Below are 72,089 nucleotides of genomic sequence, written 5' to 3'. Positions count from 1 at the left end.
AGGTGAATGAGTGTGGGATAAGGTCTTTTTTGTTTTTTCTTTGCAGTACTGGGGATTGAACCCAGGACCTCTGCACTGAGCTGAATCTCTAGCCTATTTTATTTTATTCTATTTTTATATTTTTGAGCCAGGGTCTTTCTATGCAGTTCAGGCTGGCCTTGAGTCACTATGCAGCCGAGGCAGGCCTTAATTCCTGGTGATCCTCCTGCTTTGGCCTCCCAACTGAGATTATAGGCTTGCACCACCATTCCTGGCTGAATCATCCTATGTATTGTCATGAGCATTGACTTTCTTACAGTTTAGAGATTCATCATGTTAGTATGATTGTGTTATCATTTTTTTTTGTTGGACTCAGGATTGAGCCCAAGAAACTCTGAGCCAGGTTAATTTTATTTTGAGCCAGGTTTTCACTAAGTTGCCCAGGCTAGTCTTAAACTTTTGAACCTAGAGCCTCAACCTCATGAGTAGTTGGAATTACAAGTATGACTCTGCACCCAGCCATATTTAAAAATTTTTATTCTTTTTCTAATAGCCAAGTGTTAGCCACTTTAATATAAAATGATTATGAGGGGCCAGGGATTTAACTCAGTGGCATAAGCACCTGCCTGGTAAGTGCAAGGTCATCAGTTTGATCCCTGGCACAAAAAAAAAAAAGAGAGAGAGACTTTAAAGATTCAGGTGTGGTGGTATGTGCCTGTAATCCCAGTGCTTGTGAGGTTGAGACAGGAGGGTTGCCATGAGTTCAAGGCCAGCCTGCACTACCAAGGGAGACCCTGTCTTGAAAAAAACAAAAAGAAATACAACAGTAAAAGAGTTCAAAGAATGTGGACAAATTAATGAGCTTAATTTTATTACAAGCTTTATTTTTTTTTTTTTTTGGTACCAGGAATTGAACTCAAGACCTCACACTTGCCAGGCAGATGCTGTGCAGCTGAGCTATATCCCCAGTCTTTACAAGCTTTAAAATCTAGGGACAGATTAAAAAAAAATCACATGATAATTTCAGCTCAGGGTTATTATTTTCAAAGACAAAACTAAAATGACAGTAAAACAACCAAGTAAAATTTACAAAACTAAGTCACAAACATAAAGCTAATAATCATGCTAAGGGACATAGCTGCCAAGCAACTGATGTTACAGTTGAAGTTACATTGAAGTCTGAAAGAAAGCCCTCTTCTGTGAAGGCTAACATTCTGCTTCAGGAAGCTGGCACAGAAATAGAAAATGCTAGAGTCTTTGCCACAAAGACTCATTCTCAACCCAAGAAGTGCCAAATGTTAAACTGGAGCCAAGATGGGGATTGAATATTTAATTTTCAGATGTGCCATTGCAGAATGCAGAAATATCAGGTGCAGTAGCCAGTTTAAGGCAAGCTTGGTGAAAATATGAGTTTTATACAGAATACAAAACAAGGCAGAGGCCAGGGGTTTAGCTCAGCTGCATAAGTGCCTGCCTTTGGAAGCATGCAGTCCTGAGTTCAATCCCCACTACCAAAAAAAAAAAAAAAAAAAAAAAAAAAAAAAAATCAAGGCAGACACATACAAAGTTATTTGGATTTCAGGAGGTCACCTCAGGTTGTCAGGGGCTCTTTCAAAGTCACCTCAATGACTGACATCTTCCTGGTCTTCCCACTCTTGCCTTTGACATCTGTAGCTTCTGCACACAAAGTGCTAAAATGAGGCCTCATGTTCTGTTCCAGTATTTTGCAGCATACCAGTTACTGTCTGTAGGACTTTTTTTTTGTACCAGGGATTGAAATCACAACCTCATACTTGCCACACAAGTGCTTATGTCACTGAGCTAAATCACCACCCGTGTCTGTAAGGACTTTTGATGTGAGGTCCAGCTGTGGTCTAAAGTGGCATGGAAGCAGCTAGTTCCTGGCCAGTTCTCAATTGCTTGGCATGAACTATTTTGCACACACGCACACACACACACACACACACACACACCCTACTCAAACTCTAGAGTTCCAGGCATCAGAGTATTCCACCATATCCAGAAGCTTTGCTACTGTCTCCAGCTCCCTCTGCTGGAAGCCAAAGTGAGGTTTTTTTGCAAAGACATGAAGATTATTTACAATGAATTTGATTATCTATAAATTCATTTCTATAAACATTTAATTTAAAATCTGGAACTAGTTGGACATATTGGTATAGGCTTAGAATCCTAGTATGGGAGGTGGAGGCAGGAGGATTGCAATTTTGAGGCCACGGTAGTCAATTTAATGAGAACCTGTCTCCAAAATTAAGGACTAAGGTTGGTGCTCAGTGCTCCCTGGGTTCAATTCCCAGTTGCAGAAAAACAAAAATGCAAGTCTGGGGCTTGTATGATTGCTGTTCAGACCCTTATATGAAGGGTAGAATGTTCAGCAATGGCTAAGGATCACATTTTATTTCTATAGGAAGAAAACAAGACTACACAGAATTAGGCAACACTTACGTAATTTGTAATTACAGAAAAGAAATTTAAAAATGAAGACAGATGTTTCAGGAACCTGCTTCTTATTGAAATTGCCATTTTCCCACAAGAGAATATCAGAAAAAAGTCACTGTTTTACTTTTAACAAATGAGAGGAACCTCCCTGTTTGGATTCCTAAATATTTCTTTGGGAAAAGCATCAGACACAATTGGCCATCTGACTTTTATCTATTTATTTTTATTTTTGAAGAGAATAAAATCAAAAGACATAAAGCAGAATAGAGATAATCAAAAACAAAACAATGAGTGTGATACTTCAAAACAAGATAAAAGGAAACCAACAATGGCTACCATGATGCCTTTTGCTATCTTCAGAATAACTTCCCTGTACCATCAAGCACAACAAAATCAAACAGAATACATTAAAATCATTCAAAACAACCTCACAGCAGCGATACAGAGAACAGCAGGTTGTGGTAAGCTCCTCTGATGTAACAAGAAGACAGAGTAAAAGAATTTTCCAAGTAGTCCTTGTCCTTAAGTATGGTGGTAGATTTGCTTTGATTTGGAGTCCATCACATTCACAGAGGGTAAAGAGATAATTGTGGTGATGTTTCTTTCAACAGGGAAGCATTCTCTCCCTTACACCTGTGCGGCCCTTAGTTGCCCTACACCATGAAACTCAGTGTGACTCATCACTGGGTTAGTTATGTGTATTTGTTTTATAGCAGGTGAAAGACATAATATTTTGTTTCATGAAAGGAGAGTAAGTTGGGGGGATTTAGTTCAGCAGCATAAGCGCCTGCTTTGCAAGCGCGTGGTCGTGAGTTCAACCTGGTACCGATAAAAAAAAAAAAAGAGTAAGTTAAAGCCCAAATATATAGATCAGATCAATATTAAACACAGAAAATTAGATTTGTTTTATATCAGTTTCTTGAAGTTTGATTTTAGAAAGCTAATCTAATTGTGACTAACACTACAAATTTCCTTGTAGAAGCCTTATCCTCAGCAAAACTTTCGTAGCTTGCTCTGATTTTCGGTTTTGTCATCTTTTTTTTTTTTTCATGCTGATAGGACAAAATTTTACCAAACAAAATCCTTTTTTTCCAAAAATATTTTCCTTTCCTGTTATCTCTTTTTACCCAAAAGATTCCATATCAATATCTTCCCATATCTTCCTAATTTCCTAGTCTTGATGTAGAAAGTGATATAAGTGTGGATTCTAAAGAGCAAATGATTAAGGGTAGGAAATATTTATTGAGGCATTGTTACAGCTACTGAGAGTTAGGAGGGGCCCTGAGTGGATTACTGAGGATCCCACTTCTCAGGGAAAGTTTTACAGAGCACAACTATGAGAGTGCAACATCACTTACAGCTCTGATCAACCTGTAAATTTATAAGTATAGCTGCTCAGGTAATATTGATCCAATGGGGATACTAGTTACATAGCAAGTGTACATAGAAAGATCAAAGACTTTTCAGGAAGGGATGAATCTGAGGGTCTTGATCATCCATGGAGGTGGCTGATGTTTATCTAGACTTCCTTAGACTGGGTATAACCACTTACATTTGGCCTGGTCATTTCATCTTTATCTTGAGGGTAGGCCCCCAACAGATGGACCTCCTGCACAATTATAATGAGTTTCTATTTCTGCCCTGACTCTGGAGAGTTCAGCCCTATCTGACTGCCTGTAATCTTTCTACCTAACTCAACTGTCTATAATAGTCTTCTTTCATTACAAGTCCCATGATCACATGATTTAAAAATTCTCTTGGTACATTTATCTCTCGCTCTCTTTCTTTCTTTCTTCCTTTTTTTCCTTCCTTCCTTCCTTCCTTCCTTCCTTCCTTCCTTCCTTCCTTCTTTCCTTCTGATCACAGAGTTAACTCACAAATGTTACATGTTAGGGGTGAGAGAATTACAGACTTTCAAGTAACTGTGAAGAGCAAGTTATCTTAGTCACAGAAAAAGAGCTGAGAAAATTTAAGTCTTTACGTTACCTTGAACAACAAAATCATACTAATCGCAGCAGAAATCAACAAAAGAGCGAGTTAACCTAGTAAGTGCAGTTTAAATTATCTCAAAGCTCTTTAGAAGATGTACTTTAGACATGTTGACCAGAAAAATATAGTAACTTAAACAATGGAATTTAAAAGTGAATTTATCAACCTCTCAAGATGTTCTCAAGGAACCTCCCTGCTTCCTGCCACACTTGACTGGCCCCATGGGTCTTGAGCCTGCCTGCGCTGCCCCTGGTGACCCTCTCTCAATGAGGGGACATGGGCGGCCTGAGGTGAGTGTCTGCACACCATCTCAAGCCCTGGGAGTTTGGGATCATTGTTCCCAGCGGTCAAGGAACTTCCTAGCTTCCTGCCACACTGGACCAGCCCCACAGGTCTTGGGCCTGCCTGCACCATCCCCGGTGACCCTCTCAGTCCAGGGAAATGAGTGGCTGGAGGTGAGTGTCTGCACACCATGCTGAGCCCCAGGAGTTTAAGATCATCTCTCTCAGTGATTAAGGAACCTCTCAGCTTCGTGCCACACTCGACTGCCTCTGCAGGTTTTGGACCTGCCTGGGAAATGCAGTGAACTTCTCTCAATCTGGGGAACTGGGCGGCCAGAGTCCCAGGAGTGGAGGGCATAGAAGACAATTTCGAACAGGCCCAGGGGAAGCTTTGGAACAACACATGATACAAGGAAATAGGAAAATGACAAAACAAAAGACCAAAATACAATCTCAAAACTCCAGCCCATCCCAAGAAAGCTTAGGAGCTATGTACATAAAAGAAAATATATACCATACACCTGAAATAACTGAAATAAGAGCAACTGAAATAAAGAAGCAACTACGGGAAGCTTTAAGGGAATTCAAGCTAGAAATAATCTCTCAGGTAAAAGAAGAAACGATAAAAGAAATGAAAGAGATGCTAAACATATCTAAAGAAGACACAGTTTAAAAATTAGAGGAACAAAACAAAAAGAATCCCTGGATGAACAATAAAACACAAAATGAGAATACATGAAGCAGATTAAAAGAGATATACAGGAAATCAAAAATTCCATTGAAAGTTAAAACTGCCTCAACAAAAGTGAAGATAGAATTTCATACCTCGAAGGCAAGATTGCAGCTAGTGAACAGGAAAGGAAAGATCTCTTAAAAATAACAAGGAATCAGGAAATAACAATTCAACAGCTGCAAGATGATGCAAAAAAAAAAAACCCAATAAGATTGATAGGGATAAAGGAAAAAGAAGGGGACAACACAAAGGATATCAAGAGGCTATTTACAGAAGTAATAGCTGAAAAATTTGCAAAAATGAGAATGTAAACTGACATTAGGAACAGTGAAGCATATAGAATTCAAAATAGTGATACCCCAAATAAACTGACACCCAGACATATAATAATCACCATCACCATCCCATAAATCTAACATAAAAATAGAATGTTAAAAGCTATCAGAGAGAAAAGACAGATCACCTATAAAGGAAAACTTATCAGAATCACAGCAGACATCTCAGCGCAAACAATGAATTCAAGAAGAGCATGGAATGAAGTATTTCAGATCCTAAAGGAAAATGATTTCCAACCTAGACTGATGTATCCTGAAAAACTGTCCTTCAAAATGGATGGAGAAATAAGATACTTCCACAACAAAGAACAGCTGAAGAACTTCATGATCACCAAGGCAACCATGTAAAGAATACTGAAAGACAGTTTAGATACGCTTAGGAAAAAACCACTAAGCAAAACAGACAATTAAACAGAATGGAAAGCTAAAGATGCAGCCGCAGAAAGATAACATGTCAACAATAAACAAATACATAACAGCTATAACCAGTAATTTAAATGGTCTCAATTCACCAATTAAAAGAAACAGACTGGCAGAATGGATCAAGAAACAACATCCAACCATATGCTGTCTACAAGAAACCCATCTAACCTGAAAGGAAATTCACAGACTGAAAGTCAAAGGATGGAAAACAATACTTCATGCAACAGGAACCAAAAAAAGCAGGGATAACTATTCTGTTTGCAGACAATGTGAACTTCAAACCAAGAATGATCAGAAGATAAAAAGAAGGTCATTACATACTGGTCAGGGGAAAACCTTCAAGAGAAAGAGATAATCTTAAATGTATATGCACCAAATTTGAGAGCACCCAGCTATAAAAAGCAAGTATTAATAGATGAAAAATGAAATAAGCAATAACACAATTATAGCAGGAGACCTTAACATACCATTGCCACCTAGGGACAGATCAACCAGACAGAAAATCAGCAAAGAAATAACAGAACTGAATCACACCTGTGAACAATAGGACTTGATAGATGCCTACACAGTGTTCCATCCCACAACATCAGAATACACATTCTTCTCAGCAGTACATGGGATATTCTCTAAAATAGACCATATGGTAGCACACAGAACATACTTAAACAAATGCAAAAGGGTTGAAATTATCCCATGCATGTTATCAGACCATAGGGCCATGAAACTAGAAATTAATGATAAGAGATACTGCAAAAATTCCACTAACACATGCAAATTGAATAACACACTCTTGAGCATTCAGTGGGTCACAGGGAAAATTAAAGAAGAAATTAATACCTACAAACAAATGAAAATATAAATACAACTTACTGGAATCTGTGGGATGCAATGAAAGCAGTCCTCAGCGGAAAATTTATTGCACTGAGTTCCCACATCAGGAAAACAGAATGAATATAAAATAACCTGATGTTACAACTCAAACATCTAGAAAAAGAAGAGCAAGTCAAGCCCAAAGCCAAAAGAAAGGAGGAAATTAAAGCAGAGAAGAAATTAATGCAATAGAGACTAAGAAAACAATCCAAAGAATCAATGAATCAAAGAGTTGGTTCTTTGAAAGAATAAATAAAATTGATAAGCCTCTAGGCAACCTAATTAAAAAAGGGAAGATAAAACTCAAATTCATGCAATAAGGAATGAAAAAGGTGAAATCACTACAGACTTTGTGGAAATACAGAAGATTATCAACACCTGTGTTGAAAACTTCTACTCTCATAGGTTTGATAACATAGAAGAAATAGACAGATTCTTAGAAACAAAGTACCAAAGCTAGGTCAAGAAGATGTAAAACTGCTGAATAACCAATTTCTATTAATGAAATTGAAAATATAATTAAGGCCTTACCTACAAAGAAGAGCCCAGGCCCAGACAGATTCACTGCAGATTTCTATAAGAAATACAAAAAAGACTTAATGCTGACACTCCTCAAGCTCTTTAGTGAAATTGAAAGGGAAACAATCCTTCCTATGTCATTCCTAGAAGTAAATATTACTCTAGTACCAAGATCTGAGAAAGATCCAACTAAAACAGAGAACTACAGGCCAATCTCCCTAATACTCACAGATGCAAAAATCCTCAATAAAATATTGGCAAATAGGATGCAGCAAATCATTAAGAGGATGATACACCATGACCAAGTGGGATTCATCCCATGCATGTGGGGATGATTCAATCCACCATATCAATAAAGCCAAAAGTAAGAATCACATGATCATTTCTATAGATGCAGAAAAAGCTTTTGATAAGGTCCAACATTCATTCATGATAAGAACCTTACAGAAAATTGGAATAGATGGTCATTACCTTAATATGATAAAGGCCATATATGACAAACCAACAGCCAGTATCATACTAAATGGCCAAAAACTGAAAGCCTTTATCGTAAAATCAGGCACAAGACAAAGATGTCCCTTACCACTGCTCCTATTTAATATAGTATTGGAAATACTAGCCAGAGTAATTAGACAAGAGATGGAAATAAAAGGGGTAAAGATAGGAAAACAGGAAGTTATCATCATTTGCGAGTGACATGATACTCCACATAGAAGACCCCCAAAACTTCATTGAAAGACTCCTACATATAATAAATTCAGCAATGTGTCTGGATACAAAATCAATACTCAAAAATCAATAGCATTCCTATACACTATACACTATGACAACACAATCACTGAGAGAGAAATAAGCCACACCCTTCACACTAGCATCCAACAAAATGAAATACTTAGGAATTATTCTCACAACAGAAGTGAAAGATATATATAGGGAAAATTGTAATATCTTGAAAAAGAAAATTGAAGATAATCTCAGAAAATGGAAAGACATCCCTTGCTCGTGGATGGGAAGAACAAATATTGTGAAAATGGCTATTCTCCCAAAACTGTTATACAGATTCAATGCAATCCCAATTAAAATACCATCAACATCAACAACCTCATGGATCTAGAGAAATCACCCACACAATTCATCTGGAACCAGAAGAGACCTAGACTAGCAAAGACAGTCCTAAGCAGCAAAGGCAAGGCAGGAGGCATCACAATTCCTAACTTGAAGTTATACTACAAAGCAACTATAGGAAAATCAACATGGTACTGGAATAAATACAGAGCTGAAGATCAGTGGAATAGATTAGAAGATACAACCACAACTACAAACAAACTCAAACATCTTATTTTTGATAAAAGGGCCAAACATGTTCACTGGAAGAGTGACAGTCTCTTTAATAAAGGTGTTGGAAAACTGGCTCTCCATATGTTGAAAACTAAAGCTAGAACCATGCCTATCACCATGTACTAAATTAAAATCTACATGAATCAAAGATCTGAATATTCAAATGGAAACACAATCTATTGGAAGACAAATTGGGTGAAAACCTTGAAGACATAGGGGTAGATAGAGAATTCATGATCAGGAATCAAACTGCATGGAAAGTACTTCCCAGAGTCAATAACTGGGATCACGTCTTATTAAAAGGTTTCTGCATATCAGAAGAAATCTCCAGCACAGTGAAAAGAAAATCCACAAACTGGGAAAAAAATCTTAGTGAACTGTTTCTCAGACAAAGGACTTCTGTCTAAAACATATAAAGAATAAAAAAAATCAGACCCCCAAATTTCAAAGATCCAATCCAAAAATGGGTATCTGAGATGAATGTACAGTTCTCAGATGAAGAAATACATATGACAAATAAATACATGAAAAAATGTTCATAATCATTACTCATCAGGGAAATGCAAATTAAAGCCACACTGAGATTCTATCTCACTCCTGAAAGAATGGCCAGGATCAAGAAAACTACCAACAACAAATGCTGGAGAGGCTATGGGGAAAAAGGAACTCTCCTGCACTGTTGGTGGGAGTGTACACTGGTGCATCCATTGTGGAGCTCAGTCTGGAGACTTCTCAAAAGACTGGGATTGGAAGTCCCACTTGTTCCAGCTATTTCACTTCTAGTCATATTCCCAGAATAACTGAAAATATCATACCACAGTAATATATGTGCACCCATGTTTATAGGAACACAATTTGTAATAGCCAGATCTTGGAAACAACCTGTGTCCATCAACTGAGGAATGGATAAAAATGTTGTGGTATTTTTAAACAATGGAGTACTATTCAGTTATAAAGAATTATAAATAAATGGACTCAGCTTGAGACCATACTCATAAGCAAAATAAATCAAACTCACATATATAAATACGAATAGTATAAGAATACCTAGTGTAAGAAATGGTAAGAATACATAGAAGCATGTGGTAATCATGATTCCCCATTATATTGCTTTGAAGCCTTATAAAGCTTTCATTCATTAGTTGCAATGTTTTTATTCTGGGTTGTTTGATTTTATTGCCTGCAACGGTATGAACAGCTATTTTGAAGAAAACAAGGCATTGTAATAGCTAGTGCTGATTTCATATCATCTTGTTTTGAAGTCCTACCAAGCTTTTGTTCTTCTGTCTCCATCAGTTTTATCATGTTGTGTCTTACTGGAATCCATTATATGTGATAGTATAAACAAAATTTTTTATGGATAAGGAGATAATGTAGAAAGCATTGTTCATTTTCTGTTAGTTGGTTCTGAATATCCTGTAATTCTTTCATTCTCTTGAATGGTTTTATATTGTTTTGTTATGTTTGATACTATGTTGTACAAAGGTATTTGTTGTTGGTTTTCTTGATCCTGGTCATTCTTTCAGGAGTGAGATGGAGTCTCAGTGTGGTTTTAATTTGCATTTCTCTAATGAGTAATGATGATGAACATTTTTTCATGTATTTATTTGTCATATGCATTTCTTCATCTGAGAACTGTGTATTCATCTAAAGATGCCCATTTTTGGATGGGATCTTTGAATTTTGGGGTCTGATTTTTAAAAATTCTTTATATGTTTTAGACAGAAGTCCTTTGTCTGAGGGACAGTTCACTAAGATTTTTTCCCAGTTTGTGGGTTTCTTTTCACTGTGCTGGAGATTTCTTCTGACATGCAGAAACCTTTTAATAAGACATGATCCCAGTTATTGATTTTGGGAAGTATTTCCCATGCAGTATGATTCGTGATCATAAATTCTCTACCTACCCATATGTCTTAAGGTTTTTACCCAATTTGTCTTCCAGTAGATTGTGTGTCCTTTGACATGGGCACTGCCCAGGCTGTCCGTTGGTATGTATTTGGGCCCCCTTCTCTCCCAGACCAAAGTGTTTACATTCAGATTTGGATAGATCTCGTCTATGATTCTCAACCATGGATTCATTGCTCCCCACAGGCAGAGGTGATAACAACATTAAAAACAAAACCAAAATCACCTGTGCCCAACTCCCAACCCTCCACGCCAGTTTTACCATCAGTGGAGGACCACCTGGAAGACGTCCTCCTCCCTCCCCCATATTCCCTTCTTAGAGACCTCTCACCCAACACCTCCCCCACCCTCCCAGTCTGATCTGAAGCAGACCGCTGCCAAATTCACCTGACTCCACCACCGCGGCATCAGCACTCTGCCCCCGTTGGGAGGTTCCTGATCCCCGGGAACCAGGGGGCTTGATTTTTGTCTAACATCTTTAAGTATTTGGGTTTTTTTGCCTGTTTATAATCTGAGTGCACACATTTGTAACTGCAGATAAAATGAGACAGCTTTTGGGGCCCTTTTCCCCCTTTTTTGTATTTTAGGACTTTGGGGCCCATTTGTAACTTTGTTTGGGCTTCGCCCATTTGTGTGGCTCTGGCCTGTTTGGGGCTTCGGCCCATGTATATTTATGTTCAGTGTTTTTGTACTTTAGAATGGTCTACCTGTTTGAATCTGTTACTAACTTTGGTTTTTTTTTTTTTTTTGGCCCATTTGAACTTGTTGAATTTGCTACTAACTTAGGGGCTTGTTGCCTATTTCTGTTGCAGATCCATATGGCTTATTAGACTCAAGGTTCATAATAAAAAAATTATTTCCTTTTGCTCACCAAACTGTGCACAAAACAACCTTGGTTTGTGTCTTTAACATTGGTCTTGTCTTGTGGTGCCTTGTTTAATGTTTTAGTCCTCAATTAATTACTTGCAACCTCAGCATGCCTTTTTTAAAAAGTATTTTTCTTTCTGATAGAAATGTGTGTGTGTATATATATATATATATATTTGTAGATTTAAAAAATCATATTAACTTTACCAAGTGAAGCCAAGCCATACTGTTTTTGAGCCAGTTAAAAAAATTACAGTTTTTTTTTGGTCCTTTTCATTTTTATTGGTACCAGGGATCAAACTCACGACTGCCTGCTTGCAAGGCAGGTGCTTATGCTGCTGAGCTAAACCCCCAGCCACAAAATTACAGTTTTTAAAGTGTAGCATGTTAAGGTGGTGAAAACACATGAAATGATTCAATATATTTTAGACTACTAAAAAAATCACTTCAAGGGTTTTGTTGAAAGTTTTAATGTTGTCTGAAAAGTGAGAGGAAAGGTAATTGACTGGTAATAAGTAAAAAAAAAAAAAAAAAAAAAAAAAGAAGGACAAAGAAAGTGGTTTTGTCTTCAAGTAAAAATGTCTGGCTATGCCAGAATGTGAAAGAAGATAGGAAATCTCAACTTGAGGGTGTATAGTAAGTTGTAGAAAGCTCGAGGGGATGTGAATTTTATTTGTCTTGGTTTATAGTACCTGCAAATAACAGGTTTGAAAAGAAGTAAATATGTTCAGAATTTGACAGTTTTAGATCAGTTTTGGTAGATTTATTCATAAGATTGGTGAACTTTTACTGCAAAATGTTTCCATTAAAATGAGATTATACTCCAAAAGGGGGAAGGCAGACTGAAGCCCTTTTTTGCTAAGTATGTAATTTCAGTAAAACGATGGACTGCCACATGGCATCCTGGGACAAAAAGCAGTATGCCATCCAGATGAAGCCTGCTCTCTGATCTGGAATGTCAGAACCATGTTTTCCTTTTGTCCCATTTCCACTGAACAACCAGAGGTAAGGAGGTTCCCCAGTATCACCAGTTGTTCTTGGTAGCCTTTAGGGCACCCCAGAAAACCCACCAATTTGCCCAAGATAGCAAAGATGAGATGATTGGCTAATACGTTTCCCTCAGGGTTTTCTGAAAAGATTGCAAAAGGCCTATCACATTTATACACCGGTAGCACCTAAAAATGCAAGAGCCAATATTGCCTTTGTAACTCAGTCGGCCCCAGACATTAGACAAAAACTGCAAAAGTTTGAGAGATTTGAGGGAATGCCCCTCAGCCAGTTAATAGAGATAGCACAAAAGGTCTTTGAGAACAGAGAGAATTTACAAGAAGCTACCAACAAGAAGATAACCAAGGTGATTAGAATTGCTCTGAGAGAAACTAAAAAAAAAAAAAAAGTACGGGAGTTTCTGGGGCAATTGGATACTGTAGGCTATGGATTCTAAACAGCTTGCCCCCTATATGACTCCCTTAAGAGAGAAACTCAAAATTCACTGAACTGGACTGATGAATGTGAACAGGCCTTCCAGCAGCTCAAGCGGGCCTTGACAGAGGCTCCAGCCCTGGGACTCCCTGATGTTACCAAGCCATTCACCTTGCTCATAGATAAACTCAGGGGCGTTGCCAAAGAAGTCCTAACCCAGGACATTGGCCCTTGGAAGAGGCCTATAGCCTACTTCTCCAAAAGACTTGATCTGGTGACAGAAGGATGGCTCCCCTGCCTGAGAATGCTAGCTGCTGTGGCAATGTTACTTAAAGAAGCTAAAAAACTCACTTCTGGACAGAAGATTTCTGTAGTGACCTCCCACAGTTTATAGACTCTTATCAAAACCCCTCCTGAAAAGTGGCTCTTGAATGCCAAAATTCTACACTATCAGGCCCTGCTTTTAGATCCAGAGTCAGTGGTATTCAAGACCTCTTCAGCCTTAAACCTAGCCACCCTTATGCCTGACAACAACCCAGAGTTTCAGAGTGTGCCTCTCCATGAGTGTGCTGACATCCTCGAACTGCAGCAGAACCTACGGGCTGATCTCACCAACCAGCCTTTAGGAAATGCCAAGAACTATTTCATCAAGGAGAGCAGTTTCATCTAGGACAGCAAAAGAGTGGCTGGAACAGCAGTGACCACTGAAAAAGAGGTACTCTGGGTTAAGCAGTGAGAGCCTGGCACTTCTACTCAAAGGGCGGAGCTCATTGCCTTGACTGAGGCGTTAAAGTTAGCTACGGGAAAGAGGGTAAATATCTATACTGACAGTAGATATGCTTTTGCTACTGTACATGTACATGGAGCCATCTATCAAGAATGAGGTCTCTTAACCTCAGCCGGGTAAGATAAAATAAAAGATAAGATAAAAATGGTCCACAGATCCTAGACTTGCTGGCAGCAGTCTGGCTGCTACAGCGGGTTGCTGTTATTCATTGCAAGGCTCATCAGACAAGAGATGACCCCATCACCCTGGGAAACAATTTGGCAGATCAGGCCACTCGAAAAATAGCCACTACATCAGAGGAGCCAACCAAGGAGTTAACTGCTCTGATGTTGGTTCCTCTCACCTTATTAGAACCGGTCTACACAAAGAAAGACCTGCAGTTAGGATCTCAATTTGGAGCTAAGTCCCTCACCCCAGGAGGTTGGTACCAATTACCAGACAAGCAAGTGCTGTTACCTGAGGCATTAGGATGTGAGCTGCTACACCAGGCTCACCAAACCACTCATTTAGGAGGAACTAAATTTGCTGAATTGTTCAGAACTCGGTTTTTCATTCCAAGACTCCAAACTGGCCACTTTTTGAGCTTCAGATGCCCGCAGTGCTTGTTAGTCAACCCGACCAAGAGATCTCCATTGGAGACCACCCAGCACTGAGGAACTGCCCTTGGAGAACACTGGGAAGTAGACTTTACAGACATGGTGAAGCCTGGTTTACAGGGACATTGCTATCTCTTGGTATTAGTAGACACCTTCACTGGCTGGGTGGAGGCTTTCCCTACTAAGTCAAGTCAGCCTTAGTGGTAGCCAGAAAGCTGTTACATGAGATCATACCTCGATTTGGCCTCCCATTATCAATGGGGTCCAATAATGGCCTGGCTTTCATAGCCCAGGTCACCCAAAAGTTAGCCGAGGCATTAAAAATTGATTGTAAGCTTCACTGTGCCTATTGGCCACAAAGTTCAGGACAAGTAGAACGTATGAACCAAACTATCAAGGATACTTTAATTAAGCTGTCTTTAGAAACTGGCAATAATTAGGTGAGTCTTCTTCCCTTTGCACTGTTAAGAACTAGATGTATCCCATAAGTTTCTGGAATTTCCCCTTTGAGGCTATGTTTGGAAGGCCCCCTCTACTGGTTTCAAGACTGTCAGAGGGCAAATTAGTTGAAATAACTAACCAAGATCTCATTAAGTCCCTGCAGACACTCCAGTCTGTGTTGGCCTTGATCCACCAGCTGTTTAGACACTCGGATCTGCCTTCAGAGATGCTACTCAAAGCACCCATCAAGCCGGGAACTTCTGTCCTGGTTCGATGTCACCATTGAGACTCCTTGAAATCCTGCTGGGAAGGACCCTTCACTATGGTGCTCAGTACCCCACTGACGTCAAGGTAGCAGGAAAAACTGTGTGGATTCACCATACTCCCATAAAGCCCCTGGAAACTGTGGACAACGAGGGACATACTCAGTGGACTATACAACAGACTGGTAACCCCTTGAAGTTAAAATTGACTAAACATCATTAGATTCTACCAGTCATGAACTGCTTTAGCTTGCTTGATTTTGCTCCTTCTATCCCACTGCTGGGGATTTTAATAACATTGATGCTGATGTGGCATGGCTTTGGTCCCCCTGTAAGCAAAGAATAATTGTTAAGATCTTTGTATGGGAGACCTTGTGATTGTGGAGGGGGCTATACTAAAGGTAAAGTATGGAGGGGAATTATACATACAATAGGAAAAAAGGATCATGATCCTTCCCACATAAATGATAAATTATATACATATAGTCTTCGGGTAGATTGTGGGGACAAGTTAGCATTCCTTGTTGCTATACCCTCAGTTATAGGGGATTTGACTCAAATGTGGATGTGTAAGTTAAAACCCCACGTGATACCTAACAAAGGCAGCCAGCCAGGGCTATGTCCTCAGAATTGTTCTTATTATTCAGAAATGCATTCCTCCTGCTATGACTCTGTACAAGAATGTATAGGCATAGATAGCAAAACTTACGTCACTGCTGACCTTATGAGGACATGGGCTGGAAGTGCTGGAGGTGATTGGTCCACCAATCTGACAGTAATAGGAAATTCAAAGTATGCCCAAGCCTCATGTCATAGCACAGTTGGTGAATCAGTGTGCTGGAGCAGGGTGGCCCCAATACCTGTGTCTGATGGGGGCAGCCCGCAAGATAAGATCAGAGAACTCATGGTTGAGGAACGAGTCAAGCAGCTAATAAAAATAATGTTTCCCCAGATATATTACCATCCCTTGATGCTGCCTAAATCGAGGGGAGTTGATCTGGATGCTCAAACTTCTGATATTCTACATGCCACTCATAAAGCCTTAACTGCTTCCAACCGAACTTTGGCTGAAGATTGCTGGTTATGCATGGCACAGGGCTCCCCCATACCCCTTGTGATCCCCACCAATGTTTCTCTGACCATGCTGGAGGGACAAGATTACTTAAATTGTAGTGCTGATCCCCCCTTTAGAGTATAACCAATAGGCTTCAAGGACTCTCTCGTCTCCAAGGAGGTTTTCATAACAATACCTGTGACATTGATGTGGGGTTTGTTGCATTTACTAATTGTAGTTCCATAGTTAACCAGACTACCTCACTTTATCCTGCCGAAGGACAAGTATTTATTTGTGGAGGAAATATGGCCTATACTTTCCTCCCAACTAATTGGACAGGGATATGTGTAACAGCTGTCCTATTGCCTGATATAGAGATCCTACCCGGGGATGAGCCTGTCCCCATTCCTAGTTTAGATTACATTACATTAGGCCGCTCAAAGAGGGCAGTTCAATTTATTCCTTTATTGGTAGGCCTAGGAATATCAGGAGCCTTAGGTATGGGGGCAGCAGGAGTAGGGGTTTCTGTCCAACTTTCCAACCAGATCGTTAGTGATGTGCAGACATTATCTAGTATGATTCAGGTCATTCAAGACCAAATAGACTCGTTGGCTGAAGTAGTTCTCCAAAACAGAAGGGGACTAGACCTCCTAATGGTGGAACAAGGAGGGATCTGTGTGGCATTGCAGGAACGATGTTGCTTTTATGTAAAGTCCAGCATTGTCCGAGATAAAATCAAGAGACTACAGGAAGACCTAATTAAAAGGAGGAGAGAGCTATTTGAAAACCCTTTATGGAGCGTCTGGAATGGAATCCTGCCCTATCTCCTGCCCTTGCTTGGACCATTGTTAGGAGTACTGCTCTTGGTCACAGTAGGTCCTTGTATACTCAGTAGAACAACTACATATGTCAGACAACAAATGCAAGGTATAAAGCTGATGATGTTATGCCAGCATGCCTACAAGCTCATTCCCCCAAATCCCTAAATAATTGGTCAAAGATTTGGCCTCAGTCACAACATCAGAGGGGAATGTTGTAGCCTAGCTCTAACCAGTGTGCCTCCATCTTGTTCTATATGCACTGCACAATCCACTCCACTCCCCATTCTTTTTAGGTTAAGTCTCCATTTCATGTAAAAGTCTTAAGTTTCAGCTTCTTGTAATCCCCCCCCACCCCTTCCACCTATCTGTAATAAAATGTGCTGCTCCTTAAGAAACGTTTAACTACAAGGAAATTACAGGATGTCTTCCTAATCTAAACTTGCTTGTTTGCAGGGAAACTTGCTTGTTTGTAGGATGTGCCTTCCCCCAGAGGATGTTTGCCTAATCTAAACTTGCTTGTTAGCCCAACCCTTACCTGAACCTTGCTCTTCCCAAGAAATGTAATCGCCGTTTTCCTATTCTGTAGTGTGCCACGAACCCACCCCCCTCCTTGCCTTGCATTGAGACCAGCAGCTGTTTGAGGTTTTACAAGATAAAAACCCTGCTAAAGGTGTGAAGTCTTCCATATTGGCTACTGGAGGCTGCGTTGCCAGGCCTGACCTAAAATAAAGCCTTTGCTCCAAATTTCTTAATTTCTTGCTTCCTTGGATTTTATTCTGAGGTCTGAGCTATCGCAGTTTCAAAGAAAAGACAGAAGGAAATCTCCTATATTTGCTGATTATATACTATCATCCTCCCAAGAGATGCTCAGACCACTGGCCCCAGGCCTGTGTAATCAACCAAACAATACAAGCATTTAGCTGCTTTATGTACCTTAGTTGCTATCAACTCAGCCTGTCCTCCAAAGCAGGGGGTTGCTTATGGGTGTGGGGTGGTTTGATTGCCCTGCTTCTGGGTGGGGGGTGGTTTGATTGTCAGCCTGTGTGCTGGTAGGCTCATGGGAGCCACTGACTTTTTCCTTCCTGGGAGCCACAGGGTTTGCATGGCTTACCAGAAAGGCTGTCTGGTTGGCTTCTTGTTGGATTCTCCCAGTCCCAGCATGGTGGATTCTTAGGAGATGCTAACTTTCCCTTTCCTTTCAGATTTGATCTTTATAGTTTCCTTCCTTCCTTTCTTTTTTTTTTTGTACTGGAGATCTAACTTATGATCTTGTACTTGCCAGGCAGGCACTTGTGCTGCTGTATAGTTTCCTTTCTTGTACAAGTTCTGGATTTGGACTGTTCTTGTTTTTCTGGGACCTAGCAATATATCAATAGGTTATTTATTTGGGCTCATTCTGTTTTTCTGTTTGTAGGACTGCTTTCATTGTGTCCTATAAGTTCTGGTGTGTTGTATTGACATTATTATTTATTTTAGAAACTGCCCTATTTTTTCCTTAATTTCTTCTGCAACACTTGAATTAATCAAGAGTATATTATTTTCCATATGTTTGCATAATTTCTGTGTTTTTTGCTATTGATTTCTAGTTTCATTGTACTATGATCTGCTAATATACATGGGATAATTTTTATTCTTTTACATTTATTTCTGTATGTTTCATTAGCTAGTAAATGGTCTATTTTGGAGACAGTACTATGGGCTCCTGAAAAGAATGTGTATTCTCTTATTGTTGGGTTAGACACTATGTATCTATTAAATCCATGTGTTAAAAGGTTTGGTAAACTCTGGTGTTTCTTTGTTGATTTTTTGTTTAGTCAATCTATTTGTGACAGTGTGGTAATCAGTCCCTCACTATGATTGCTTTGTTGTTTATATTTGTATTCATTAGTATCCATTTTGAATCCATTAGTGTTTGTTTTACGACGCAACATGGTTTGGTATTTACATATGTTTAGAATTATCTCTTACTGTTAAATAATTCTGTTAACCAATATGTAATGTCCTTCTTTGCCTCTTTTGGTCAGCTTTGGCTTAAAATCCACTTTGCCTGAGAACAGAACAGTTACTTCTGCTTTTTTTGGGGTTCCTGTTGCATGGAATATTGTTTTTCATCCTTTGATTTTTAGTTGAGGAATTTATGCATTTGACATTTGATGTGTTTCTTGAATACAGCATACCACTGGATTTTATTTCTTGATCCACTCTGCTAATCTGTGTCATTTGATTGAATTGAATTCTTTCACATTGATAGTTATAATTGATAGACCTCTTAGTTACTTTTCTCATTGCTGAAGCAAAATACTCAACAACTCAATAAAATTAAAGGGAGGAAAGTTTTATTTAGCTCTCAGTCTGTAGAGGTTTCAGTCCATAATTGACTGGCTCCAAGGCAGCATGGCATATGGCAGAGAGGCAGCAGTTCATGGCAACAGAAGACAGTAGAAGCAGAGCGAAAGAGACAGAGAGACAGAGAGAGATAGAGAGAGACAGAGACAGAGACAGAGAAGAGAGAGAGCCAGAGAAGAAAGAGAAACAGAAAAGAGAGAGAGAGGGAGAGAGGGAGAGAACAAGCTTTCTCTCCCTCCTATTGTATACAGGCTACCCACCCTAGAGTGGCTGTAGCACTCATACCCTTAATCCTAGCATTGTGCTATGAATCAGTCACACACTAGATTTAGCCACCTCCAAACAAACTCTGTGACAGCATGAGGCTTTGGGAGGGGCATTTAGACACCAACCATAACAATAACGTTTTTCTTATTTACTTGTTGCTGTTTTTCTTTTTTCCTTTCTACCTGTTATTCCTATCTGAAGCATTCATTTTATTGAAACTTTCGGCATTTGTAGCTTGTTTCTCTTTTTTTGTCTTTTTTCTTTTTTATCGGTACCAGGAATTGAACTCATGGCCACACACTTGCAAAGCAGGTGCTTATGCTGCTGAGCTAAATCCCCAGCCCCTATAGCTTGTTTCTGTCAGGAGAATCCTTGAGAATTTTGGAGTGTTGATTTGGTGTCATAAATTACATTCAGTGATGTTATTTCACTATCAAGTTTGAAAGATAAGTTTGAAGGACATATAAGTCTGGGTTGTGTTGTACTTCCCCAAAAAGGCCCCCGAGATGAAAAATGGAGCAAAACCCCTGAAATGGAAAAGACAGGGCAAAACGATGTCATTTTTAGGAAGAAGTGCTTTTATTTTAGCTTGGTCCAGCAACACAGTGCAGATGGAATTTGCAAAGCTGTGCCACTGAGTTAGAATTTTGACTGATTTTTATAGTGCATTTATGAGTAGCTCATTGATCATTAAGTACATAGTGATGAGAAACAGAAACAAGGCAGGCCTCTGTTCCCCTTTGCTTGAGGTAAGAGGCATTTCACAGTGAGTGGTTAGCCAATTCCAGGAACATTTGTCTCTCATAAAGGGAACAACGGTTGACACAACATCATTTGTCTCTTACAAGTGGGAACAAAGGTTGACATAGCACACAGGTTACTTGTGGGGAGGGTGACATGTATAGAACAGCATAATGACACAGTCAGTTAATCTATAACTATGTGGTTGGTGCTTGGTTACTAGGGTAAAGAGCTCAGTACAGAATGACAATATTGCTAATAAGTATGCTTTTAACTAACTATTTTTGCTAATTATCTTTTAATCAATTATTTTAATTTTTCAGCATTTTAGTATAACAGTCCCTACTGATTTTTGTCAGTGATCCAAATCATGATTTTTGTCAGTGAACCGAATCATTGGCTCATGGAATTTTCAAGCAGTGGTATTTGTTCATAAACTTGTGTCCTTAAAACCATGAGTTTTATTGTTTGAACCTGGTTTTTGACATAATTTACTAATTTGTTTATAATGCAAGGTCCAATTGTTAAACAAGTAAGTAAGATTAACAGAGGTCCAGAGGCTGCTGTGATTAACGTTGTCAACCAGGGAGACAGAGAAAACCATCGTTCAAACCAATTCTGTTCAGCATGTCTGGCCTGTTCTCATTCCTGTAGCTGCCTTTTAAGGCTGGCCATACTTTGTCTGATAACCCCAGAATAATTGGCATACAAGCAGCAATTTTTTCCTAATGCCAGACAGAAGCCTCCTTCCTTTAGGAACAGGAGATCTAGACCCCACTGGTTTTGTAAAACCATCTTAGCCAGTGAACTTAAAGAATCATCTAATTTGGAGACAGAGTCACTGAAGGCTGCTAGATCCTGGTTAATGAGTGTACTTAAGTGTCTATAGTTTTGGTTTCCAATTATTAAGCTGGATACTCCTAAACCTATTGACCCTGCCAACCCAATGCCCGGTAATACAGGTAAGAGTACAGGATTTCTCTTCATTCAGACTGGACTCTTTAAGTCAAGCTAGGGAACAAATGACTCCTACCATTATCTCCAGAGTACCAATACACTTGGGGGAAGATATGGACCAATGTGCAAAGCTCAGGGCACTGGGTGAACAGGTGATGCATGGAGTTGGATGCATAGAACATGGAGTTATACCAGAAGTACAGGCAAATCAGGTTCTGTTGGGAGCAACAAGTGCTGATTAGCAGGATAGGAAAAACTGTGAATTGAAGCTGAAGAGGTAAGATTACAGAGTGCAGCATAAGGGGAAGTGTGCAAGGAGTAGGAGGCAGAATAAACACAGGTTCCTGGAGTACCCTGTATACCCTGTTCAGTGTGAGCAGGGGCCTAGCACCCCACCAACAAGTGGGGTCATCTGCAGAGGAATTTAAAAGCTGATTTGCCATAATAGTCACAGGGGTGCCAATATAGAAGGGAGGTTGAGATGGAGGGCATAGTCAGCAGTCAGCAGTGAAGTTTGGGGCACTAAGATTAAGAAACTGGTAAGCAACATCCAGAGGCAAGAAGGGGTCTAGGGATGGCAAAGAAATGGCAGAGGGCAAAAAGGTCTGAGGAGCAGGAAGTCTAGTGGAGGAGGGTAGAAGATGAGTAACAGGAGGAGATTGAGGTGGCTAGGGAGCCTGAGGGCCTATGGGCCTGATGGAGGCTGTCCAAACAGGCCCAGGAATGAACTGAATGGTAAAGGCACTTCCTGGGTCATATCTAGAGACCCACAACCTAATACCATAATGTAATCCTGCTTTCCAAACAGGGTCAGTTGGGATTTTAGGTCTTAAGATTACATTGGTTGAAGGTGCAGGAAGATGGGGTTTCCCAAATGAGGAAAAGGTAATGATCCCCTTTATTTCCCTGCCAAGAAGATATATTGACTCACAACCCCAATGTCTACAAAAATATTCTGTCTTTATGGACTGTGAACATCTACTACTGTGATCAGTGTGATCAAAGGCTGGCTGTTGCTTTTGGTGGCAAAGATACCAGCCAGTGAACTGTAATTCCTTTTTTTTTTTTTTTTTTTTTGTTGTTTGTTTTTTTTTGTTTTAATTTTTTTAAATTTTATTTAAGGAGAAAAGAAAAAAAAGCAGGGAAAGGGTACAAGTTATACAGATTTACAGAAAAAAAAATGAACAGTAGGAAATCACTAGTTAATGGATTACATATTGTCATCTTAGAAATAATTGTTCAAGTCACAAAATTAAAGCTTGTAAAGTGAACATTCCATCAATGATACTGCAAACAGTTCTGTTCATTGATCCAATAAAACTCTGTGATATCATTTTCTATCTTATACACTTAAATATACATGCAGTTATATAGTTTGGAGCACTTTCTTTTCCTCTCTTTTGTACCATGACTATTACACATTTTGGGATTCATTGCTCCCACGGTTCTTATTACTTTTTTGGAAGAGAGTAAAACCAAATGTGACATAACAGAACAGAATCGGTCAAGTCAAAAGGGTGGACATAATAGATAATGTAAAAACATAATACAAGGTGATCAACAATGGTTACTACAATGCCTCCCGCTATCTCTAATAGAATTGCCTATATCGTTAGTTATAATACAATTGAACAAAACAGTAAAGAATAAAACCGACAAAACCAAAACATTGGAGACATTGTAGGTCTTCAAAAGTAGATAAAAGTCTACAAGAATGGGCGTCATAATGAATCTCATTATCTTCACAGCTGATGCCTAAACTTTCGAACCTGATACTATCCAGCAAAACAGAATAGGGGAACATCAGTTAAAAACCAGATGGTGAGAGTAATACAGGGCTTTAAATCAAGGTAATGAAAAGTCAAAGTGGGTTACTATAATATATCCTGCTATTTTTTTCCTTTAATTAAAAGGATAAAGATAAAAAAGTAAATAATGGAGTGGAGATTGAGATATAAGAGGGCATAACAACAAAACAGCACAGATCAAAACATAACCATTCAAGCAGAATAGTGTTTCACCACCAGATAATCCTAACCTAAAAGTAGTTACCATATTGTCTCTTTCTTTGAAATCCTTGAGTACAACTTCGTATACTGTAGCATTAAGTATATCAAAACAATGTAAAACCATTCAAGAGAATGACAGCATTACAGAGTATTTAGAATCGACTAACAGAAAATGAATAATGGTTTCTGTATAATCTCCTTGTCTTTACAAGGTTTTTGCTTATACTATTGTACATAATAAAATCCAGTAAGATACAACCTATTTAGACCATTGGAGACAGAAGAACAAAAGCTAGATGAGACTTCAAAACAAGATGATACTAAATCAGTATTACCTATTAAGATGTCATTTTCTCCAAAATAGCTGTTCCTATCATCCAATCTTCTCTGCCTCATTTCTGTTGAGCTCTTTTTCTGTCAGTAGCTGTCAGTTTGTCTTCTTCATTTTGTTCTCTGCTCCACTCGTTGTGGCCTCTCTGCCATTATTTCTGGATTCTTTGTATTTTTCTTTTTTTAGAATATCCTGCAATACTCTCTGTAGAGTTGAATTGGTGGTTGCAAATTCCCCCAGTTCCTCTTTATCCTGGAAGCACCTTGTTTTTCCATCAATTTCCAGGGACAGTTGTGCAGGATATCTCAATCTTGGCTGGAGATTATTATCTTTCAAAGCTTGAATTATTTCCCCCCACGCTCTTCGTGATTTGATGGTTTGTGCTGAGAAATCTGCTGTAATTCTGATGGGTGTTCCCTTGTAAGTGATCTGTTTCTTGTCTCTTACAGCTTTTAATATTCTGTTCTTGTATTGAATTTCTGGAATTTTTATTATTATATGCCTGGGTGTTGCTCTGTTTGGGTTGTAGGTAGCTGGGGTCCTGTATGCCTCATACATCTGAGTATCTTTACCTTTTGCTAAATTAGGAAAATTCTCCTGGATTATTTCTGTGAGTAGCTTTTGTAGTTCACTTGTTTGTGTCCCTACTTCTTCTTTTATGTTCTTAATCCTTAAGTTATGGATCCTCTTATCATCTTCTTGTCTTTGTATTATTGCTGTTTGTTTCTTTGTTATTTTTAAGAAGTTTTTCATTTCATTCTCCCATATTACAAGTCTGCCCTCCAGTTCAGATAGTCTGTCCTTAGTTTCTTTCAAGCTGTTATGCCAGTCTTCTATAGACTTCTTAGTATCTTGGTAGTCCCTTTGAACCTGCTTAACGTATTCTATGCTTTCTCTGTTTTCTCCATCAAACAATTCTCCCCTTTTTTTCTGTTCTTCCATTCCACCGCCTGTTTTTTCTTGGGTGGTGCTTAGCATTTCTCTAACTATTCTGCATACTTCTAGCTTCAGGTCATTGATAACTTCATTCCTGAATTGGTCTATGAGGCTCTCTATATGGCGCTTAATGTATATTGGTGCGGTGTCCACTATTGCCTGTTTCTCAGGATTGGGGGCCAAGGAGCCTTTTTTGTTGCTTCTCTTCCCCATATTTTCTGTTCCTTATAAAATGCAAGCTTACATAGGAGGCCCGGCTTCCCTGCCTGTCAGCCGCAGCCTGATCAAATTGCGCTGGCTAGTTGTTCCCGCCCACCGCTGCGCACCAGGGAGTTGCGGAGGAGGCAGCCTACGCGGGAGTCAGTCGCTCCTCCGGGCCACTGTCAGGCTCTGGGATCTGGGTTAGGCCAGCCTAGGGAGTCTGCCAGCAGCGTCACTCAGGCCAGGCACTTTTCACCAATCCCGTCCGAGAGGGGAATGTGTGGCTGGAGTTGCCACTGCGCCCTGCTCTTACAGGACTGCCGAGCCCAGAAAGTCCTCCGCTGGAGTCAAACTGTGGTAGGGGGTCAGTTTCTCACTCACCTCGCCACCAGTCAGTTTTCGTGTATGCCTCCTTGTCCGTCCTGTTTTCGACTCCGTTCGCAGACTCCCGTTCCCAGAGCTCTGCGCATCTCTCCTTGCCGAGCCGCTGTGGAGGCAGCCAGCCGCCGGGTGGTGGGAAACCCAAATCGCGGTTTCCAATGGCACGGGGTCAAGCCTCTACACCAAGTCTTTTCTGTTCCTATTTTAGGGCCAGGACTGTATTCTAAGTTGGTTTCTCTCAGCCCAGTTCGTTCCTGAGTCAGCACAGCATATCTCTACTGGTTCGTGTCTCCTTAGTCCGCATCATTCCTGGCCCCTGAGCCGAGCCTTTCAGAGAGCCTCCAGTAGTTGCTGTTGTCTGTCCGCCATGTTCTCCCGGAGAGCCAGCAGGTAGTTTTAATTTCTCCATAGCTCAGGCTGTCCAACAATTCATCTTTGGACCCCCAACCCACCCAGACCAGATTGTGTACATTCAGATTTGAATTGATCTCATTTGTGATCCACGTTCTTGGCTTAAAAGGTTTCTTAAGGCATCTGAGCTTCAATTTGAAAATCCCTCTCTCCTGGGACCTCTGAAAGTGAAACTAAGGCCTGAGTCTGAGCTATGCCCAATTCTCCCCACTGAGGAAGAAGAACCTCTGCCACCGCCTTAGCAGCCCTTGGCACTGATGCCTGTTCCTCCTGAACCAGAACTCCCTTCTCACCCCCCTAGCCCTATTGAAGCCAGAAGTTATCAGCTGATTAGAATTACCTGATTCCTCCACCTCAACTCCTGCCCTTCTTCCTCTGTGTGAAATCCCTAACTCTGAGGATCCCTCTGCTCAAATATTTACCTATGTCCCCTTTGCTACTTCTGACCTTTACAATTGGAAACAACAAAACCCCCCTTTTTCCAAGGATCCTCAAGGTATTATTTCTCTTTTGGAATCAATCTTTTCCACTCACCATCCCACTTGGGATGATTGTCAACAGATTTTGCAGGTCTTGTTCACAGTGGAGAAGAGGGAATGCATCCACATGCTAGGATGAAAAGCAGTGCATGATCCTGATGGGAACTCATCCTCTGATCCTGAGTGCCTGAACCATGATTTCCCTTTATCCCAACCTAACTGGAATCCTAACACAACTGAGGGTAAAGAAGCTCTTGCTTGGTATCACCAGTTGTTCCTAGAAGCCCTTAAAGATGCTGCTAGGAAACCCACCAGTTTGTCTAAGGTCTCAGAGGTAATTGCCTTACCTCTGAGAAGGCAATTACCTCTGAGACCTTAGACAAACTGGTGAAGGCTACAGGAGGCCTATTGCATTTATACCCCTGTAGATCTGGTGGCACCTGAAAATGCAAGGGCCATTAATATTGCCTTTGTGACTTAGTCGGCCCCAGACGTTAAAAGAAAATTGCAAAGGCTTGAGAGATTTGAGGGAATTCCTTTTAGCCAGTTACTAGAAATAGTTCAGAAGGTATTCGACAACCATGAAGATCCCAGAGATCAAAAATTGACAAAGGTACTAGAAGTACTGACTGAGAAAGTGACCAAAATGAATGCAAAGTCCTGCCTGCCTATAGATAAAAATCAATGTGCCTACTGCAAGGAAATGGGACACTGGCAAAAGGACTGCCCCAAGCTGAAGGCCAAATTGGGAAGGAAAGCCAAGGCTCTATTGTCCTATGATTAGGGAAGTCAGGGCTCTCATTCCCCCCCCCCCCCCGCCAAGCCCAGACTAACTCTGTCTGTGGGGGGCCAACCAATTGATTTCTTAGTGGATTCGAGCTGCTCATTTAGTTCTGACTTGACCCCTACAGGAAATAAATTAAAGGTATTATGAGCTACCGGCACTGCAAGGGTATATCCAAAGTTTCAAGCTCAGCTAGCCCGACCAGAACAAAAGACTATCTCTCATGAATTCCTCTGGATCCCAGAATGCCCAGATCCCTTGCTAGGCCAAGACTTCTTGCATAAACTAAAAGTTCATCTCAGTTTTGAAGCAACCACCCCAACAGTGCAAATGGACAATGGTGTACCTGAATTCCTTGGTGCCTTTATATCCTGAGGGTGGAGGACATTTATTATTGGAAAGCCCTAAAGTTTTAAATGACAACAAGCTATTGCACCATTGGATGCAGGAAATCCCTGGGGTTTGGGCAGAACACAATCCTCCTGGTCTGGCAGTGAACCAAGTCCCTTTGGTGATTGACCTTTTACCTCAAGCTGTTCCAATTCAGCTCAGGCAATATCCTATCAGTCTAAAGGCATGCCAAAGCATAGCCAGGCATATATTAAGGTTAAAAAACTATGGCATATTAAAATTTTGTGTCTCTCTCTGGAATACCCTCTTGCTGCCTGTTCAGAAGCCAGGAACCCAAGATTACTGGCCAGTGCAAGATCTCAGAGAAGTAAAAAAAAGAGTTGTAACTCTCAATCCTATTGTACCTAACCCCTACACTTCATTGAGTTTGTTAAGCCTGGAGCAGATCTGGTACTCGGTGTTGGATTTGAAAGGTGCCTTCTTCACTTTGCCCATCGCTCCGCTAAGTCAACCTATTTTGCCTTTGAGTGGACTGACCCCACTACAGGAGTGTCAGAACAATTGACTTGGACATGCTTGCCACAAGGTTTTAAAAATGCACCCACTCTTTTTGACGAGGATTTAGGCAGAGACCTTTTGGGTTTCAGAGAGGACTACCCAAATGTGACACTTTTGCAATATGTTGATGACATTCTAGTGGCAACAGAGTCTTATGAAAGTTGTACTAGCGCCACTCAAGCCCTCTTAAAGACGCTAGATGAGTTGGGCTATAAGATCTCAGCTAAAAAGGCTCAGTTATGCCAAAAACAGGTAACCTACTTAGGTTACCAAGTCCATGAAGCAAAACGGACTCTTTCCTTCCAGTGGATACAAGCTATCCAGCAGATCCCCATCCCTGTGACTAAGAAGCAGGTACAAGAATTTCTGGGAGCCATAGGATAGTGTCGGCTTTGATTTATTAACTTTGCTGAAATAGCCCAGCCACTTTATGACTCATTGAGAGGGGCCACTCAAGATCCTCTAGAGTGGACAGACTCATAAGACCAGGCCTTTAAGCAACTGAGATCAGCCTTAACAGAAGCTCCAGCTCTGGTTCTGCCAAATTTGCAAAAACCTTTTTCCCTCTATGTTGATGAAAAGCAAGGGATAGCAAAAAGAGTACTAACCCAGAGTTTAGAGCCATGGCAAAAGCCTGTTGACTACCTTTCCAAGAGACTTGATAATGTGGCAGCTGGATGGCCACCTTGCCTGCAGGTGATTGCCTCAGTGGCCCTCTTGGTGAAAGAGGTCTAAAAGTTGACATTTGGACAAACACTTTTAATTATTTCTTATCATTCACTGGAAACTCTTATTAATGCTCCACCAGATCGATGGCTGTCTACCTCCCAAGTTATGCAGTATCAGATGCTGCTCCTGGATCCAACTACTATCAGCTTCAAGGAAACAGCAGCCTTAAATCCTGATAGACTGCTGCCTGATGATGACCCCTCATTGCCTCTCCACAATTGTATTGAGGTCATTGATCACCTCCCAGGACTTTGACCAGATTTGATGGATGAGCCACTACCTGGAGTTCCATCCTATTTCTCTGGTGGAAGCAGTTACATCTATCAAGGTAAGTGAGTTGTGGGAGCTGCCATCACTATGGACTCTCAGATTCTATGGGAACAAACCTTGGAACTGGGAACATCAGCTCAACAAGCTGGACTCATAGCTCTTACTGAGGCCATCAAGTTGTCAGAAGGAAAAGATATAAATATTTATACTGACAGCAGATATGCATTTGCTACTGCCCATGTTCATGGGGCCATTTATCAGGTATATTGACTTCAGGGGGCCAAAAGATCAAAAATGCTCCCCAAATTTTGGATTTGTTGGCTGCCATTTGGATGCCAAGGAAGGTGGCTATTATTCACTGCAAAGCTCATCAAGTGGGAGATGATCCTGTTACACGAGGGAACAATCTAGCAGATGCCACTGCCCAAAAAGCAGTCACAAAATCAGTGGGGATTGAGACAGCCCCGGCATTGCTGCTGATTCCACCTACTCTGCCAGAGCCCTTTTACACTCAAAAGACTTACATTTGGCAGCTCAACTCCAAGCAAAGTCTGGGGCTTTGGGGCTGGTACCAACTGCCTGATAAGCAACCTTCCTGAGGCCTTGGGATGAGAACTCATCCAACAAGCTCATCAGTCCACTCATATGGGAGGATCAAAACTAGCTGCTCTTTTTCAATATCATTTCTTTATCCCTCAGTTATCAAAGCTTACTCAGTCTGTGAGCCTTGGATGCCCTCAGTGCCAGTTGGTGAACCCAAAGCAATCACAACAAATGGAAACCACTCATTATCATGGGACTACGCCTAAATTGGGAAGTAGACTTTACAGAAATGGGGAAGCCTGGACTTCAAGGGCATAAGTATTTGCTAGTAATGATTGATACTTTCACTGGATGGGTCAAAGCCTTTCCCACTAAATCTGAATCAGCTCAGATGGTAGTCAAAAAGCTTTTATATGATGTTGTCCCACGATTTGGCCTCCCTTTATCCATGGGATTTGACAATGGCCCGGCTTTTATAGCTCAGATAACTTAAAAACTAACCCAAGCTTTGCAGATTGATTGGAAACTCCATTGTGCTTACCAGCCTCAAAGTTCAGGAAAAGCAGAAAGGATGAACCAGATCCTGAAAATGGTAATAACTAAGATGGCATTGGAAACTGGTGAGAACTGGGTGAGTCTCCTTCCTTTTGACCTCTTGTACATGCAATGTACCCCCTATGTTACAGGTGTTTCCCCTTTTGAAGCTCTGTATGGGAGACCTCCTCCTCTTATTCCTGAGATTTCTGAGGAAAAATTAGCTGATCTGGCTAATCAAGATCGCATTAAGTCCCTCCAGGCCCTCCAGCCAGTACTAACTTCTATCCATCGATTATTCCAGCAACAACATCCACCACCTGCAGTCCACTCTGAAGAATGCCCTGCAATGGAACCTGGGACACTAGTCCTCATCAAGAGACATCACCGTGAATCCCTCAAACCATGATGGGAAGGCCCCTACACTGTGGTCCTCAGCACTCCGACCACTGTCAAAGTCACGGGAAAGCCTGCCTGGATTCATCATTCCCACTTCAAGCCAGTTCCAGCCTCTGACAGTGATCAACCTACAGATAAGTGGACTGTTGTTCCCTCCAAGGAGCCTTTAAAATTTAAAATTGTCAAAGATTATCCAATAATCTTGTTCCTATGTATTCTTCCTTATGGAGACCCCAAGGAGATGCCTCATAACCCACTGTTTGGAACTTGGAAAATTACTATTTCACTGGTGAATTATTGGTAGTCAATGCTACTGTCCATGGAATAATTAAGATAGATTTATGTGTCCTATTAGATAACATCTCAGCAAAAATTAGACAGAAGAGAATGTTATTGGGTCAGCATTCCATACTGCATGATTGGTTACTAATAAAACCATCCAGACTTTTCAGGGACTTACATAGTCAAAAGGAATCACAGGGACTTCCGGGAGAACATGGCAGACAGATAACAGCAACTACCGGAGGCTCTCTGAAAGACTCGGCTCAGAAGCCAGGAATGGTGCGGACTAAGGAGACATAAGCAGGTGGAGATATGCTCTGCTGACTCAGGAACGAACTGGGCTGAGAGAAACCAACTTGGAATGCATTCCTGGTGCTAAAACAGGAACAGAAAAGCCTCGGTGTGGAGGCTGGACCCCGCGCCATTGTAAGCCGCGATTTGGGTTTCCTGCCGCGCAGCGGCTGGCTGCCTCTACAGCGGCTTGGCAAGGGGAGAGACGCACAGAAGCTCTGAGAACGGCAATCTGCGAACAGCAGGGAGGCGTGCACTGACTTGTGGTGAGGTGAGTGAGAGAAACTGACACTCTACCACAGTTTGACTCCAGCAGAGGACTTTCTGGGCCCGAGCAGTCCTGCGGGAGCAGGGCGCGGTGGCGACTCCAGCCACACATCCCCCTCTCGGGCGGGATTGGTGAAAAGTGCCTGGCCTGCGTGACGCTGCCGGCGGACCTGGTAGGCTGTCCCAACCCAGATCCCAGAGCCTGACGATGGCCGGGAGGGGAGACACGTAGGCTGCCTGGTCCGTAACTCCCTGGTGCCCAGCGGTGAGCGGGAACACGTAACTGGCGCAATTCGATCAGGCTGTGGCTGACTGGGAGAGAAGCTGGGCCTCTTATATAAGCTTGCATATATAAGGAACAGAGAAGAAGAGGCAGCATGGGAAGAGGCAGCAACAAGAAAGGCTCCTCGGCCCCCAATTCTGAGAAACAGGCAATAGCAGACACCGCACCAATATACATTAAGCGCCATATAGAGAGCCTCATAGACCAATTCAGGAATGAAGTTATCAATGACCTGAAGCTAGAAGTATGCAGAATAGTTAGAGAAATGCTAAGCACCACCCAGGAAAAAACAGATGGTGGAATGGAAGAACAGGAAAAGAGGGGAGAATTGCTTGATGGAGAAAACAGAGAAAGCATTGAGTATGTGAAGCAGGTTCAAAGGGACTATCAAGAAATTAAGAAGTCTATCCAAGACTGGCATAACAGCTTGAAAGAAACTAAGGGCAGACTATCTGAACTGGAGGGCAGACTTGAAATATGGGAGAATGAAATGAAAAACTTCTTAAAAATAACAAAGAAACAAACAGCAATAATACAAAGACAAGAAGATGATAAGAGGAGCCATAACTTAAGGATTAAGAACATAAAAGAAGAAGTAGGGACACAAACAAGTGAACTACAAAAGCTACTCACAGAAATAATCCAGGAGAATTTTCCTAATTTAGCAAAAGGTAAAGATACTCAGATGTATGAGGCATATAGGACCCCAGCTACCTACAACCCTAACAGAGAAACACCCAGGCATATAATAATAAAAATTCCAGAAATTCAATACAAGAACAGAATATTAAAAGCTGTCAGAGACAAGAAACAGATCACTTACAAGGGAACACCCATCAGAATTACAGCAGATTTCTCTTCACAAACCATCAAATCACGAAGAGCATGGGGGGAAATAATTCAAGCTTTGAAAGATAATAATCTCCAGCCAAGATTGAGATATCCTGCACAACTGTCCCTGGAAATTGATAGAAAAACGAGGTGCTTCCAGGATAAAGAGGAACTGGGGGAATTTGCAACCACCAATTCAACCCTACAGAAAGTATTGCAGGATATTCTAAAAAAAGAAAAATACAAAGAACCCAGAAATAGTGGCGGGGAGGCCACAACGAATGGAGCAGAGAACAAAATGAAGAAGACAAACTGACAGCTACTGACAGAAAAAGAGCTCAACAGAAATGAGACAGAGAAGATTGGATGATAGGAACAGCTATTTTGGAGAAAATGACATCTTAATAGGTAATGCTGATTTAGTACCATCTTGTTTTGAAGTCTCATCTAGCTTTTGTTCTTCTGTCTCCAATGGTCTAAACAGGTTGTATCTTATTTTGTTATGTACGATAGTATAAGCAAAAACCTTTTAAAGACAAGGAGATTATACAGAGACCATTGTTCATTTTCTGTTAGTCAATTCTAAATACTCTATAATGCTGTCATTCTCTTAAATGGTTTTACATTGTTTTGATATACTTAATGCTACAGTATATGAAGTTGTACTCAAGGACTTCAGGGAGGGAGTCAATATGGTAACTATTTTTGGGTCAGGATTATCTGGTGGTGAAACACTATTCTGCTTAAATGGTTATGTTTTGATCTGCCCTGTTTCGCTGTTATGCCCTCTTTTTTCTCAATCTCCACTCCATTATTTACTTTTTTATTTTTATCCATTTAATTAAAGGGAAAAATATAGCAGGATATAATATAGTAACCCACTTTGACTTTCTATTATCTCGATTTGAAGCCCTGTATTACTCTCACCATCTTGTTTTTGACTGAGGTTCCTCTATTCTGTTTTGCTGGATAGTATCAGGTTCGAAAGTTTAGGCATCAGCTGAGAAGATAATGAGATTCATTATAACGCCCATTCTCGTTGACTTTTATCTACTTTTGAAGACTTACAATATCTCCAATGTTTTGGTTTTGTCGGTTTTATTCTTTACTGTTTTGTTCAATTGTATTACAACTAATGATATAGGCAATTCTATTAGAAATAGCGGGAGGCATTATGGTAACCATTGTTGATCACCTTGTATTATGTTTTTATATTATCTATTATATCCACCCTTTTGACTTGACCGATTCTGTTCTGTTATGTCACATTTGGTTTTACTCTCTTCCAAAAAAGCAATAAGAACCGTGGGAGCAATGAAACCCAAAATGTGTAATAGTCACTGTACAAAAGAGAGGAAAAGAAAGTGCTCTAAACTATATAACTGCATGTATATTTAAATGTATAAGATAGAAAATGATATCACAGAGTTTTATTGGATCATTGAACAGAACTGTTTGCAGTATCATTGTTGGAATGTCCATTCTACAAGCTTTAATTTTGTGACTTGAACAATTATTTCTAAGATGGCAATATGTAATCCATTAACTAGTGATTTCCTATTGCGCATTTTTTCTTCTGTAAATCTGTATAACTTGTACCCTTCACTGTTTTTTTTTCCTTTCTTTTCTTTTCTCCTTAAATAAAAAAAAAAAAACTACCTGCTGGGGCCAATTAGGAACCCCGGCAGGCCATTCAAGCTTGCAGAAAGTACGGAGCTTCCCAGAATGTACTGGTCCTCCATATCCCTGGGCTCAATCCTTGAAATCTCTGAAATGATTAAGAACCAAGGTCAGGGGAGACACGGGCTTTGATGATGATGCCTGGCCCATAATTATTAATAACCAGTCAATGACAATAACACAACACAAGGCGCCACAGAAGACAAGAAAAACAAAACACACACACAAAGGCTTCTCGATCCACAGTTGTCTGGTGACCTATAGGGAAACAATTTTCATTATAACCCCCAAGTCCAAGAAGCCACTTGGAACCTGCAACAGTCATTTAAGAGAAATAAAAGAAACCTAAATGTTAGTGCTGAGGTAACAGATTTAAATTTAAATGAACAAATGGCTTCACAGTAAAAATATAGCAAGCACGGAAACAAAAGGGCAAAAAAAGTCTCAAGTCACAAATGGGCCAAAAGCCCGTCCCTGGAGGGTATCCGGCTCCGTTGCAGAAAGAGCCAGCCAAGCTCATCTGCAACTTCAAATGTGCACACTCAAATTACAAAAAACAAAAGATCCAAATACTTACAGATGGTTCAAGCTGATTGATCAGTGAAAAAATGTGGGGAGGGGTCCCCATGTAATCCTGGAGAGCCCCAAATGTTGTACTTCCCCCAAAAGGCCCCTGAGATGAAAAATGGGGCAAAACCCCTGAAATGGAAAAAATGGGGCAAAACGACATCATTTTTTGGAAGAAGTGCTTTTATTTTAGCTGGTCCAGCAATACAGTGCAGATGGAATTTGCAAAGCTGTGCCACTGAGTTAGAATTTTGACTGATTTTTATAGTTCATTTATGGTTAGCTCATTGATCATTAAGTACACAGTGATGAGAAACAGAAATAAGGTGGGCCTCTGTTCCCCTTTGCTTGAGGTAAGAGGCATTTCACAAGTGGGTGGTTAGCCAATTCATAGCCCTTGGTCTGCCAATTCCAGGAACATTTGTCTCTCATAAAGGGAAAACGGTTGACACAACATCATTTGTCTCTTACAAGTGGGAACAAAGGTTGACATAGCACACAGGTTACTTGTGTGTGTGGGGGATGACGCATGCAGAACAGCATAACGATGCAGTCAGTTAATCTAACTATGTGGTTGGTGCTTGGTTACTAGGGTAACAAGCTCAGTACAGAATGACAATATTGCTAATAACTATCCTTTTAACTATTTTTCTAATTATCTTTTAATCAATTATTTTAATTTTTCAGCATCTTAGTATAACAGGTTGTAAATTGTTTTCTTTTAGGACCTAAACATGTCATTCCAAGATCCTTGTTCCAAGGTTTGTGTTAAGGAGTCTGTGTGTTTCTGATGTGTTTTCCTTTATAAGAGATTTGTTGATTTTCTCTAGCAGCTTTTAAGATTCTCTTTCTGAGTTGGATTTCTGCTATTTTAATTATGATGTGCCATGGAATGGTTTTTTTTATGATCATAGATATTTAGGGTCCTATATCTCTCACACATCTGTATGTTAAATTCATTTTTCCATGTCTGGGAAGTATTCTATTATTTTTATAATCTCTTCTTAACTTCAATTTATTCCAGTTTCTCTTATATTTGTCTTCTTTGAGTCATCTAGCAACTGTTTGCTTTATTTTTTGTATTCTCTTTTCTTTTTCTGTTTGAGACAGCATCTCACTATGCAGTTCAGGCTGGCCTTGGGCTCACTTTATAGCCCAGGTTGGTCTCAAACTTGCAATGATCCTCTTGCCTCAGCCTCCCAAATGCTGGCATTACAGGAGTGCACCACCATGCCCGGTTTTGTTCTCTTGTTTTTAAGGTGTTTTTCATGAGTTGATTACTAATCATAGTCCTGGCTTCTATATCTGATTGTCCTCACATTGGTCAATTTTACTGCCCATACTTTCAATCATTTTGAATGTCTTGGATTTATTTTTAGAACTTTTTTCTTGGATTTCCATTCTGTTATATGCTGGCTATTCATGTTTTGTATCTATATTTAGCACCACTAGATTTTGTTAATGCCTTCTCTAGACTCGCTGATCATTTGTTTCATTAGGATCATTACTGTTTAATTTTATTTTCTTTGAATTCACCAAATACCTATCACACTGTTTTGTTATCCCTCTTGATATACTTTCAGACATTTCTGTTATATAGCTATGTTTTTCTCCTCCTTGATCAACCTTGGAGGCATTGGGAGTTTTCAAAGACATTTTGCTGTCTTGTCTTATGTTCTTTTTTTCCATTTGTTTGTTTTTTGCTAATGAATGAATTTATTTCAAAAATAATGAAAAAATTGTAATGTATTTAAGAAAAATAAACATAGATGATTTGCACAGCTATAAATTGAACATTATTAGTTCAATTTTTACATTATTTTTGAGAATTACAGAAAAAGAGTTCCCTACTTTCTTTTTCATTAGGAAATCTCTAGAAGATTGAAGCTTGGTGGAAAGACTATAAGAACAGATTCCTAGGAATAAAAAGATATTTTAAGGTATGTATTTTAGATCTGGTACTCAGTGACCCTCACTGTTATCTCCCAGCTGAGAGGGAAAAAAGTAATGAGACATACACAGAGAGAAAGCATTTGTAATCTAACATCAAAATCATCAAAATGTCGCATAAAAATATTTAGAGACTGCTGTTACCTAACAATGCTGATATCACATGAAATATCGTGATCTATGCTTATTGTTGATTATGTCTTATAAAACATAGTATGTTTGAAGAGGTATATAACTTTGATTTCTGTGGTTCCCTCCATCTGACAACTGTTAACTGATCTTTGTAAAAAAAATTAAGTATAAGAGAACAAAGTTTTTTTTTAAATTTTTATTTTAAAGAGATTATACCAAAGAGGACATAACAAAGCAGATCATATCAGAACAATGCAAGCAACACAGCATTTACAAGACAACCCATAACTAAGGGTAACTACCATAATGTCTCTTTCTTTGAAGTAGTTGAGCCTAACTTGATATATGATAGTATCAAACATAACAAAGTAGTATAAAACCATTCAAGAGAATGAAAGCATCACAGGGCTTTGAGAACCAAATAACAGAGAATGAACAATGGCTACTATATTATCTCATTTCCATAGAAAATTTGTTTATATGATCACATATAATAATATCCAATAAGATATAACATGATAGAACCAAAGGAAACAGAAGAACAAAAACATAGTAGGACTTCAGAGTAAGATGATATTAAATCCGCACTAGCTATTCTAATGTCTTGTTTTGTTCAAAATAGCTGTTCATGCTATCACAGATAATAAAATCAAACAAACCAGGGTAAAACATTCCAACTAGTGAATGCAAACATTAAAAGGCTTCAAAGCAATGTAATGGGGAATCATGATTATCATAAACTCTTATGTACTCTTACCATTTCTTACACTAAGGAGACCATGTGGTATTTATACATGTGAGTTTGATTTATTTCACTTATGAGTATGGTCTCAAGTTGCATTCATTTATTTATAAATATCTCAATGTGATCATTCTTTATAGCTGAGTAGTACCCCATTGTATAAAAATACCTCAACTTTTTATCCATTCTTCAGTTGGTGGACACTTAGGTTGTTTCCAGGATCTGGCTATTACAAATGGTGCTCCTATAAACATGGGTACACATATATCACTGTGGTATGATGCTTTCAGTTCTTCTGGGAATATGCCTAGAAGTGGAACAGCTGAGTCAAATGGGACTTCAAATCCCAGGTTTTTGAGGAATCTCCAGACTGATCTCCACAGTGGTTGCACCAGTCTACACTCCCACCTACAGTGCAGGAGAGTTCCTTTTTCCCCACAGCCTCTTCAGCATTTGTTGTTGGTAGTTTTCTTGATTCTGGCCATTTTTTCTGGAATGAGATGGAATCTCAGTGTGGTTTTAATTTGCATTTCTCTAATGAGTAATGATGATGAACATTTTTTCATGTATCTATTTGCCATTTGTAATTCTTCATCTGAGAACTGTGTATTCAACTCAGATGCCCATTTTTGGATTGGGTCTTTGAATTTTGGGGGTCTGATTTTTTAAAATTGTTTATATGTTTTAGACAGAAGTCCTTTGTCTGAGAGACAGTTCACTAAGATTTTTTCCCATTTTGTGGGTTTTCTTTTCACTATGCTGGAGATTTCTTTTGATGTGCAGAAACTTTTTTTTGGTCTTTTTCATTTTTTATCAGTACCAGGGATTGAACTCACAACTGCCTGCTTGCAAGGCAGACACTTATGCCACTGAGCTAAATCCCCAGCCCCTCAGAAACTTTTTAATAAGACGTGATCCCAGCTATTGATTCTGGGAAGTATTTCCTGTGGGGTTTGATTCCTGTTCATGGATTTTCATTTTTTTTTTTTTTTGCAGTTTATTCGCAGGTACAGACAGGCTGCAGCTGGCCTCCCCTCTGTACAAACAGAGCCCCCCTTTATTCATCTGGAGAACAAAGTGGGACTGTTGTCACTGCTCTGAGAGGTGATTGTTAGATGCCACTGTTAATGTTAGGTTCCAAGGTCTCTGGGAGGCTACCATCCTTTCTGGCTGAAGGAGATGCTGCCCCTAGTGGGTCCTGGCCTAATAAAAAGCAAAGTACCTTCAATGTCCTGCCAGGAGGGGCAGAACAAAAACAAGGAATTAAAAGTAGACTAGAAAAACATAGCTGCTAGCTACACAAAGGCAGATACCCTAAGGGGAAGGAGCCCCTAGCTTCCTTTGGGCCACAGACTCATCCTATTCCTCCTTGGACTTCTGGGGCACCTAAGGCACTTGTGAAAGGGAACAGGAGAGACAAAATTCCCTGCCCCGAAGGAGGTTCTGTTCCTGCGATGGGATGGGAAGAATTCCACAAGGAAAACAAATGAGAATAAGTGACCTGGTTAGGGGCGGCCTCTGACAGAAGTGGCATTTGAGCGGAGACCTGAGTGACAGTCACATGGGAATTGGGGGAAAGCATGCCAGGCCGAGAAAAAGCAGTGCAATGGCCCTGGGACAGGATGGCACCAGGGAAAGGTTAAGGACTGCTTGCCTTTTCCTGAGCAGTCTGGCAGCCAGCATCTTTCACCAGCCTGGTCTTTGGGGATCAAAGGCTGAGGGAGGGATGGAGTTAGGGTATTTAGATCTAGGATGAAAGATGTAAGGGGCTGGGGATTTAGCTCAATGGCTCATGAGCTTGCCTGGTAAGTGCAAGATCATGAGTTTGATCCCCGCTACAAAAAAAAAAAATGTAAAACCAAAGCAAAATGCTGTGTGGGTTAAGACTTGTGGTCTGGGCTAAAGAAAAAAAAAAGAAAAATGAAAAAAAGATTTAGCCCTGGGGTATAGGATGATCCAGAAGGAACAAGGATCAAAACAACGACTGGGTCAAGAATTGGGCATGGTGCTGCATGCACTTGGAGCCTGAGGCAGGAGGATCTTGCTGAGTTCAAGGCCAGCCTGGGCTACACAATGAGTCCAAGACCACCTTGAACGACATAGCAGAACTCTGTCTTAATAAACAACAAAATGAATCAAAGAAAGAGGGAAAAATAGAACTTCTGGGAGAACATGGTGGATAGATAACATGGAGGCTCTCTGAGACAGCCAGCTTCAAATCTAGGAATGGTGTGGTATGAGGACTCCTAAGCAAGGAGAGATATACCTTGCTGACCCAAGAATGAACAAAGCTGAGAGAAACCAACTGGAAATGCAATCTTGGTGCTATAACTGGAACAGATAAAATCTCAGTGTGGAAGCTGGAACCTGTGCCTCTGGAAACCACGATTTGAATTTCCTGCTGCTGCCCCTGCATCTGAATTGGCACAGCAGGGACAGAATGCGAAAGTTCTGAGAGCAGGAATTGGTGAACAGAGTTGAGAGTGGGACTGGCGGGGAGCCCTGCATCGACCTGTGGTGAGTGAGAGGAACAGGGATCCTTCCATAGGCTAGGAGGTTCCAACAGAGGACATTCTGGGACCAAGCAGATTAGCTGGAACAGGATGCTGCAGTGTCTTTAGTCACATATTCCCCTTTCAAGTGGGATTGGTAGGGAGCACTTGGCCTGGGTGGTGCCATGGAATAAGATCCAGTAGGCTAGCCCAAACCAGGTCCCAGGGCCTGATGGTGCACCCTAGCAGTGAAGCCTTCAGCAGGTTGACCTGGAGAGTCAGGCCCAGCAGAGCCTGCCCAGGTCTGTGTCTCCCTAGTACACTACAGTGGGTGGGAACATCTAGCCAGCATGAATTCAAACAAACTGTAACCAACAAAGAAAGAAAATGGGCCTCCTATACTCACTTGTAAGGAAGGAACAAAAAGTATGGGAAGAGGGAGCAACAGGAAAGGGTCCTCAGTCCCCAATCCTGAGAACACTGATCCAGGAAAGGTAAATTCAAAGAAGAATGAGGACAGAAAACATGCAATATCAGGCATGGCACCAATAGACATAAAGCGATATCTCTGGGACCTAAAAGATGAGTTCAAAAGTGAAGTATTTAATGAAGTAAAACAAGACATAAATAGAATAGTTAGAGAAATGATAAGCACTGCCCAAGAAAAAACAGATGGTGGAATGGAAGAACAGAAAAAAAGGGGAGAATTCTTTCATGGAGAAAATAAAGAAAATATAGAATACGTGAAGCAGGTTCAAAGAGATTACCATGAAACTAAAAACTATTGAAAGCTGGCAAAACAGCTTGAAAGAAACTAAGGACAGGGGGCTGGGAATTTAGCTCTGCGGCATAAGTGCCTGCTTTGAAAGCAGGCAGTCGTGGGTTCGATCCCCGGTACCAATAAAAAGGAAAAAAGACAAAAACAAACAAACAAACAAAAAAATCCCCCCAAAAACCTAAGGATAGATTATCTGAACTGGAGGACAGATTTGTAATGTGGGAGCATGAAATGAAAAACTTCTTAACAATAACAAGGAAACAAACAGCAATAATACAAAGGCTAGAAGATGATAAGATCTATAACTTAAGAATTAAGAATGTAAAAGAAGAAGTAGAGGGGCTGGGGGTTTAGCTCAGTGGCATAAGCACCTGCCTTACAAGTGTGTGGTCGTGAGTTTGATCCCTGGTACTGGTAAAAATACAAAAAAAAAAAAAAAAAAAAAAGGAAGAAGTAGGGATACAAACAAATGAACTACAAAGGCTATTCACAGAAATAATCCAGGCGAATTTCCCTAATTTAGCAAAAGGTAAAGATACTCAGATGTATGAGGCATACAGGACCCCAGCTACCTATAACCCAAACAGAACTACACCCAGGCATATCATAATCAAAATTCCAGAAATCCAATATAAGAACAGAATAATAAAAGCTGTCAGAGACAAGAAACATCAGTCTTAACATGTTGTATCCTCTTGGATTTTATTATATGTGATAATATAAACAAGGAAACACCCATCAGCAGACTTCTCAGCACAAACCATCAAATCACAAAGAGTGTGGGGGGAAATAATTCAAGCTTTGAAAGATAATAACCTCCAGCCAAGATTGACATATCCTGCACAACTGTCCCTAGAAATTGATGGAAAAACAAGGTGCTTCCAGGATAAAGAGGAACTAGGAGAATTTGCAACCACCAATCCAACTCTACAGAGAATACTGCAGGACAGTCTAAAAAAGAAAAATTCCAAGATTCCAGAAACAGTGGTAGAGAGGCCACAATGAATGGAGCAGAAAGCAAAATGAAGAAGACAAACTGACAACTAATGACAGAAAAAGAGCTCAACAGAAATGAGGCAGAGAAGGTTGGATGGTAGGAACAGCTATTTTGGAGAAAACAAGACATGATAATAACTAGTGCTGATTTAATATCATTATGTTTTGAAGTCCCATCAAACTGTTGTTCTTCTGTCTCCATGGGTCTTAACATGTTGTATCTTATTTGATTTTATTATATGTGATAATATAAACAAAAACTTTTATAGACAAGAGATTATACAGAAACCATTGTTCATTTTCTGTTAGTTGATTCTAAATACCATTTAATATTGTCATTCTCTTGAATGGTTTTAGATTGTCTCAATATGTTTGATGCTACAGTATATGAAGTTAAACTCAAAGATTTCAAGGAAAGAAACACTATGGTAACTACTTTTATGTTGGGATATCTTGTGCTGAAACACTATTTTGCTTAAATGGTTATGTTTTGACCTGTGCTGTAGTTATGTTCTCTTTTATCTCAATCTCCTTTTTTATTATTTACTTTTTTATTTTTATCTTTTTAATTAATGGAAAAATAAATAAAAATAGCAGGATATATTATAGCAACCCACTTTGATTTCCTATTAACTTGATTTAAAACTCTGTATTGTTCTCACCATCTTGTTTTGACTTATTTTCCTCTATTCTGTTTTGCTTGATAGTACCAAGTTCGAGAGTTTAGGCAACAACTGTGAAGACAAGATTCATTATGATGCCCATTCTGGTTTGACTATTATCTTATTTTGAAGTCCTGTAATGTCTCCAATGTTTTGGCTTTATTGGTTTTTTTTCAATTTTATTATAACTGATGATATAGGCAATTCTTTTTAAAATAGCAAGAGGCAGTATGGTAACCATTGTTGATCACCTTGTATTTTGTTTTTACATATGTATTTTGTCCATCCTTTTGATTTGACTGGCTCTGTTTTGTTATATCTCATTTGGTTTTACTCTCTTCAAAAAAAAGTAATAAGAACTGTGGGAGTAATAAAACCCAAAATGAGTAATTGTCATTGTACAAAAGAAAGGAAAAGAAAGTGCTTTAAAGGGTATAACTACATGTATATCTAAATGTATAAGATAGATAACCATATTACTGAGTTTTGTTGGATCATTGAACAGAACTTTTTGCAGTCTCACTGTTTGAATGTCCACTTTATATGCTTTAATTTTGTAACTTGAACAACTATTTCTAAGATGACAATATGTAATCTATTAATTAGGGATTTCCTACTGTTTATTTTTTCTGAAATTCTGTATAACTTGTACACTTTTCTGTTTTTTTTCTTTTTCTCCTTAAATAAAATTTTAAAAAAAGAGGGAAAAATAGGAGAGAAGCTCAAGTCCTGTGGGACTCGGTGTCCCCGGCCCTTACCCGATGTATCACCAGAAGCATCTGGGGCACAGACCCTTAACCAGGGAGCAGTGAAATCGTTGACACCCTGGCTAAAGCGGGGCCAGCTAGGGCTCAGATCAGGCAAAATCAGCCAGGTCTCAAGCTAGAATTCTGATCTGGCTAAGTACTGCCAGCTTTCCCATAAGGATGTGGGGTTCAAAGTGGCAGTGACAAGCACAAGGTCCTGAGTTTGATTCCTTTTTTTTTTTAATTTTATTTAAGGAGAAAAAGAAAAAAAAAGCAGAGAAAGGGTACAAGTTATACAGATTTACAGAAAAAAATAAACAGTAGGAAATCACTAGTTAATGGATTACATTTTGTCATCTCAGAAACAATTGTTCAAGTTACAAAATTAAAGCTTATAAAGTGGACATTCCAACAGTGAGACTGCAAACAGTTCTGTTCAATGATCCAACAAAACTCAGTAATATCATTACCTATCTTATACACTTAAATATACAGGCAGTTATATCGTTTAGAGCACTTACTTTTCCTCTCTTTTGTACAATGACAATTACACATTTTGGGTTTTGTTGCTCCCACAGTTCTTATTACTTTTTTGGAAGAGAGTAGAACCAAATGTGACATAACAGGACAGTCAGTCAAATCAAAAGGGTGGATGTAATAGATAATGTAAAAGCATAATACTAGGTGATCAACAATGGTTACCATAATGCCTCCCGCTATCTCTAATAGAATTGCCTATATCATTAGTTATAATAAAATTGAACAAAACAGTAAAGAACAAAACCAACAAAACCAAAACATTGGAGACATTATAGGTCTTCAAAAGTAGATAATAGTCAACCAGAATGGGCATCATAATGAATCCCACTATCTTCATAGCTGTTGCCTAAACTTTTGAACCTGGTACTATCAAGCAAAACAGAATAGAGGAACATCAGTCAAAACAAGATGGTGAGAGCAATACAGGGCTTTAAATCAAGATAATGGAAAGTCAAAGTGGGTTACTATAATATATCCTGCTATTTTTAAATTTATTTTTCCCTTAATTAAAAGGATAAAAAAGTAAATAATAAAATGGAGATTGAGAGAAAAGAGGGCATAACAGCAAATCAGCGCAGATCAAACATAACCATTTAACCAAAATAGTGTTTCACCACAAGATTATCCCGACATAAAAGTAGTTACCATATTGTCTCTTTCCTAGAAAACTTTGAGTATAACTTCATATACTGTAGCATCAAATATATCAAAACAATGTAAAACCATTTAAGAGAGTGACAGTATTACAGGGTATTTAGAATCAACTAACAGAAAATGAACAACAGTTTCTGTATAATCTCCTTGTCTATAGAAGGTTTTACTTATACTGTCATATATAATAAAATCCAATAAGATACCACCTGTTTAGACCAATGGAGACAGAAGAACAAAAGCTTGGCGAGACTTCAAAACAAGATGATACTAAATCTGTATTACCTCTTAAGACGTCATTTTCTCCAAAATAGCTGTTCCTATCATCCAATCTTCTCTGCCTCATTTCTGTTGAGCTCTTTTTCTGTCATTAGTTGTCAGTTTGTCTTCTTCATTTTGTTTTCTGCTCCATTCATTGTGGCCTCTCTGCCGCTACTTCTGGATTCTTCGTATTTTTCTTTTTTAGAATATCTTGCAGTATTCTCTGTAGAGCTGAATTGGTGGTTGCATATTCCCCTAGTTCCTCTTTATCCTGGAAGCACTTTGTTTTTCCATCAATTTCCAGGGATAGTTGTGCAGGATATATCAATCTTGGCTGGAGATTATTATCTTTCAAAGCTTGAATTATTTCCCCCCACGCTCTTCGTGATTTGATGGTTTGTGCCGAGAAGTCTGCTGCAATCCTGATGGGATTGTAAGTGATCTGTTTCTTGTCTCTGAGAGCCTTTAGTATTCTGTTCTTGTATTGGAATTCTGGAATTTTAATTATTGTATGCCTGGTGTTGCTCTGTTCGGGTTGTAGGTGGCTGGGGTCCTGTATGCTTCATACAACTATCTTTACCTTTTGCTAAATTAGGAAAATTCTCCTGGATTATTTCTGGGAGTAGCTTTTGTAGTTCATTTGTTTGTGTTCTTACTTCTTCTTTTATGTTCTTAATTCTTAAGTTATAGACCCTCTTATCATCTTCTTGTCTTTGTATTATTGCTGTTTGTTTCTTTGTTATTTTTAAGAAGTTTTTCATTTCATGCTCCCATATTACAAATCTGCCCTCCAGTTCAGATAATCTGTCCTTAGTTTCTTTCAAGCTGTTATGCCAGTTTTCGATAGACTTTTTAGTTTCCTGGTATTCTCTTTGAACCTGCTTCACGTATTCTATGCTTTCTCTATTTTCTCCATTACACAATTCTCCCCTCTTTTTCTGTTCTTCCATTTCACCATCTGTTTTTTCTTGGGTGGTGCTTAGCATTTCTCTAACTATTCTGCTTATGTCTAGCTTCAGGTCATTAATAACTTCATTCCTGAACTTGTCTATGAGGCTCTCGAGATAGCGCTTTATGTCTATTGGTGCTGTGTCTGCTGTTGCCTCTTTCTCAGGATTGGGGACCGAGGACCCTTTCTTGTTGCTGCCTCTTCCCATATTCTTTGTTCCTTATATATGCAAGCGTATATAGGAGGCCCAGCTTTCTTCCCTCTCAGCCACAGTCTGATTGAATTGCGCCAGCTAGGTGTTCCCACCCACCACAGCGCACCAGGAAGTTGCAGACCAGGCAGCCTATGTGGGGCCCGCTCCTCCATGTCAATCTACTTTTAGGAGCTGGGACCTGGGCTGTGCTAGCCTACTGGGTCTCATCCACCAGGGTCACGTGGGCTAGGCACGGCTCACCAATCCCGCTTTAAAGGGGGATTGGTGACTGAAGTCACTGCAGTGCCCTGTTCCTGCAAGTCTGCCCAGTCCCAGAATGTCCTCTGTTGGAGTCTCCTAGACCGTGGAAGAGTCCCAGTTTTCCCTCACTCACTGGAGGTGGATGCACGGCTCCCCGCCCGTCCTGCTCTCAACTCCATTCACTGATTCCCATTCTCAGAGCTTCCGCTCATCTCTCTCCCTGCTGAGCAGATGCAGATGCAGCGGCGGCGGCAGGAAACCCAAATCGCAGCTTCCAATGGCGCAGGCTCCAGCTTCCACGCTGAGGCTTTATCTGTTCCTGTTGTAGCACCAGGATTGCATTCCCAGTTGGTTTCTCTCAGCCCAGTTCGTTCTTGGGTCACCGGGGCATATCTCCTCTTGCTTATGATTCCTTACTCAGCACCATTCCTGAATTCTAATCTGGGTGTTTCAGAGAGCCTCCATAGCTGCTGCTATCTGTCTGCCATGTTCTCCTGGAAGTCCTGAGTTTGATTCTTGATACCAAAAGAAAAGAAGAAGAAAACTCGGCCCTTTTAGCTTCTTGTGCTGCTTGGCCAAGCTCGAGACTCTGTCCTGGGGTCCCTCAGTGGATTGAAGCCCCCAAAGGACTGTCTGCATCCAGTCTAAATTCTATGCTCAGAGCTCACACTGTGGTCCTGAACACTGCAGGCTCCAGGTGATCCTCCTCCTCCCCTTCCTCCTCCTCCTCTGTGGTACTGTTGGTGAGGTGTGGACCCAGCCCAGCAGGAAGCAGATGGCCTGGTACACCATCCGGCAAGGGCCCCAGATGCTCAGTCTCGGTCAGTGCAGCCAGCAGTGCAGCCAAGGGTGGCTGCTGCTGACAGATGTCCTGCAGCAGCTTGGCTTGGGGATGCAGCTGCGTGATGAGCTCTTCTCTCTGGCACACAGCAGCCTATAAGCTGTGGATGGTGGCCTTGGATGTCCAGAGTTGCTCCTGGAGAGCTGAGATCTCACTGGCAGGAAGGCATAATGGCAGTTATGGCACAGGGCGTGGGGGCATGGGGCGGGTGCCTCCCTGCTCCTGACTTTCTGGAGGAACCCATCATTGCCTCAGGGCCACCCCTTGTTATGGGCTGCATGTGTCTCCCCAACATTCCTAGCCTGAAACCCTAATCTTCCCCCTCTCCCACAGAAGGGAATATGGAGACAGATCTTGTGGGAGGTAAGGGTGGGTCCCCCAGGTGCAATCAGTGTCCTTTTAAAATCTGACTCCAGACTAAGTGAGATGGCACATGTCTGGAACCTCACCTATTTAGGAGGCTGAAGCAGGAGGATTGCAAGTTAGAGGCCAGCCTGGACAACTTAGTAAGACTCTGTCTCAAAATAAAAAAGGGTGTAGCTCGGTGGAACACATGCTAGGTAGAATGCTTGCCTAGCACATGTAAGGCCCTGGGTTTAATTCCTTGCAAAAGAAAAGGAGGGGAGAAAAGGGAGGGAAGAGGAGGAAAGGAGGGAGGAAGGGATGAGGAAGAGAAGCCAGAAGGTGGCAGTCTGCACACCAAGAAGATGGCCTGCTCAGAACCCGAGCCTATAGGCTGTCCCACCCCACACTTCCAGCTCCAGAAATGTGAGGACACTGCCTGGTGTTCAGGCCACCCTGCTGAGGTATCCTGAATGTAGCCCAAGTTAAGGCAGCTCAGCACTCCCCTCTCCTTCACAGGCCTGCTTCCCCGGCATCTCTGCCACCTGTCCCTAGATGGCTTCATCATAGTCCTGGTGTCCCATGACAGAAGCACAACAGTGAGGTGCCTGCCTCCTAGTAATGCACTCCTGTAGCCATCGGTCAGCACCTGCTACTCGCCAGGTGCTCAGTAAAGATGAATACAAAGTCCAGTTAGCTGGGTCCCAGCAAGATAATTCTTCACCAACCGGGCTCCTTCCTGGGTGTTTGTCTCATCCCTTTCAATTCTTAACTGTTCACAGGAATTCTTCAAAAATGCTGATATACTAGGAGTTCAGCTCAGTGGCACAAGCACCTTCCTGGCAAGTATGAGATTGTTGAGTTCCATTCCCCTTACCCCCTGAAAGAGTTTTGGCCCAGACAGGACACTGTAGCCGGTGAAGCCTTAGAGGCAGAACCAAGGAGCTCCTATCTCACCCACCCCTAGGAATTTACCTGTGACTCCATCTTCCCCGCCCCTAGGAATTTACCTATGGCACCAAACAAAGACCAATGGGCTACCTGTGCATCCTTAAAGCCCCCTTAGGTTCCACCCCAAACTGAGGCTACTTATATACCCCCCCCACCACATGTCCACCAGAGAGAAAGCCGGACTCCAGTGGTTGGAGGGTGTTTTGGTTTTCTCTCTCCATGTTCTCAGAATAAAGGCCTCTTTTGTTTTATACTTCTCATCTTTTGGATATAATCTTATCATTTGGTGCTATGACTTGATTGGCAGGTGATTGACTCCTGGGACACACCCAGTTTGAGTCCCCAGCTGATTCATGAACTGGATTACATTCTGGATTAATTCTCCACTTTTTGTCTACTAGGACCTGCTTAATTTGTCACCAACTGCTCGCACACATCACCGGCCCAATTTATCTCATGTGAGCAAACTCCGGAGAATTCTTCGGCACTGGGCTCGGCCCCAGGCGGGTTTTCTCCCCCTTTCTGCGGGTTAGTGACACTCTCACATCCTTAAGACAGCCCAGGGCAGGGTCTTTCTGGGCAACCTGTGTCCACACTCAAAAACTCTCACATCCTTTGGTTTGGATGGCCCAAGGCAGAGTTTTTCTGGACCGGCTCACACTGTAAGACCCTCATGTCCCTAGGAGCTTTATGCTCTCACAGGCAGAACTGTTACTGAACCCACGTGGAATCCACTCATAGATCTCTCAGTGATGACTGGTTTGGAACCCTAACCACCGTCGGTGCCACGGGACAAGTGATGGCTCAACCCCCAGACCACGACTCATTTCTTGCTTGAATTAGTCATGGGAAAAGCTTTTCTAATTCCCAAAAGACGCCTCTGCAATGCTTACTTTCTAATCTATGTACTCTCAAAATTAAACGTACCATAAAAACTAAACAATTAATCTTTTACTGCCAGGAGGTTTGGCTGACCTACCCACTTACCAGCAGCCCATGGCCCAAAGGGGGGACGTTTGACCTTTGTATTCTCAAAAATCTGTATGATTTCTGCCAAACTGGTGACAAGTTAACAGAGATCCCATACATACAGGCTTTCCTTGCTCTGAGAACACGCCCGTCTCTCATTAAATCTTGTACCCCCACCAGGTACTTTTAGCTAACTCTGCTGTGCAGCAAACTCTCCCCTCCTGCCCTCATGATCTGCTAGATGAAGTACCCTTAGTTTTCTATCAGCCACCTCCTCCCTACCCCCCAAATCATTCCTTGCCGTTATCTCCTGCTGTGAGATCGTCTTCCCCTCTGTCTCCTGGGACCCATAACTCTCCCAGAGGCTCTAATCCCTCTGTTAGTGCTTCCTCGAAGTCTCTGACCTCTTACTCTCCTGAGAATTCTCTGTCCCCTATGGCGTTCTCACCTCCCACCCACCATACTAGGTCTCGGTCGCTATGTCCTTCCGGCTGCCCGCGTGACTGCTGTAGCTTGCGCTGGGGACCATCGCCATGTTGTGGCCCTCCACCATATGAAAGAGTGCCACCATCTTGGGACGGATCTCATGGTCAGTGGCCACCCCCTGTGGCTCCTCTTGTGATCAGCAACAGCCACCCTGTTGTGGACCACATGATGGTTCACTGTGCTGCGGACAGCAATTTCATCGCTGCAAGGCATACAGTGAGGCGCCACACTGTGTTTCCTCGTCCCAAAGCAGCCACTTTGTAGCTGCTCTACAGATAATTGCTCAAACGTGCCTGCCAGACAGATGGCTGCCCAATGGCCATGTACTCTGAAATCTTCTCCTCAATCTCTGCTACCACTTTGGGAGCAAGCTGGCCCTGAGGGACTTGTTAATATACATGTGCCTTTCTCCCTTTCTGATGTATCTCAGATTACCCATAAAGTAGGTAGCTTCTCTGTTGACCCACAGAATTATATCAGGCAATTTGAATTTATAATTAATTGTTATGATTTACATTTTAAGGATGTTTATGTGATTCTAAATAACACTCTCAGCTCACAAGAGCGAACTCAGCTGTGGCAGGCAGCTCGAGAAGAAGCTGATTGCAGACATAAGGTGAACACCGCTGATAATGACCCTAGGCCTACAGCTGTGCCAGAACAAGGTCCTTACAGGAACTATCAAAATGGAGAAGGTTCAATAAAATTACAATAAATGATTGAGTGTCTAATTGTGGGCCTTAATAAGATTTCTCACAAGCATACTAACTATAACAAACTGTTAGAACAGGTCCAGGAGGCTAATGAAAACCCAGCTGTGCTTCTAAATTGGCTTCAGGAAACCTTAATTAAGTTTACTAATGTGAATCCAGACTCTCATCAAGGGATAATTGTTGTTAATTCTTATTTTATTTCCCAGTCTGCTCCTGATATTCGTGTAAACTTACAAAAGGTTGAACATGGCCCTCAAACTCCACAAAGGGATCTACTTAAATTAGCTTTCTGTGTCTTCAACAAAAGAGAAAAAATTCAAAAAGAGGAAAAACAAGCTCAAAAAATAAAGTTTACTAAATATCAGTCTGGTTTCTTAGCAGTGGCACTTGGGGCTCCCAGGACAAGAAATCCAAAACAAGGTGTGGCTTCCCGAGTCCCACCAGGACCATGCTTTAAATGCAGCAAACAAGGACACTGGGCAAAAGATTGCCCCAACCCTGGCATCCCTCTAGGGCCATGTCCCTGCTGCAATGTTAAGGGCCATTGGAAGAGTACAGGATCTTAGGGTAATTAACAGTGCTGTTACCCCAACTCACCCAGTCGTGCCAAATCCCTATACCATGCTCTCTCATATCCCTCCCTTCACCACTCACTTTACAGTTATAGATCTTAAAGATGCCTTCTTTACTATCCCCCTACATCCTGATTGCCAGAACCTCTTTGGGTTTACATGGACTGACCCAGACACTCTCAGGTCTCAACAACTTACTTGGACAGTGCTCCCCGAATGGTTCAGAGATAGTCCCCACTTTTTCAGTCAAGCTCTCACTAGTGACCTCATAGAACTTGATCTCAAACCTAGTGTTCTTCTTCAATACATAGACAGCCTTCTATTATGTTCTCCATCCCATATGTTAGCCATACACCATTCAGTCAGTCTTCTTAATTTCCTTGCTAGTCATGGATACAGGGTCTCTCCTGCTAAAGTACAAATAGCCTCCCCAAAAGTCAAATACCTAGGTCTTGCTCTCACCCCCACCACTCGTGCCATCACCTCAGATCAAAAGGCAATTTTCGTGATCTCCAGGTGCCCACAACTAAACAACAGGTTACATCTTTCCTAGGTTTAGCTAATTTCTTTCATCTCTGGATTCCTAACTTTGCAGCCCTAGCTCAACTCTTCTACAAGGCCGCTAAGCGTCCCTTATGAGAACCCCTGCACTCTACTAGGCCCATACATGCCTCCTTTCATAAATTAAAAGAGGTTCTCCTAAAAGCTCCAGCTCCTACCCTTCCTGATCCCACCCAACCTTTTACCCTGTACACTACTTCTCAGGGTCACAATGCTATAGGTGTACTAGGACACAAAAAGGGACCTTCTTTTCAAACAGTAGCTTACTTGTCAAAACAGTTAGATCACACAGTAAAAGGATAGGCTCCTTGTCTCCGAGCCCTTGCAGCTGCAGCCCTCCTGACACAGGAAGCTAAGAAGTTTACATTAGGGCAATCTATTACAGTACACTCACCTCATCACCTATGTGAGCTTATCTCACATAAGGTGCTCCCTGCCCTAATGACCCCTTCTCACCTTCAACAGGTACACTTAGCTCTCTCTCAAGACCCTTGCATCTCTATTGCAACTAGTGGTCCTCTTAATGTGGCAACCTTCCTTCCCACCTCAGAGGGCCATCCTCACCATGACTGTATTGAGTTTTTACAGATGACTCCCACCCCTTTCCCTCACATCAGTAGCACACCTCTCTCTTTAGCCTTTGACACGTGGTTCATAGATGGCAGTTTAACAAACACAGACAACCAAAAGAAGGCAGGATATGCAATAGTTAACCAGTCAAAAGTTATAGAGGCAAATCCACAGCCACCTGGCACCTCATCACAGAGGGCAGAACTTATTGCCCTTACAAGGGCTCTTACACTAGCAAAAGGTAAGATTATAAATATATACACTGACTCAAAGTATACATTTAGCATTTTACATTCTCATGCCTCTATCTGGCAAGAACAGGGTTTTATTACCACTCAGGGAACCCCCATCATTAATGTTCCCCTTTATCCTTAAACTTCTAGAGGCATCCCAACTTCCAAAGCAGGCAGCAGTTATTCATTGTAGAGGACACCAAAACTCTACAGATCCTATTGCTCAAGGCAATGCCTTTGCAGATTCACAAGCCAAGTTAGCTGCACAAGGGCCCTGCCCTTCTCATCTTCTCCCGTTAGTCCCAAACAGTCTACCTCAGCCTAATTATTCACCAGAGCAGTTACAGCTACTTCATAAACCAGGTTACACACAAAACACTCAGGGATGGATTTTTCAGGGATCTAAACTTGTTCTCCCACATTAACAGGCCTTAGACATCATCACTGACTTACACAACTGTTTTCATATAGGATCACAAGTCCTATACAAACTCTTAGCCCCAATAGTCACACATCCTTCTCTAAAAGCTATCATTCTTAAGATTACTCACACCTGTTATCTTTGTGCTAGGACTTCCCCTCAGGGACATATGGCACCCCCTTCCTTTCCTACCCATCAGTTTCTAGGACACACCCCTGGTCAGGACTGGCAGATAGATTTTACACACATGCCCTGCCACAAAACTCTCAAATATCTTCTCACCTTTGTACTTTTTCAGGATGGATAGAAGCTTTTCCCACAACCAGGGAAACTGCTGATGTAGTTACCAAATTCATATTACAAGAAATCATTCCAAGGTTTGGTCTACCTCAGAGTATTCAGTCAGATAATGATCCTGCTTTTATTTCTCAGATCACTCAACAGGTATCCTTGAGCTTACACATCACCTGGCACCTACACATCCCATACCACCCACAATCCTCAGGAAAAGTAGAAAAGGCAAATGGCCTCATAAAGACACACCTTACAAAACTCACTTTAGAACTACACCAACCTTGGCCTCAACTTTTGCCCTTAGCCTTAGACAAACTCAGGGCACTTCCCTGGGCTCATACTTTCTTAAGTCCTTTTGAACTTATGTATGGCAGGCCATTCTTAGTCCACAATCTTCCTACTCCCCAAAATCTCCCTCCCCTGGCTGACTATGTCCCAGTTCTCTCCTTCCTCTGACACCTGTTGCGACAACATGCTGATCTCTGCCTTCCACAACCCTCTGGAGAAGCCAAACCAGATCCTCCCATATCCCCAGGAGATCTAATTTATCTCAAATGTTCTAAATCCACAGGGCTACAACCAAGGTGGAGTGGCCCCCATCTGGTCTACTTGGCTACCCCTACAGCAGTCAAAATTGCTGGACTCCCATCCTGGTTTCACATCACTCAGGCTAAGAGGTGCTCTCCCAGCCCTAAATCTGATCATTCTGAGTGGTCATCTCATCTTCTGTTGCCCACCCATCTCCGTTTCACAAAGGCCTCACAGCCACAGTTAACAGGCTAAGTCATGTTTTGTTATCCACTTTGGTTCCTAATTTCTTACATTCTATTAATGATCATTTTTACAGCAGGACTCTTGACAGTCTTCCCCAAAGACTCCCACATCATGTATAAGATAATCTTCATCATTTCTATATGATGACTGTTGCAGTTCTTTCTACCCTCAGCTGTCTGGTTAAATGTGACATCCCTGAAAGCCTAAGCCCTTACCTCCCCTATACTGGTACAGCCACCGCCTTCCCTGCTCCTCCTATTTTTTCCAGTTCAACTCCTGGACCGGCGACAAGTTTTACACACCTACCCTCTTAACTTTTATGCTTTCAGATGGGGGAGTAATCACCTCTCATAACTTCATTCCTCCTAACCTCACACTTATTTTTCAGAATTCTGCCTCACCATGACAATGATCCTACCTCAACATCATCCTGATATAATGACATGTCTAAATCAAAGGCACCTTTCTTTCTACCTCACCTGGGTCCTTAAATATGATAGTGCCATGCCTTCTCATAACATTTTGTCTCTTTGTTTTTTCAGTCTAACATATGTGCATTCACTAGTGAAGTTGTCCTGGCTAAAATGCCTGGCACCAGCGTCTACCCTGGCATCAACCGTCATCCTGTCGACTCCCCTAGACTCCAGTACAGTGCCCTCTGCCAGTAGGAAGTAGTTAAAGAGAGAAATCTTTGCCCCTTTTCATAATAATAATCATAATATGGGATATGAAAGAGTTTTGGCCTAGACAGGACACTGTAGCCAGTGAAACCTTAGAAGCAGAACCAAAGAGCAGCTATCTCCCCCACCCTTAGGGATTTACCTTTGACTCCATCTTTCCCGCCCCTAGGAATTTACCTATGGTGCCAAACAAAGACCAATGGGCTACCTGTGCACCCCTAAAGCCCCCTTAGGTTCCACCCCAAACCGAGGCTACTTATAATACCCCCCCCACACCACGTGTCCGCCAGAGAGAAAGCCGGACTCCAGCGGTTGTGGGGTGTTTTGGTTTTCTCTCTCCGGTGTTTTCAGAATACAGGCCTCTTTCATTTTATACTTCTCACCTTTTGGATGTAATCTTATTACCCCCCCCCCAATGCTGATATGCATGCAGTGTCATGGATCATGTCTGTAATCCCAGTACTCTGGGAGGCTGAGGCAGTCACATGCCAAATTCCAACCCCCCTCCCCCTGGCAATTTAGCTAGTTAGCAACACCCTGTCTGGATGGGGGGAGGCTGGCATGCAGCTCAATGCAAAGGCTCCAACCCCAGTTAAACAAACAAGCAAAAATTGATGATACGATCACATCTTTCCTCGTGCAACATGCTCCTAATTGCCATACTAGGAGCCATAGCTCTTAATGCCTATGCCGTGGGCACCCCTTGTTACCAGCTAATTATCCATTGTTAGTTAGAAATCTGCATTTGTGTTCTTTCCCTTAACTTCCTAATTCGTGCTTGTTTTTGTCTTTGATTCCTCCCAGCAGTCCCCTGCCCTTCCTCCCTCCCCCATCTCAGCTCTGCTTCCTCCTATCACCTGGACTTCATCTGGCCGCACAGGCCTCACCGGTCCTTGGCACGGCCCGGCTCCTCAAGGGCAGCACGCAGCTGCTGGACAGGATGGGCCAGACCTTTGGCCTGGGTGCAGACTGTGCGCTCTGCCATATCCAGCTGTGCCTCTAGTTCCTCCACGCACCAGTGCACTGCCACCAGGGGCGCATTCGCTTCCCCTGTTAATGGATTTTCTACCTACCCCTATGAATTCAAGATTTTTACCTAATATTTCTTCCAACAGATTTAGTGTTTCTATTTTAATATTCATATCTTTGATCCATTTAGATTTTAGTTTAGCATATGGTAATAGAAATGGGTCTAGTTTTAGTTTTTGGCATAAGGAGAGCCAGTTTTTCCAGCAGCATTTATTAAAGAGACTGTCATTCTTCCAGTGAACATGTTTGGCCCCTTTATCAAAGAAAAGATGGTTGAATATGTTTGTAGTTGTGGTTGTATCTTCTAATCTATTCCATTGATCTTCAACTCTGTTTTTATTCCAGTACCATGTTGATTTTATTACAGCTGCTTTGTAGTATAACTTCAAGTCAGGGATTGTGATGCCTCCTGCCTTGCCTTTGCTGCTTAGAATTGCCTTGACTAGTCTAGGTCTCTTCTCGCTCCAGATTAATTTTAGGAGTGATTTCTCTAGATCTATGAGGTATGTTGATAGTATTTTCATTGGGATTGCATTGAATCTGTATAACACTTTTGGGAGAATGGCCGTTTTCACAATATTTATTCTTCCTATCCATAAGCAAGGGATGTCTTTCCATTTTCTGAGATCATCTTCAATTTCATTTTTCAGTGTATTATAATTTTCCCTGTATAGGTCTTTCACTTCTTTTGTGAGAGTAATTCCTAAATATTTCATTTTTTTGGTTGCTAGTGTGAAGGGTGTGGCTTCTCTAATTTCTCTCTCTGTGATTTTGTTGTTAGTGTATAGGAATGCTATTGATTTTTGAGTATTGATTTTGTATTCAGCTACATTGCTGAATTATTTCTCATATCTAGAAGTCTTTCAATGGTGTTTTGAGGGTCTTCTATTTAGAGTATCATGACATCTGCAAATAATGATGATTTAACTTCCTCTTTTCCTATCTTTACTCCTTTTATTTCTCTCTCTTGTCTTATTGCTCTGGGTAGTATTTCCAGTACTATGTTGAATAGGAGCAGTGATAAGGGGCATCCTTGTTTTGTGCCTGATTTTAAGGTAAAGGCTTTCAATTTTTGGCCATTTAATATGATGCTGACTGTTGGTTTGTCATAGATGGCCTTTATCATATTGAGGTAAAGACCATCTATTCCAATTTTCTGTAAGGTTCTTATCATGAATGAATGTTGGACCTTATCTAAAGCTTTTTCTGCATCTGTAGAAATGATCATGTGATTCTTACTTTTGGCTTTATTGATATGGTGGATTACATTTATTGATTTACGTATGTTGAACCATCCCTGCATGCCTGGGATGAATCCCACTTGGTCATGGTGTTAATCTTCTTGATGATGTGCTGCCTCCTATTTGCCAATATTTTACTGAGGATTTTTGCATCTGTGTTCATTAGGGAGATCGGTCTATAGTTCTCTTTTTTAGTTGGATGTTTCTCAGGTTTTGGTATTAGAGTAATATTTGCTTCCAAGAATGACTTAGGAAGAATTGCTTCCCTTTCAATTTCATTAAAGAGTTTGAGGAGTGTCAGCATTAAGTCTTTGTATTTCTTGTAGAATTCTGCAGTTAATCTATCTGGGCCTAGGCTCTTCTTTGTAGGTAAGGACTTAATTATATTTTCAATTTCACAAATAGAAATTGGGTTATTCAGCAGTTTGACATCTTCTTGATCTAGCTTTGGTACTTCATGTGTTCCTATGAATCTGTCCATTTCTTCTGTGTTATTTAACCTATGCGAGTAGAGGTTTTCAAAATAGGTGTTGAGGATCTTCTGTATTTCTACTGAGTCTGTAGTGATTTTGCCCTTTTCATTCCTTATTGCATGAATTTGAGCTTTTTCTTCCCTTTTTAAAGTAAGGTTGGCTAGGGACTTATCAATTTTATTTGTTCTTTCAAAGAGCCAACTCTTTGATTCATTGATTTTTTGGATTGGATTCTTAGTCTGTATTAATTTGTATGTACTAAATTAATACTAAAAATGTATTAATTTCTGCTCTGATTTTTATAATTTCTTCTCTTCTTTTGGATTTTGGCTTCCTTTTCTAGATGTTTGAGGTGTAGCATCAGGTTGTTTATTTGTATTCATTCTGTTTTCCTGATGTGAGAACTCAGTGCAATAAATTTTCCTCTGAGGATAGCTTTCATTGCACCCTAGAGGTTCCAGTAAATTGCATTTGTATTTTTGTTTGCTTGTAGGTATTGTTTAATTTCTTCTTTAATTTCCCCTGTGACCCACTGATTGCTCAAAAGTGTATTATTCAATTGCCATGTGTTTCTGGGGTTTTTGCAGTTTCTTTTATCATTAATTTCTCGTTTCATGGCACCATGATCTGATAACATGCATGAGATAATTTCATTTCTTCTGCATTTATTTAAATATGTTCTGTGAGCTAGTATATGGTCTTTTTAAGAGGATGTCCCATGCAATGCTGAGAGGAATGTATATTCTGATGTTGTTGGATGGAACACTCTGTATGTGTCTATAAAGTCCATTTGTTCACAGGTGTGATTCAGTTCTGTTATTTCTTTGTTGATTTTCTGTCTAGTTGATCTGTGCCTTGGTGTCCATGGTGTGTTAAGGTCTCCTGTTATAATTGTGTTATTGCTAATTTGATTTTTCATTTCCATTAATACTTGCTTTGTATAACTGGGTGCTTTGGAATTTGGTGCATATATATTTAGGGCAGTTATCTCTTCCTCTTTAAGTTTTCCTCTAACCAGTGTGTAGTGACCTTCTTTATCTCTTAGGATCATTCTTGGTTTGAAGTTCACATTATCTGTAAACAGAATAGCTATCCCCACTTTTTTTGTGTTCCTGTTGCATGAAGTATTGTTTTCCATCCTTTGACTTTCAGTCTGTGAGTACCCTTTTGGGTTAGAGATGAGTTTCTTGTAGACAGCATATGGTTGGATGTTGTTTCTTGATCCGTTCTACCAGTCTGTTTCTTTTAGTTGGTGAATTTAGACCATTTACATTAATGGTTATAACTGTTATATAATTGTTTATTTTTGACATATTATCTTTCTGGTGTTCCATCTTTATCTTTACATTCTGTGTAATTGTCTACCTTGTTTAGTGGTTTTTTTCCTATGTGTATGTAGACTGTCTTTAAATATTCTTTGCAGGGTTGGCTTGGTGTTCATGAAATTCTTTACCTGTCCTTTGTCATGGTAGTGTATTATTTCTCCATTCATTTTTAAGGACAGTTTTGCAGAGTACATCAGTCTAGGTTTAGAAATCATTCCTTTAGGATCTGAAATGCTTCACTCCATTCTCTTCTTGACTTCATTGTTTGTGTTGAGAAGTCTGCTTTGATTCTGATAGGTTTTCCTTATAGGTGATCTGTCTTTTCTCTCTGACAGCTTTTAGTATTGTATTCTTATTTTGAATTTCTGGGATGATGATTATTATATGTCTGCATGTAGTTTTATTTTGGTTATGGCTGTTTGGAGTTCTATATGCTTCACTAATCCTAATGTCAGTTTCCATTCTCATCTTTGGGAAATTTTCTGCTATTACTTGTGGAAGTAGCTTCTTAATATCCTTTGTATTGTCCCCTTCTTTTTCATTTATCCCTATGAATCTTATGTTGTTTTTCTTTGCACCATCTTGCAGCTTTTGAATTATTTCCTTATTCCTTGTTATTTTTAAAAGATTTTTCCTTTCCTATTCACTAGCTGAAAGTCTGAAATTCTTTGAAGTCTGAAACTCTATCTTGACTTTCATTGAGTTGATTTTGACAACTTTTGATGGAATTTTTTATTTCCTATATATCTCTGAATCTGCTTCATGTATTCTGTTTATTTCTTAAATTGTTCATCCAGGGATTTTATCATTTTGTTTTGTTCCTCTAAGTTTTTAAGTGTGTCTTCTTTAGATGTGTTCAGCATCTCTTTTATTACTTTTATCATTTCTTATTTTAACTGGGGGATTATTTCTAGTTTGAATTCCTTTAAAGCTTCCCGGAGCTGCTTCTTTTTTTCAGTTGCTATTATTTCAGGGATTGGGGACATATTTTCTTCTATGTACATGGCTCTCAGGCTTTCTTGGGATGGGCTGGATGTTTGAGATTGCATTTTGCTCTTCCATTTTATCATTCTCCTATATTTCTGTGTTTCATGTTTTGTTCCAAGGCTTCCTCTGGGCCTGTTGGAAATCATCTCTTATTCTCTGGGCTCCTGGGAATGAATGGAGGTTGCTGAGCATGGTCCAGTCAGGCCCTCAGGCCCTTTCATGCCACCTTCAGTGTTCCAGGTATCTGGGCAGGCACCTAACCAATTTGGATGATGGGCTAATGCTCTTCCTGGTCCAAGACCAATGCCCTGGAACTCACTTCACCTGTTCTCAACTCCCCTTATTGAAGAAGGTCACTGCATGAAATGTAGTCAGTCTGAAAAACCTCCCAAGGCTAGTCTAGTGTGGCTGGGATCAGGGCGGGTTCTTGAGCACTGGGAGCAGTGATCTTAAAGTCTCCCAGGGCTCAGGATGGCACGCAGGACTCACCCCAGCCATCAGCTGAGTTTCCTGGTTTGAAAGAAGGCTCAAGAACAAAGTTTTTAATGAAAAAGAAAATCCAAAACACCTTTTTATTTAAATACAGATAAGAGCCTTTCATTATACTGAAAGTATTGTTGATAAGTGGCTGGTATAGACTAAATCTTCTCAGCATACAAGACTAATGACTACAACATGAATGCCAGTCATAACTGCTTGGTTAGTAGTTCTGTAGAAAAGAGGTTAAAAGTAAAACAAGTTGTTCTGACAGTTGCTCCTTATCATTAATTTTACTGTCAAAAAAGAGTAAATTACTTACGTAGTTCATGGGAAGCAGGGATTCGGCTTTGCCTATCATTTGTTCATAACAAATACTAAATTTCTATAATGTACAATGCTCTAAATTTAAACCCAAAGATATTTTAAAGACACTACCATTGATCTCAAGAGGTTTAAGATGTTATAAAGAGGAAAATGGTTAATCCACCAAGGGGAAACATGTGGGGTGCCATCAGAGTGACCCTAAAGCTCTAAGAATGAAGTAACTCTAGTTATTTCATTGGGATAACTCTAGTCACAGCCACATACAGGTTGCTTTAAGCAAAAATCAGATCTCTCTCTCTCCCTCCATTCTTCCCTCCCTCTCTCTCTCCATCCTTTCTCTCCTTCCTCACTTCCTTTTTTTGAGACAGGGTCTAAGGTAGTTCAGGTTGGCCTTGAACTCACTATGTAGCCCCTGCTGGCCTCAAACTCACAGTGATCCTGCCTTAGCCACCCCAGTGCTGGGATTAGAGGGGTGCACCACCACACTCACTTTGTACATCATTTCTATAAAGCCTGGGAGTGAACTAGGAGTATTTGACTTCATGGAGCCAAGATGCCATGGCCCATTCTATTATCACTAAAAGGTCCAAGAAAAGCTACAACTTCCCACAATGGAATAAGCCTATATGACGGTGCATCCATTTTACTGCAGTGGGAGCCCAGGAGTCTGGAGAATGCTCTAAATTCCTGAGGTGCCTTCCTCTTCTCCAAGGGAGCAGAGGGATGGAGGAATGGAGGGGTGCAGGTTCCTTCTCTGAGGGGATGTCATCTAGGGCCATTCTCACAGTGCAGATTGGGGATAGACAGCAGCATAAACACCAGGACGGTGGGAAAGGAAGGGCGAGATGCTTAGTGCTCTGCTCCTCCCATGCTCTGGTGGGGCCAGCAGTCCTGCCACTGTAGACTGTTCCTCCACCTTAGGCCTAACCATAGTCCAAAGTAGCAGGCTGCAGCTAAAAGCTGAACTCCTTCCACCTATTGATGTACTGTACCCAGAGAAAACCATCCCCCTTAGTGGAAAGCACAGAGGCCACTAGAAATGTTGCTTTTCAGTCTCAAGCACAATGCCTTTTCCTGCCACCACTGGACAAAATGGCTTCACCCACCTACCATGCTGTGCAGGCTGTAGGACATAGTCCTTGTGTGAGATACCCCCGCCCTTTTTTTCCCATGCTGCAGTTTGCTGCTTCTTTGACTCATTTTTGGTTCTTTGTTAATGAGTTGTAGTGTTGTTTATAACTCCCAGACAATCCATATATTGACATACAGAGAAAACCAGTTGCAAGCAACAACTATGTCACCTTGGCAAAGTCAGCGACAATAATAACATCAAATATAGACTGGATATTGAGAAATCTGAGCAACCACTCATGAACCACCCTTAACTATAGCAAAGACACCTCTGATTTTAGTATGGATATTTAACTCACCCAGAGGCTGACCTATACTACATCAGACTAGTGGTTTCTGCTGGAGGTAGACAATGGTGCAAGAGCTTAAGTAGATCATTTAACTTCTGAAGGGGATACCCACCAAACCTGGCCTCTTACCTCTGAATGTGGGCCCTGTGATCTTTCTGGTCAGAACTTGAGCATCTCAGGGAGCTCAGGAGATCTTCATCTAAGGCTCAATCACTCTATGCCTGTCTCTTAAGGATATCTCTTATTTGGTCTCTGCAGAAGGGTAAGAAATGCTAATTTCAGTCCTGAAGTGAGACTCTCCTCCACAGTGTTGGTTTCAACCTCAATCAGGTCAGTCTTTTGGTGGTTATACTGCTGCCCTGTGCTGAGGGGAACCAAAGTGCAGAGCTGGGTAGGATTTGGTAGTTTGAGTGCTCTCCTCTTCTCCCATATGGGTTGTGCTGCGAGTGTTGGTGGCAACAGGGAGCCAGGGCAGAGTCAATTCTCTCACTATCTTCTGTATAAGTTGAATTCTGTGGCTCCAAGCATTGGCAGCAGTGGGGAGGGTGTGGTGGGAACTCCTGTCTCATCTTCTGCCTTGTAGGTATTGGTGGACAGTGTCCTGTGTCAGTGGTGGTGGGGTCAGTGAGGTGGGGTCTTCTCACTCATGGTTTGCTGCACAGGTTGAGGCATAAGGAACCAGGCATGGTGGTGGTGATTGAGAAGTGACTGGGTGTTGGGGAGATGGAAGGATGAGGGTGGAGGGATGATGGGGCAAGTTGAATTCATGAAAGTCTACACAGATGGCCTAATAGCACTGAGCTACCAGCACTGTGGTCTCTGGTGTGCCAGTAAAACATAAATAGTGCATCTACTTCTGTGATTTTTCTCCCTCTGACTTAGTGGATGTAGTGGAGTAAAGCAATAGCCTGAAGGGCTTGTGATAACTTAGTGTCTTTGATGCAGGAGATGGCTCTCTACCATGCTATTGTAGTCAGGGATTGTAAGGAGAACAGTTAAAATCAGGGCATGGAATTTATAATATTATTTTATAATGGTCACCCAGAGTTAACACGATAAAGTGCAGGAAATCTGTCCACAACACCAAAGACATAGAATATTCAGCCAAGGGCCTGAATCCCACAGTAATGTCCTACATGAGTCCAGATGAAAACCTAGAGCCCATGACAATGCCTCCCATGAGTCCAGCTGGATGTCTAGAGCTCACTAGGACTCACACTGGTCTGTTTTATGGATCCATGATGAGAAGGCCCAAAGGTTAGTGGTGGAAGCTAGGAAGTCTATGCCAACAGGGTGAAGGAGCTGTGCTGGTAGGTTGAGGGTTTTACACTGGAGCCAAGAAGTCACACTCAAAACAAAGACCAGGGCTGTCCTGAAAAGCACCACAGTCATCCTCAGTGACATTGAGGCCCCAAGCTCCTCCAATGATAAGCACAGCCAAGTATATGCCAGGAAGCCAGCATGATGAGTTCATCCTGGAGATTAAGAGGCACATGTCTTTCCCTTCAGAGCTAGCAAGCAATTCTCAGTGTAAGGACTAGAGATTCACCAGGTGAACCAACAACAGCTCAAACAGCAACATGTAGGAGAACCTATAATGCCTCAACACCTCCCTTCTTCTCCACATCTCTGTTTATGCTGGCAACTTTCCTCAGATGGAACATCTACACTGAGCTCCATGCTGATGTAATCCAGCTAGTGTTAAATTGACCATAAATTTTTAATCCATAACACCTGCTGTAGTTTATTGATATTATTATTATCTTTTTCAAACTGTTCTTGGGGCTATGTTGGCTGATGAGGATGAGCAGGATACCCAGGAGAAGGAACAAAGCTGGAGCCATGGGAATCAAGCAGTGCAATGATTGAGTTTGTGAGTAAAATGGAAGCATTATCAGCCCCTGAGGAAATCCCTATGGCCACAAGGTCTGGAACTTCTCTCTTAAGGAGTAATTCAGACCCCAAACATGGTGTTCACTGGTGCTCAGGGGAGAAATTCAGAGAATTCAGAGGCTAAGGGGTCCCCTCATTTTTAATTTTTGGTACGGGGGATCGAACTCATGACCTCAGGCTTGTCAGACAAGCATTTACTCTGCTGAGCTAAATCCCTGGCCTTGCATTTCTTCTTTAATGCTTTTTTTCATCCCCTTTTCCATTCCTCCCCCACCTCTGATGTTTCTATTCTCACTTGGAAAAGATATCCATTTTTCATATAATCATTTATTTTGCTCTTTATTTTTATTTTGGGTTTCTCAAAGGAGAGAAACTGCTATATTTAAGCTTTGTGTCTGATTTATTTCACTTAATATTATTGTATCAAGATGCATCCATTTACCTAAACTTGCTTCAAGTTTACTATGCCAGAATAGTACTCTTTTGTGCATATGTATCACATTTTACAATGTAATTTTGCCTTTTTAATTTCTAATTGCAATGACTTCCATATTCTCTCTTTTGGTATGTTTGTTAAGGGTTCATCTATTTTGTTTAGTCTTTCAAAGAACCAGCTCTTTAATTCATTGATTATTTGTATTAATTTTTTAGTCTCAGTTTCATGAATTTTCACTTGATCTTTAGGATTTCCCTCCTAAGTTTTTGGGCTTTGATTACTTTTGCTTTTTGAATTTTTTATTTTTTAAATTTTTTATTTAAAGATAAAAAAACAACCACTCCCCCCAAAAAAGAGGAAAAAAAGGGTAGAAATAATACAGAATTACAGAAAAATAAATAGTAAGAAACCACTAGATGATAAGTTACATATTGTCATCTTAGAAATAGTTGTTCAGGTTACAAAATTAAAGCATACAAAGGGACATTAAAATAGTGACATTGCCAACAGTTCTGCTCAATGATCCAACAAAAACTTAGTAATATGGTTATCAGTCCTACACACTTGTTTTTTATTTTTTTAAAAAATTTTATTGAAAAGGAAAAAGAGAAAAAACAAAACAAAACAAAGCGGTGTGAGGGTACAAGTAATACAGAACTACAAAAAAAAAACAGTAAGAAATCACCAGTTAATAGATTACATATTATCATGTTACAGATAGTTGCTCAAGTCACAGTATCAAAGCATACAAAGTGGACATTCAAACAGTGAGACTGCAAACAGTTGTGTTCAATGATCCAACCAAAAACATTAATATGGTCAGCTATTTAACACCCCTAAACACACTTGCTGTTGTATCCTTTAGAGCTCTTTTTTCCCTCTCTTTTTTACAACAAAATTTACACAATTTGGGTTTATTATTCCTTAGTTCTTATTACTTTTTTGGGGGGAGAGAATAAAGTCAAATATGGCAAGACAAAGCTGTCAGTCAAAACCAAGGATAGACATAGCACATGATGTAAAACAGTACAAGGTTATCAACAATGGTTATCAACAATGTCTCTTGTTTCCTCAAAAAGAATTGTCTATCTCATTAGATATTATAAAGCTGAACAAAACAGTAGAGAACAAGACCAATAAAACTTAGGCATTGTAAACATTACAGGACTTCCAAAGGAGATAATAGTCAAACCAGAATGGGCATCTTAGTGAATCTTATTGCCTTCAAAGTAGTTGCCTATACCCTCAAACTTGATACCATCATACAGAATGGAACAGAGTCTAATCAGTCAAAACAAGATCGTGGGAGTATTACAGGACTTCAAAACAAGTTAATAGGAAATCAAAAAATGTTACTATTATATATCCTGCTAATTTTTAAAATTTTTCCCCTTAATTAAAAAAACCAGGAAAAATAAGTAAATAATTTTTTTAATGAATAAGGGAGAGATTGAGATAAAACAGGACATAACAGTATAACAATACAGGTCAAAGCATGATTGTTTCAGCAAACTAGTGCTTCACCACTAAATAACCCGACTTAATAGTAGTTACCATAGTGTCTGTCTTTTTCCTTGAAATATTTGAATAAAACTTCATTTACTATAGCTTCAAATATTTCCATATCAAGAAGCCCAGAATAAAGCCTTTCCAATTAATAAGTGAAAACTTTATAAGGCTTCAAGGCCACATAATGGGGAATCATGATTACCACATATTTTTATATATTTGAATCATTATTTACATTAGGGAAACTAATCGATATTCACACATGCGACATTGATTTATTTCACTTATTAGTATGGTCTCGAGCTGCACCCATTTATTGATAAATATATCAATGTGATCATTCTTTATAGCTGAGTAATACTCCATTGTATAGAAATACCACAACTTTTTTATCCTTTCCTCAGTTGATGGACACTTGGGTTGTTTCCAAGATATGGCGATTACAAATTGTGGTGCTATAAACATAGGTGCACATATATCACTGTGGTATGATGCTTTCAGTTCTTCTGGGAATATGCCTAGAAGTGGAATAGCTGGAATAAATGGGACTTCCAATTCCAGCTTTTTGAGAAATCTCCAGACTGACCTCCACAAAGGTTGTACCAGTCTACACTCCCCCCAACAGTGTAGGAGAGTTCCTTTTTCCCCACAGCCTCTCCAGCATTTGTTGTTGTTGGTTTTCTTGATGCTGGCCATTCTTTCAGGAGTGAGATGCTATCTCAGTGTGGTTTTAATTTGCATTTCTCTAATGACCAATGATGATGAACATTTTTTCACACACATTGAATACATACTGTATATTATAGAACTAATCAAATCATTACAGGATGATGAAGGCTTTTTAGGTCTTCAAGACATGATATTGGGGAAGTCAATAATGACTACCATAACATCTCTCATTCTCTTTGTAGTAGCTGTCCTTATCTTTATGTATGTTGAAATTGAACTTAAGAGACTAGACTAATATCACTCTGAACAGTGAATAATAATATTGCTAGATTTTATATCATAATGCTACAGAATTAGCATTGGGTTTCTTAGTGTCTCTTCTTCAGAGTATCTGTTCATTACATTGTGCATTATATAATCTGTTCCCATAAATAGTTTAAAAAATTCTTCCCATGTGTGGATTTCTACATGTATATCTAGCCTCTCTGTATTATAGGGAAAAACAGATCATAACAAGACAAACAAATCCTAGAAAAACATGCAATGAAAAAGACACATAAGACCACAATATTTGGTGATCTACCATAGTTACTATGCTTTTTCTTGTTATTTTTAATAAACTTGTCCACATCATCAGGCTTAATATAGTTAAGCATAGTATTTCAGAGCTATTTTTATAAAAACACAACGTTGAAGACATTGTAGGACTTGAAAGTGGTTAATAATCAAAACCGGTATGGATATCTTTTACATCTTGTCATCTTCAGAGTAGTTGCCTCTACTCTTAGACTTGATACAACAAGCGAACCAAATTCGAATAAAATCAGCCAAGGCAAAACCATGGTCTAACAAACCAGCTTCAAATAAGATCAGTCATAGTAAGACAATGTAAGTAATACAGGGTTTCAGTTTAAGAAATTAAGGATAGTTACCATGGTATAACCTGCTATTTTTGGGTTAGCTGTCTGTGCCCTCAAATCTGATATGAGTGGTCAGTCCGGAACAAAATAAAATCAAACTAAACAGAGTGATAAGACTACTGTGACTTTTAAATCCTGATACACTATTAACAATGATCTCTGCCTTCCTTTTTTAGGCTATTTTTCACCTTTCCTCTTCTCAGGATGCTTTGTATGTTCTGGATCCCACTAGCCCCTTTAGTTTTTAGATTAGGGGGCCAGCCTGTTGTCTATCTAAGTGTTGCTGAACCTTTTTACCCCTGAGCTTGATCTTGAGCTGTACTCCTTTATTTACTAAAGTCATAGAGCTTTCCTTCCTTCTAGCTGTGTAGTTTTACACTGCCCAAAAGTGTCATAGCTTTCCAATCTATCTGTGGCTGCTGGATGAGTTGTCCCTATTTCTCTCTGGTTTCCTGTCACGTATAGCTTTGCTTTCTCATCTTTGACTTTCAGTTTATTAACCCTCTTTTGGGTAGAGTGTATTTCCTATTCAGAGCATCTCGATGGAGCCTGCCTCCTAATCTACTCTGCCTGTTTTTTTATTTTAGTGTATCAAGGCTATCTATATTTAAGATTATAGCTTACCATCTCCACCTCATGTCTACTATTCTATTTTACTGCTATAATTTGTCCACTTCATTCTACTGTCTGCCCTGTTCATTGAGGTCTCTCTGCCACTGTTGCTGGAATCTTGGTATTTTTTCCTCTCTCTCTCTCTGTAATGTCCTTCAGTATTTTTTGTAGGGTTGGGTTGGTGGCCATGAACTCCCACAGTTCCTCTTTGTCTTGGAAACATCTTATTTCTCCATTAATTTTGGAGTTTTCTGGGTACATCAGTCTTGGTTGCAGATTATTTTCTTTCAGGGCTTGGACTATTTCCCCCCAGGCTCTTCTTGATTTGAGAGTTTGTGTTGATAAGTCTGTTGTTATTTTGATAATTTTTCCATTGTAGGTAATCTGCTTCTTTTCCCTGGCTGCTTTTAATATTCTGTTCTTTTGGTGGATTTCTGGAATCTTGATTATTATATATCTGGGTGTAAATCTGTTTTGGTTTTAGGTGGCTGGAGTTCTATATGTCTCTTTTATCTGGATATCATTTCTTTTTCCTATGCTTGTGAAGTTTTATTTTATTATATATGTGAATAGTCTTTGTAGTTCATTTTTGGTCACTCCTGCTTCTTTGCTCATATGCTTTATTCTTAAGTTATGTATCCTTTTGTCATCTTCTAGCCTTTGAATTGTTTTTTCCTGGTTTCTCATTATTTTTAAGAGATCTTTTCATTTGTGATCATAAATCATAAATATATCATAAATATATATATCATAAATCTCTCTTCAAGTTTCACAAGGCTCACTTTAGTTTCTATCAAGGCATTTTGCCAGTTTTCAATGGAGTTTTAGTTTCCTGGTAATCTCTTTGGATCTGTTTCATGTATTCTAGGTTATGTTTAAATTCTTCATCAGTTTCTCTTTGTTTTCTGAGTTCCTCCGTTCTTCCATCTGTGTTCTCCTGGGAGGGGCTTATCATTTCTTTAATTAATCTTTTTATATCTTGCCTCATTTGGATCAGAAGTATAGTTTTAAATTTGTCTGTGAGGTCATGAAGGTATTTCTTTATGTCCGCTGATGCTGTGTCTAGTATTGGATGGTTACTGCACTGGTTCTCTTCTGTATTTACTTCTCTTGGGCTTATTTTCCCAGGTTTGACAGCTGGAGATTTTTTAAAATTTCTATCTCTTGTCATGTTTCTGGTTTCTTTCAGACTGGTGTGTCCAGGAGGTCTCTGGCCCTCTCTGTATTGCTTAGGGTCTTTCTGAAGCGTGTTGACTGGGGTTTTGCTGCCCTCCCCAATTTGCTGTTATATGAGGTACACACAGGGATGCAGGGACAGTGCAGGTTAGCTTCGAGCCTCTGAGCCAGTCAATCCACAAGTTAGGCTGTACCTTGTGGATGTCACAGAGTCACAATTTTGTACCTGCTTATTGGGTCCCAACCAGAGGCATAGCACAGCCCCAGCAGATGCCGCCAGTTCTCTCTGTGCCAGGGGTGGCTGACTGATGTCATCGTGGCGCTGGGCTCTGCCCAACTCCAAGATATCCTCTACCAGTCTTCTCTGTGTCAGGAGTGGCTGAATGATGCCACCATAGTGTCAGGCTCTGCCTAACTCCAAGATGTCCTACTGCCAGTGATAGCAGCCATGGGAGCTAATCCCTAGCACTCACTGGGAATCACTGCAGTTCTTCCTTTTGGGTCCACTGCACATTGTGCCATGTGTCTTCCCTGTGCTCCCAGCACAGCATGGATCAGTCAGAAAACTGCACAGTGCCTGGCTTTGGCACCCAGGTGTATGGTCCTCTTGCAGTCTCCTCCGGCATGTGGCTCTGACTGCTTTGCAGGGCATCAGGTCCCAATTTCCAGCACTCATTGAGAGCCAATAATTCTCTTCCCCTTGGATCCACTGCTCACTGTGCTATATCCTCCCATTAAGGGCCTGGGATTTGCTGACTCCTGTTAGCAGCAGCTGTAATCTCAGTGCGACTTTGGATTGTCCGGGTGCGCCTAATACAGCATGGAACCGGTCTCAGTGAGCATGTCAGGTTTCAGTTCTCCACCTGTACTTTTCCTTCATCTTCCTATTTTTATTTTTCCCTTTGGTTACTGCCTTGGTTAATAAGAATTGTTATCTAATCATCTGGTCCTCTCCATGTTATCATATTCTAGCATCTGATCTGGTTTCTCTGCAGAGGCTCTCCATCCAACCCCCTAGCAAGCTGCCATTTTTTCTCTCCCCTGGGATATCATCTTATTTAAAAACCTTTTGCCTTAAAATGCTTAGACGAAGGAGAGGACACATGAATGAAAGAGCAGCCTCAGGGATCCGGGGCTCAAGTCCATGGCAGCTGGAAGTCTTCCAGGAGGGCCTCTGGCCTCCCTCCACAGTTAGCCCTGCCTTCCTAGTCTTCAGCGGCCTTGAATTTTTTTTAAACCTGGAATCGACCTTAGGACCTTGTGCTTGCCAGGGAGGAGTTGTGCCACTGAGCTAAATCCCTACCCCTGTTTTTTGAGTATCTTGAAATTCTTTGTCAGATTATTTATTTGAGCTTGCTCTGTTTTTGTTATGTGAGAAATGATTGCAGTAAATTTTCTTCTTAGGACTGCATTCATTGTTTAACTTTGAGTGTCAGGTATTTTTCTCAGCAATGAGAAAAGTAACTCAGATACTGATCATTTTTAGCCTAAATTTTACTTTGTCTGAGAGAAAATTTATACCCCTAATTGTCTTTAGGGTCCTGGTGCATGAAACATTGCTTCCATTTTTTGATTTTTAGTGTAAAATATCTTTTTGGATTATCTGAGATTTAGGAGGGCAATAGACTGTTAGATTCTGGTTTTTTTTGATCCAGATTTGTGTCCTTTAATTGCTACTTGAGTATATTAATATTGAGAGTTATTATGGAAAGGAATTGATTTATTCATTGTATTTTCTGTTGAAGACTTCTTTGTTGTTCTTTTTTATTGTTTATCTTTGTATCTTGTTTGGTATATTCATTGTGTCAGACTTTTTGGCTTTGTTGACTCCATTGTTTTTGTCTAGGATATTCTTGACCATTTTCTTTCCTTCTCATTTCATTTTTTTTTTGAGAGAGTTTTGCTATGTATTTCAGGCTGGCCTCGAAATCACTATGTAGTCTAGACTGGCCTCAAACTCAAAGCAATCCTCCTGCACCAGCTGTCTGAGGGCTGGGATTATAGGTATGCATCACCATGCCTGGCTCTTGAGTATTTCATGCAGAGTTGGTTTGGTATGTGTCTAAGTTACTTTCTCATTCCTGAGATGAAATAACCAATACATAGAAATTAAAAGACAAAAGATTTATTTTAAAGCACAGTTTGCAGAGGTTTTAGTCCATAGTCAGCTGGTTTCAAGACTGGGAAGCATGGCAGAGAAAAAACAGCTCATGGCAAGGCAGACAGGAAGCAGCCATTAAGGAAAGAGGGGAAAAATATGTTAGAATGGTGAACTGCAGGCATTCAGGGAAAGGAAAATATCATGATGTTTTTCAACAAATTATGTTACCCTCATACGGGAACCCTAGAGGCAATCATAGAAAACCCATTACACTGCTGGCCCTTAGAGACAGAAATTAAAAATGCATGTGCAGCACTCTTAATGAACAAGTTATTCAAGTAGCAGTTCACCATACTAATAAATATTTGTAAACTAATGACCACCACTTTGAGCTTCCCTTATAGTTGTAGAGGCCAAAGTTATCTTGTGCTAATCTCATGACATGTCAATAAATTTAGTAATAAGATACTTATGCAAGTTTTTTTAGTAATAAGGTACTTAGGCAAGTTTTTCTTTTCCTGAAGTATGTATACATTCTTTTGCACTATCTCTGTCTCTCTCTCTCTGTCTCTGTCTCTCTCTCTCTCTCTCTCTCTCTATATATATATATATATATATGTATATATTCATACACACATACATATATACATATAAGCAAATATATCTATATCTGTCTATATATAAAGGAGAGGGAGAGAGTTTTTTTTCCTTTTTGGAGACACAGGTTGATTCACACTACCTACCCATCATCTCCTCCTCAACTGTGGATAACATATCCATCCCACCCTGCACTTGGTGCACATCAGGGTGAGCCATTGTGCACTGTGGCATTGGACACAACAAATATATCTGCATGCTAAACTTCCTTATGGAAGGCTTGAATTTTTAAAAAATTTTTGTAGTACTGAGGATCAAGTTCAGGGCTGGGTGGAATGTTGGCAACTCCTGTACTACTGAGCTCCATCCTTGACCCATACAAACTCTGGAGCTCTTAAATCTGTAGAATGAGAGTGGTGGAACTGGCTTTGTGTTGAGGGTGATAAGAAGGCCTCTGCCCAAAAACATTCTTGTTTTTTTGCTCTGCAGATAGCTGCTACAAAGTCAGGACTCTCCCATTTCAGAAACAGCTTCCGTCCAGACACTGGAGACGAGAAGCACTGGATACCAGACAAAGTGTGAGGCCTTACTTTGGACAAGGTAGATACCTGTTCTCTTTGAGGATGGT

The 72,089-nt window shown here is 40.5% G+C and overlaps 1 pseudogene; it reads right to left on the bottom strand.

Moving 5' to 3' along the window:
- Window positions 1-46,525: 46,525 nt before the first annotated feature.
- On the bottom strand, window positions 46,526-71,680 carry LOC134476785 (vimentin-type intermediate filament-associated coiled-coil protein-like; annotated as a pseudogene).
- Between the last annotated feature and the right edge of the window lie 409 nt (window positions 71,681-72,089).

The sequence above is a fragment of the Cavia porcellus genome, unplaced genomic scaffold (genome assembly GCF_034190915.1).
Source record: "Cavia porcellus strain 051 isolate PalLab524CR breed Dunkin Hartley unplaced genomic scaffold, mCavPor4.1 scaffold_7, whole genome shotgun sequence".
Classification (NCBI taxonomy): Eukaryota; Metazoa; Chordata; class Mammalia; order Rodentia; family Caviidae; genus Cavia; species Cavia porcellus.
This window is presented reverse-complemented; position numbering and strand designations above follow the sequence as displayed.